The following is a 72,089-nucleotide window of genomic DNA, read 5'->3' on the forward strand; positions in this document are numbered from 1 at the left end:
CATTAAAATAGGCAGTCACCAGCATTAGGTATTTCAAGAAGATCCAATGGGATTTTCCAGTCCAGACAAATGACAAGATCAGCATAAGGATGTTGGGGCCTTCCTGAATCATCTGAAAGGCACAGAAAAGACTTAAAATGTGAGTGCAAAGCAGTGTCTGGTAAGTAAGACTGAGGTATAAACAGAATAAGCCAGCTCTGTCTTCATATCATAGGGATTACCATGATAGAACCACGGGCATCATGCAGAAATGAAATCAGGATGAGAGAAGCGTTGCCTTTGGAAAGACTAAGCTGTCCAGCAGCAGAGCAGCAGAGCAGCAGAGCATGTGGCCTGCGGGAGAAGTGGTCATATTAAAAATTATAAGGTGGTATGCAAATTCCCAAATACTTATTTTGCTTAGAACTCAGAGACTCATAAGCTTTAGCAGATTTCCATGGTATCTAAGTGAAGTATAAACTATATTAACTAAAAATGTTTGTTGCTTTTTATGTTTGCTATACAAAGGACAAAAGGACAGAAATCCACCCCCAAAATCTCTAGGAGAAAAATACTTATAAAAAAATAAAATCCAATGACATTATTGGGCGCAAACCAAGGCTCTTAGTAAGAATCTTTCATCATTAGTGAAAAATCAGTTACCTATTGTCATTTTTAAAATATAAAGTATGCTCCAATAAGCTATATAGGAAGATATCCTTAATTTGCTTCCCTGGTTGGTGGTCGCCTGAAGAAGGGACGTGGAACTGCTGGTCCCAGGAAATTAAGAGAAGCAGTGTCAGGGAGCTCAGCAGGAAGCTGATTTGAGACTAGAGTAATTGCCAAGATGATTAATTATTCCTTTGAGTTGTACACAAGTGTTCTTTCTCCCCTCTTCACCAGCATGCTGACTTCAGAAGAGGAGCTAGCCCACACTGGCGGGTCCAGCTGCCCAGACACAGCCAGTTCTCTGGCCTCATTCTCCCCCGCAGAACAGCCACCAGGGGATGGGGAGGGGGGCTTCTTTTTTTTCACTGGAGAACTGCTTGAGGTGTCACCTTGTCACTGCTCACACCCTTGGTCTTCAAGAGAGTACTGTACATTCTTCCATGTTTCTCAGGTCATTGAGAGAGTATTTTTATTCAGGGCTTTTCTTTTGCCATTTGGAAGGAGACAGTCAGGTTATGAACTTCAACTAGAGTGCCTGCTCTTAGCTAAGGGTTTTACCATTGTGATTGTGTGTGATCCTCCCCAAAGCCCCATCAGGTTGGTATCATTTTCTGTATTGTACAAATAAAAGGGACTGAAATCAGCATAGTAAAGAGCTGAGGCTACAAAACCAAGCATTATAGGACCAGAACTCAAGTGTCTCCCACCCCAGAGCACATTATTGTTGTATTCTACAAGACCCCCTCTCCAACTGAGCACCTAGTTCAACACAGGAGTGTCTTGTCTTACACTGGAACCCACATGCATCATCTTTCCCCGAAAAAGCCTATAGAATAGGAAGAGATAGAATAACAAAGGTATGTTAGAAAAATATTTATCAGTGTCTTGACTGAACAAACTGAAGGTACTTGGCAGCCATTTTGATTCCGTTAACTACAAAGAACTATTCAAGAGGAGAGATGGATCAGGAAGTGATATAGTGTGTAGTGCTTAATTAAGCATCCTGTCTTTGGAACCGTCTTGCCTGGGATTGTATCCCACATCTACCAGTTGCTATTTTATAGACTTAAATGCAGTTTGGTTCAGTTTTCTCAGCTGAGAAATGGGTATGTTAAATAGTATTTACCTCACAAAATTGTTCTGAGGATTAAATTATGCATGGACACTGCTTAGAGCTCTTCCTTGTTCCTAGTGACTACTCAGTAGACATCAGCTATTATTATCATTGTAGTAGTGGTATATACCCAACTAATGCCACTGATGAACTGAAATAAACACAAACTTTTGGCTAAAAATCAGTAGCAAGAGAAAAATAAAACTGGCAAAACAGGGCAGGAAATAAAAAGAATTGGTTTGCATTAGTTCAGGTAAAGACAAGCTGGAAATTTGGGCTGGCCATGAGCTAAATATGAGCTGAAAGTCTGATGGCATTATTTTAAGAAGGTAGGTGAGGGCTTTATATAAATATGAAGCAGAGTGTCCTGAGAGTCTTCCACCTCCTGCTCTAGTGGATCATATCTGAGCTAAATCAAGTCCATTTCTGAGTGAGGTCCTTTAAGGGGAAAATTAATAACCCCAAACTAGAATGTGTCTAGAAAAGAAAGAACAAAAGCAGGAGGGGTCTGGTAACTTCTCCAGTTAAGGAGGTTGAACTGTGAGACACAACTGTGAGAGTATTGACTCACTATTTAAGAGAATATAATTATGACAACTGTCCAAGTATGAAATGGGGTGATTTGTAGCTCATGAGCCCCCTACCTCCAAAAAACAAAAACAAAAACAAAACAAACAAAAAACAAAAAAAACAAAACAAAACAAAACAAAAACAAAAACAAAAAAAAAACTTGCCATGGATTTTGCTAAGAAAATTGTCGATGGAAATCTGAATTACATACACTGTTGGAATGATTTTTACTCTCTTTGACAGTTCCTGATTCTGTGACAGAAAAAGATAAATCTGCCCATAGCGACCTGCCTCTAGTAACCAGCCTCCACATTTATGACTTGCCATACTTACTGGTGACCATCCCCTCTGGTTTCCATGGTGGGTGGAGTGCTCCCCACCAGGGGTGGGTAGGTTGCTCAGTAGGACACCCACAGACTTGTGCTTGTTGCCTTTGAGCTGGATGCTTCCCAAAAACCAGGTGTATTTGTCCCCATTTCTATTTAAACTAGTTGCATCTGTTACTGTAATTGCTTAGTTTCATTAAACATTATGTAAACTGGTGAAATATTACTGTTAGAAGACAGCAAGATGTTGTGTCTATGAGAACGAAGTTGAATGCCTTGGAAAGATTTGATGAAGGCTATTTGCTAAAAAGTAATTGCTGTTAAATTAGGTGTGAGTTAGACAAATGTATAAGATTGGGAAAGATCATTAAAATTTAGATGGATTCTCTTCTGAGATTGCTCTGCAAGTTTTTAAGTTCTGGCTCCTCTTTGTAGACACTGAAAAATCATGGATGCTGCTTAATAAGTGTGATTTATGCAAAATGACGATGCAGAACTCTGATGGGCAGGCCCGTGTGCAGAAAGAAGGCCTTGACCCTCTATCCAGAGGTTGACAAATTATAGATACATTTTAAGTTTAAAAAGTTTAATATATGATGTTTCTTTCTTATGATTCTCTGATGACTGGTATTTTAAATTTTTCACCGAGTTTCCAGCAGCCATAACTGCTGGAATGACTGTCATGTTCCTTGTATGACTTGTTATTGTTCAGAGAGGTGGCCTCTTCTATAACCATTAGCATGAGTGGCATGAAAGAATGTTACCCTCGAATTCAACAATGGGCAAAGGCTGGCATGAGGCATTCTGGACAGGGAGATATGCAGTGTGATGAGCATTGCCAAGCAAGAGGGAAGGAGGCAACCGGGAAGGCCGGTGCGTCTGTGTCAGAGAAATAGCTTTAGGATTCAAGCCCTGATCCAAGGGGTACTAGGTTAGGTCACTGCCAAATACTGGGTATCCCCGTCACAAGATGAGAGGTGCAAATGTCTAGAGATGTAGCCAAAAAACAAAAACCAACCATAAGAACCTGAGCCAGGTGGCAGAGAGAGAACAGAGGGGTGCAGGAGGCAGATACACAATGTTTTGCTTTAGTCAGAAGGCAAAATCTGGCCCCTATGACTCCAAATGGCCTCATATCAATGTTGGTGTCTCAAAACTTCCACCAAGCACCTGTCAGTAGGATCGTTTTTTTTGTTTTTGTTGTTGTTTTGTTTTGTTTTGTTTTGATCTACAAAGAGTGTTTGATAAGAGGCAATAGAACTGGACTCTGTGGTCTGGCATTGCCACAAGCTTAGGCAGATCCTGAGGTCTTACCCTTGGCTGTACTTCCTCTCCATGGTCTTATCTATCAAGAGACATTTTCATCATCCTTAAGGTAAAGTCTGAGGAATTGATGTTAGTATATGTAAAAAACTTTGACAGCAGTAAATAAATGTAAGCTTTTGTACATTTTGCAAAGATTTGGGCAATGGGATCATCGTTTTTGCAATTTTTTTCAAATAGGATTGGCTTCTTGGTATGGAAAATATGAACTTAGGTAGAGGTAGAAATTGGTAGAACTGCCAATAATGAGGGGAGTCCAAATAACTTATTTGTTTAATTATTGATATCATGGAGGCACCTGGGTGGCTCAGTTGGTTAAGCATCCTACTCTTAATTTTGGCCCAGATTTGAGATGAACCTACCATGGATCCTACTTTAAGAAATATACTGATGTTATGGCCACTGTTATTTTAGAACTAGCATATATATATATATAATATTTATATTTATGTTTATAAATATATATAATTATATATATATTTATATATACTTTTATTTATTAGGTATTATTGATTTACTGGGGGAAGAGCAGAGGGAGAGGGACAAGCAGACTCTGCACTGAGCATGGAACCTGATGCAGGATTCAGTCTCAGGAACTAAGATCATGACCTGAGTCAAAACCAAGAGTCAAATGCTTACCTGACTGAGTCACCCAGGTGCCCCACTAAACATATATGTAATGCTTCTAAAGTACAGGGTTGGATTTTAGATTTTATTTTCTCAAATGTTCTTTTGTCAGTTCTTTGGATTTAATTAAAATATTTCTATTTTGTCACAGGGACAAATATATTGGAAGATGTACTGCAAAATGATGAAATGGAATTATAAGATAAATCTGGGATCCCAATCTCAACTTCAATATTATTAGCTGTGAGCTGGTACAGCCTCAAGTAAATTCCCACCTACACGGTCCTGGGTTCTTTCCCTCTAAAAGAGGTGATAACAAAGCTAACCTCATTGGATTCTATGAGGATTAAGTAGGTTCATGATAATGCATGCAATTTGCCTAGTTTGATAGTGGGTACTAAAGAAGTAGGCATCAAAATTAGTTTACATTGATATTCAATTGACAAATGAAATTTGTATACACTCAGCATTAGCTAGCTGGATTATCTTTCAAAAGTTAAATGTTTAGTTCATTTGTCACTTTACAAAAAGTATTATCATATTCTGTAGGGATTCACAATCAGGCTTGTTTCAATGCATAACTCTTCTATAAAACTTCAAATATCATTTAATGTATAATTATCAGACAAATACAATACCAATTATATGCAATGGTGTTTAGTGGGACCGTTGGAAGAAGGGTGATACAAACACCAACATGGTCTGTTTATTTCAGCCTTCTGCTGTGTCCCGTAAGACTAGAGAACTTAGAAGGCAAGCATCGCTATTCAAAAAGGCGGAAGGAACTAAGATGAACATTGAAAATCAAACAGCTTTCCCTGTAAGATAGTCTTGAAGTAATGGCCATACAGTGCGATGCAGATAATAAAGGATTTATTCAATCATCCACACATCCACATATTGTTACATAGCACCTGCTACATGTCAGGCACTATTCTAGGCAATGGGATGTGAACAAAGAATGAAACAATTATGGAATCTGCCTTTAGAGTGTTTACTTCCAGTTGTGGGAAGACATACAGCAATGGTGTAAGTACATATGTAAGATGAGTGCAGGTGGTGGTAAGTGCCACGAAGAAAATAAAATAGGGCATTAAGAGAGTGACTTGGAGGGCAGCACCTAAGTGGCTCACTCAGTTACGGTATTTGCCTTCAGCCCAAGTCATGATCTCAGGGTCCTGGGATTGAGCCACATATTGGGCTCCCTGCTCAGCAGAAAGCCTGCTTCTCCCTCTCCTCCCCACTTGTGCTATCCTGGCCACTCTCTATTTCTCTCTCTAAATAAATAAATAAAATATTAAAAGAGAGAGAGAGAGAGACTTAGGGCGTATGGAGTGGGAGGCCAGAAATACCAGCCTCTCCTAGGAGGTGACATATGAGTTGAGGTCTGAATGATGAGAAGGAGCCAGATACATAAGAATTTGCAGAAAGGGGGATCCCTGGGTGGCACAGCAGTTTGGCGCCTGCCTTTGGCCCAGGACGCGATCCTGGAGACCCGGGATCGAATCCCACGTCGGGCTCCCGGTGCATGGAGCCTGCTTCTCTCTCTGCCTGTGTCTCTGCCTCTCTCTCTCTCTCTCTCTCTCTCTCTGTGACTATCATAAATAAATAAAAAAAAAATAAAAAAAAAAAGAATTTGCAGAAAGGCTATTCCAAGTAGGGGGGGAGGGAGTAACTGCAAGAGCTCACAACAGCAAAAAGTTAGGTGTCTAGGAAGGCCAGTGTGGCTTGAGCAGAACAGTGAGGGGAAGTGGTAGGAATTAAGGTTGGAGAGATAGGCTGGAGCTGAGTTCATTACTAGGAATTCTTGATGGTGGCACCTAATGAGACATGAATGGAAGAAGTGAACTCTGAGCTGGTTTGGGAAGGAAATTAAGGATAAGGAAGAGCAACATAATCAAAGGCACAAATGTGGTGAGCCTGTGGCCATTTTATGGGAAAGTGGGCAGCCTGATTTGACTGGCCTGAAGGGCAGAGTAAGGTCAGGCTTAGAGTAGATGTCACAGGAACCCTGAATGGACAGGAATCTGGCTTTCACAAAGCAAGATTGAAGACTGACTCCAGGTTTCTGAGAAGGAAGGGATGTAATGGAAATGATATTCATAAAAGGAGATCCTGGCAAAGCTCAGACAGGTAGAGGGTAGGAGAAAGAATGAGTCATGAAAGTCAGCTGAGATGAGCCAAAGTCCAGTGTTCTCAAACTTGAGTGGGCATATGAACCACCTAAGGGGCTTGTTAAAACTCAACACCCTTTGCCCATCCACAGAGCTGCTGAGTCACTAGATCTAGGGTGAGGTGTGAGGGTCCACATTTCTATAAGGTTCCAGGTGGTGCTGATTCAACTGGTCTGAGCACCACCTACAGAGGGCCACTGTCCAAAGCAACCCTGAGGGGCATTGGATCCAAGGTTAGGGGGCCAGGCTTCTGAGGCTGACATAGTGACAAGAGGCTGCGAGGACTTGGGCCAGGCATTTCACTGCCTTGAACTTCTGTGTTCTTATCAGGAAAGGAAGAAAATAGTAATTGTAATCAAGTTCCCATGATGCTTGTATTTACGACCCTAGCAGAATATCCGACATAGTTGTTGCTTCTTAGTTGAGTTGAATCTTAAATGATGAGGATTTAGACCCTGTAAGAAATGGAAAGGAAAGGATATATTTAAGAGAAAAAGAAGGTGTTTTTTTTTTAATTTTGTTTTGTTTGTTTATTAAAGCAAATGGCCTCATTCCGTGTGGTCTATACCAGCTGGAGTGCATCAGTGTGTTCTCAAGTTAATGCTGCCCTTACATCCTGAGTGGAAATTGGGTCATGAAAACAGTTAGTAATTTTATAAATAATGGCAAAATTCTCTAGTTAGTCATAAAGAATAGTTCTGAAATATTCTGAATTTATTGGTGAGAAGACATGCATTACATGTTTAAAAGACATTTAAAAGCATTCTGGGCATTTCATGGTGATGAAATATTTTAATCAGAGGGTAGATCTCAGAATTCTGTGGAAGGTTATAATTCTGCAGTGAGAAGTTCAACTTTGCATTTTGTATCTGCTTCTCTTGACCATACCCCCCCCAAAAAAGAAATATTTCACTATATTTTGGAAGTCTTCATATAACACTCCCCTACTGGATTCTTTTCTAAACACATTCAAACATTAACCCTCTGCATGACTTAGAGACTATTACCATCCTCATGAAACAGATGGGGAAACTGAGGCACAAGCATTAACAGTGTGCCAGGATTACAGAATATCTAAGAATTGGAGCCAAGGTTTGAACCTGTGCTGTCCAGCTCCAAAATCTGTGTCCTCTATGTCAGCCTGCCTTCTACTCTATTGCTGTGACCTTCAATGTAGAAACTCATAGTGCCTAGGTCTCTTTATTTTTTATTTTTTAAAATTTTTCTTCTGCAAGGAGACAGCTAGCCTACGTCTCTTTAGATGGAAGTTTAAAACTGTAGAGGCCAGAAGATAGGAATGTACAAAGGTAGCATACATTTGTGAGGGAAATGCCAAGAAAACAGAAGTAAAGAGGCTAAGAGTAATGGGAGAAAAAGTGACCCATCTACATAGGAAACTGTTTTTTGTTTGTTTGTTTGTTTTGTTTTTGTTTTTGTTTTTTCAGGTAAATACCCACTACAACAGAAGTGCAATGAAGACAGAAACTTTTGGTTTGCAATTGTTTCCCTCAGTGAGTTATGCCTAACACCTAAGTAGTATACCTGCAAAACGACATGTGCTGAAGAAAAATGTGTTGAATAAGTAAATATAGAATGCAAGAATGTCATCCAAGTATAACTAGGTTTTCTTTTTTTTTTTTGAAAAAAGAAAAGGCAGATATCCAAAATATATATGCATTTTCTACATTTATATGGCACTTTATGAAAAAAAAAAAAAAAGCTGTGTGGGCAAGTGGCAATATCTTTTCAGGATAGGTTTGGCCAGTGAGGAGGGTTTGGCCCCTGGGTAGCTAATTTGAGACAATAATCCTGTAGTAAAAAGCCATTGACTGTGTGTGAATGGTAGATATTTAGAATAGTAGTGATCTTGGTTTGAGCTTTGTTCCAGAACTAGATTTAGCATTTGAGAAAAATTAGATACAAGAAGAAAGAAAGAAAGAAAGAAAGAAAGAAAGAAAGAAAGAAAGAAAGAAAGAAGAAAGAAAGAAGAAAGAAAGAAAAGAAAAGAAAAAAAAGAGAAAATCCATACAAAGTAATGATTGGGTAGAACAGAATTTCTAAGTTGTAATTCCAGTTATTGTATGGCTCTGCTTAACTTTAATTTGTTTAAAAAAAAAACCTTTATAAGTTTTTGGCAGAGAAAAGTATTTCCATGCCTTTGATTATATAAAGTAGTTCAGGAGATACATGTAAGAAGTACTAATATGCCTTGAGCTGTATCATCCTCTTTTTAATTTCAAATGCCAGTGGCGAGGGAAGGAAGCCAGTTTCTAAAACACTAAGTCCTAGAAGCAAAACAAGACTGTTTGGTGCAATTTATCACCCCAATCCAAGCAGCAGGATAGTGTGTTGCCTTGACTATTTTTCTAGGTCAAGCATTTCAACAATGTCCACAGCCTTGAACTCTAGAGTTGTACAGGAACAAAAGAAAAATCTACCTAGAAGCGGTGGTTCCACTCCTTATAAATGTTACATGAATTGACTAATCAACTAAATTTAGCATGAAGGGGACAAAAGAACACCTGACTTCAGATGAATGCCTAAGAGAGCAGGGAGGAGATTTTTCTTAGTCATATTCATAACTTGAGTTGAAATATATGCAAAATAAACAAGAGAGGCAGGGCATGGCAAAGACTGGGAGTTCTGTCAAGGAGAAGTCAGTGAGAAACTTTTGCAGGTATCTGGAGGTGAATCTTTTTCAGCTGAGCAAAGTCCTTGTTTGACCTGACGATTTCACACATTGAGAGCTTGGTTCATAGATACAAAACTTTTTCCTCTGCTTTATTGGTTTTGGCTCTTGATGACCTCTTCTAGCAGAACAGCCTCTAACGTCCTGGAAGCCTCATCATCATCACTCACTTTGGGATGAGATTTTTTTTTTTTTTCCTACAGAGTGCAACACAGAGAAAGGAGGCTGTTCCTAGCAACTCCTCCAAAGCAGCCTGGGGGAATAACTCAAGCAATCCGAGAAAATGCATAAAGAAAAAATGAATGTCAGGGAGAATTATAGGAACCATATTAACTTTCATGCCCGATTACTTGAAATCTGTATGTTGGGGCCTGGAATTCAAATACAAGAGAAGTACCTGGTGCATAATGTTCACTCATTAAAATTGATGTATCATTGTTATTATATTATCAAATGAGGAAATGGAGCAAAAAAGCCATGCAGATTTAAAAAGAAGACACCTTTGAGAATTCCTATCTGTTACCCAGGGCCACCATATTGAATGCTGTCCAGGTTGAATATGATGTCACTTCTTGCATCATCCATATAAACTTAGATTTAAATGGCGACCCCCTGGAGCTGTGCATCATGGGGGGCTTACCATCTATTCTGATTAAGAACACAGAAAAGGATATGGAAGCCTTCAATACTCAGAGAGCATTAATAACTAGTCTATGTCTATAGGTACAATTAAAAGATTTGTGGAAAGAATAGTAATATGAATCTTTCTTTGCTAGAATCGAAGGTTGCTTTGAATTGTTAATATGGCTTTGCCCTGAAGACAAATCATTGTTTTGATTCCACTAATAGAGAACATTTAGTTATTTGGGGGAAATGAAACTCGAGAAGGAAAGAGAAGCCAAATGAACTCTTCTTCATAGGGCTGTTGTGAAGACTGAATCCTTGGTACAGATCTCCACTCATGATGTGTGCTCATAGTTCATAGCTAAGTTTGTATTAGCATGATCTTGTCCTGTGTCAGATATTAAAGAGAGGGAACTGGATATGATTCTAGTATGAAAATCAAATAGGCATACAGATGTGGGTTTTTTTTTTAGTTTAATAAAATGTGCCTCCTTTGTCATCTAAATAAATACTGTACCTCATCCTCTTCCTCCTTCTTGTGCCTTCTTGCTAACTCCGTCTTTCTACCTTTGCAATGTTTACATTACATATACAGATGAATAGATATCAGCATTTTTTTAAAAAGAAAAGGTAAAGCTCATTGCATCTCAATAACAAGGGGTGTGTATGCACAATGTTGAGTTTTATTTTTCATGGGTAGGTCATGTGAGTCAGTTGACATATGCATTCACTCAATTACTCATCCATTTGATAAATATCTTTATTTTTTTATTTTTTTTTTTAAGATTTTATTTATTTATTCATGATAGTCACACAGAGAGAGACAGAGAGGCAGAGACACAGGCAGAGGGAGAAGCAGGCTCCATGCACCGGGAGCCCGACGTGGGATTCGATCCCGGGTCTCCAGGATCGCGCCCTGGGCCAAAGGCAGGCGCCAAACCGCTGCGCCACCCAGGGATCCCCGATAAATATCTTTAAGTGGCTTCTACATGTCATGACAGACTCTGAGGATGTGATGACAAATAAGATTTAGTCCTTAAGGAGCCCCTATTAAATGAATAGGTTTACATTAAACCTTTGTATTTTTTTTTTAAATTTTATTTTTATTTTATGATAGTCACAGAGAGAGAGAGAGAGGCAGAGACACAGGCAGAGGGAGAAGCAGGCTCCATGCACCGGGAGCCCGACATGGGATTCGATCCTGGGTCTCCAGGATCGCGCCCTGGGCCAAAGGCAGGCGCCAAACCGCTGCGCCACCCAGGGATCCCCCAAACCTTTGTATTTTCTGTATGAGATGCATCAGTATCATTTTTAAAAAGATGCAGTGTTGGGGATCCCTGGGTGGCGCAGCGATTTAGTGCCTGCCTTTGGCCCAGGGCTCGATCCTGGAGACCCGGGATCGAATCCCACATAGGGCTCCCGGTGCATGGAGCCTGCTTCTCCCTCTGCCTGTGTCTCTGCCTCTCTCTCTCTCTGTGTGACTATCTTAAAAAAAAAAAATGCAGTGTGTCTTCACAATGGGATGCCCTCTCCTGATAAAACTTCTTGATATATGTATCAAAATCAAAATCTATTAATCAGTATTTTAGTTGTTTGGTACGTAGGCACACACATCACTTCTCTCTCATGTTCTCTGCATAGAATCACAAGGCATAAAGCTCACAGACTTCAGGTGACTCTTCTCCTCCCCTCATTTTTGCTTGACTCTGCTTTATTTGTTGTGTAGAGTTTATCTTTCCTAGGAGGTCATTTAGCCCAAACTCCTGTTTAGAAGAACCCCCACCCCCCGCAAAAGAAAAAGCTAGCACCTCAGTAACTTAAATGTAGTGATTCTTTAAGCTAGAGAGTTACATAAGAGTAAAGATTTGGTTTGAGGGTGAAAGGTGAACAATTGCAGAACACAGCCATCTCAATGTAGCATGCATTGATGGTACCCTATTCTGTGCAAGGTGCACATACATATGTTGATGTATGGGTAGGGAAGTGGCTAGATCCTGCCATTCCAGCATGGGGGCTCATTAACTCACTGACATAAGGGCAAATGCACTCATAATTTTTTAAGAAAGTCAGGTAGGTGTTAGTAAAGAGGGATGACCATCATTCAGTCATTTGGAGAACTGATTAAGGAGAGGTTAAGCTTAACATAGATTAATGTATATATTCTGATTTAGGTAAATATAAGGAGTATCCCCTATCCCTAATTTCCTCGTATGCTTTCTTTGAAATGAGATTTACTTCTTAAAATTTTAATTAATAACATAAGAAAGAAGTGGTAAGACTTGTAAATATACAGTTGTATAATTACCATCACAAACATTTTATGGGATAGCTTTCTTACCCCCAAATGTTCCCATGTGCCTATTGGAAGTTAATACCTCTCTCATCCTCTGGCTCTTGATTTTCACTTTCTATCACTACAGTTTTACCTTTTCTAGGATTTGAAATAAATGTAATCACAGGTGGACTTTCATTTTTTTTTTCAGTTAGCAAAATGCTTTTAACATTCATTCATATTGTGAGTATCAGTAGTTGGGATCTTTTTATTGGTGACTTCTGTAGGGGCACACAATTTGTTGATACAATTAACAGATGATGGATATTTGGGTGCCTTCTACTTTTAGGCTACTATGCATAAGTTGATGTACATTTTTATTTTATTTTTTAAAAGATTTATTTATTTTTATTTTGAGAGAGAATGGGAGGGGGGCAGAGGGAGATGGAAAGAATCCTCAAGCAGACTCCTCAAAGCATGGAACCTCATGGGGCTCAATCCCAGGACCCTGAGATCATGACCTGAGTTGAAATTAAGGGCTGGACACTTACCTGACTGAGCCACCAAGGCACCTCAGCTGCTGTCCACATTTAGTTCATCTTTATATGGTCATATGTTTTCATTACTACAGTAAATGTCTAGGACTGATATTGCTAGGTCATGTGGTAAGTGCTCATTTAACCCTTTGAGAAACACACAAACTGTTTCACAGGTGGCTATATCATTTTGCATTCCCACCAGCAATGTGTGGGAGTTCCAGCTGTTGCACATCCTCCACAACACTTTATATTGGCAGTCTTTTATTTTAGCCATTTTGTTGCATGTATAATAGTAACTTACTGTGTTTTTAACTTTCATTTTCCTAATATGATGATGTTGGTGTGTTTTCATGGGCTTATTTGCAGCCTGTATATAGTCTCTGTTAAAGTAACTGTTGGATTTTTTCTTCATTTATTTAAACTGGATTGTTTCTCTATAGTTCAGTTTTATATGTTCTAGAAACAAGATCTTTATTTTCAGATATTTATTTTCCAAATATCTTCTTATGGGGCAATTTTAATGAAGGTATGGGGTGTGGAGAATAATAGGTCTTTGGTACGCATGGAAGCAATTCCTTTGTTTTTGTTTGTTTTTTTTTGTTTTTGTTTTTGAAGCAATTCCTTTGAGCTCACTTAATGTCTCTCTCTCCTGGTCAATTGTGCTCCATGTGGGGAGAAACATCTGCATTATTCACTGCTGGATGTTCAAAGTGTAGCACACTCTTTAGCACATTAGTAACACTTAATAAATACTTATTCAGTAAATGAGTAAGTGAAAAAGCAAACAAATAGTAGGACACCTGGTTTAAATTATATTAATGGGAAGAAAAAGAGCTTTATAAAGACGAGATGGAATTTGGAAAGGGAACCTGGGACCTGACAGTGCGAGGCAATGAGTGCCAGTCAAATGGATTTGGGGCATATATGTTAAGCAAGTGAATGATTTTCAGACATGGACTGAGAGAGACTGACCTGGGCCATGGTTGTCTGATGGATGGATTTGAGAAGATGAAGACTGGCAGCTCAGATTTATTAGCATATTTCATAATATTTAAAGGAGGAGTTGATGAAGGTCTGATCTAAGGATATATAATAACGTGACAAACGATATGAAAAGATTATCTGTAGAATTTTAAAACTCACTGCTTTGGGAAAAGGAAGGAGAGTATCTGAAGTAGAGCAGAGGATAGTCTCAAAACAAATATATAACAGAGGCACCTGGGTAACTCAGTAGTTTAAGTGTCTGATTCTTGGTTTCAGCTCAGGCCATGATCTTCACAGTCCTAGGATTGAGCCCCAAGTTGGGCTCTGTGTTCAGTGAGGAGTCCGCCAAAGGATTCTCTCTCTCTCCTTCTTCCTCTGTCCCTCCTCCAGCTCACATGTATACTCTCTCTCTCTCTCCCTCAAATAAATCTTTAAAAAACAAAAAACCAAATATCTTACATACAAATTTATGCAAGATACTTGCCAAAGACTGATTGTGTTCTCCCAAATTCTTATGATAAAGTCCCAACTTCCAATGTAACTGGAGATAGGGCTTATAATGAAGTAATAAGTAATTAAGGTTAAATGAAGTGAGAAGGGTGGAGCTTGGTGATATGATACGATAGGGCTGGTGTCCTTAGGAGGAGAAACACCAGAGAGGTCTCTCTCTCTCTCTCTCTCTCTGAGTCATGTGAAGACACAGTGAGTAGGCAACCATCTGTAATCCAGGAAAAGAACTCTCACCAGAAATTGAATCAGTTGGTACCTTGATCTTAGATTTCCCAGATTCTAGAAAAGTGAACGAATACATTTCTGTTTTTGAAGTCACCCAGTCTATGGTATTTTGTTATGGTAGCCAGAACTCACGAATACAGCCCTAGGGAAACTTTGCAGTGTGACTCCTATAGAAACCCTTAAGATACTTGGATAAAATTTAGAGTTAAAATGAAAAAGATCCATATATAAATCCTCATTCTTAAACTTATAAGATGTATAAATTTGAGCAAGGTACATAATTTGTCAGAGTCTCGATTTCCTTATCTGTACAAATGCAAATATTACATCTGTTCCATCGAGTTGTTGGAGAGAATCAAACAAAATTGTGATACGAGCTGGTATTCAGGTATTCAGTGGGAAATATGAAGTTCCCTCCTTGTCCTAATACAACAAGGCACTTAAAGGAATTCTGTCTCACTGCTTCTTAAATGTCCTTAGAATGATGAGGCAGAGAAAGGTTGTGGGCACCTTCATGAGTATTTTAGATAATATTCCCAAGAGGTAATACTGTCTGGGTAGGAGTATTAGTTAAACCTTTGGACTCCTTTCACATTCAACAGCCAAATTAGCATGGCTCACTCAGTATTTTGAACTTAAAACTTTCAGAAGAATGATAGCCTTCGTTCCTGTCCCACACGGGAGCAAAGTAAAATAACTTCACTGATTTCATCTTCCAAAAAATGCGTGAGATAGTTTATGTCTCCTACAATGTACAAAAGGGGAAGCTGAGGCTGAGAGAGGTTAAGGGAAGTTCTCAAAGTCACAGAATTAGCAAATGGCCTTGTAGGGAATAAAGTCAGAGTCTGCTTGATAGTGGAGCCCTCATTCCTTCCCCAACATGAGTCTATTGGAAAGCATGAAGGTTGCTTTTGGACATAGCTGGGGAAGGAGGGAATGTTTCCATGAGACAGACCCATAATTGTGTCCAGCATGCTTCCTAGGGTAGATTTTTCTGCTCTGTCCCTGTCTTTCCTTCAGCAGGATGCTGTAAAACAGCCACAATTTAGCCCCAGGTGCTCTTGGCTGAGAATGAGTTCTTAGAAAGCTGGCATGGATGTTTTTCCTTTGTCCCACACTTAAAGTAATTATAAATAAGGGTTACTCTGTGTGGTTGCTCCTACCCTATAATTTTGTTTTCAGTTGCCAAGATTAGCGAATTTGAGGTACGATCACTGGTTTGGATTGCAAGACTAGAGTTATTTTTGCTGTAACGTCTCTGAGGTTAAAAGTAAATTTTAAAATATTTTTTGTTGCCATAAATCAGTTTCAGAATTTGCTAGCCTAAATTCAACTTTTTTCCTCCATTTCTCTTAGAGTACTTTTGGAGACCATTGTAGTGAAGTTCTTTGAGTCTGTTTTTCTTTGTGTCTGGAAGGTAGTCCAGATTTATTTAATTTTATAGTACAGCAAAACATAAGTTATTTTGTGAGGACTCTGAAGGAAACTTGGAAAATATTAAAAAAAAAGAAGCAAACAAAAATTTAACTATAACCGAGAAGTAATCACTATAATTATTTGGCATGAGTGCTTCTAATTAAAAATGTATGCTTACATATGCAAATAAAATAACATATGTAATGTATGTATACATATGTATAAACATATGTTTATATAATATAATTAGGATCATGGCATAATTTATATCTGTTTATATTACATAATTAGGATCAAGGTTTATATACATTTTTGGTGTTACCTTTTCACTTCATATTATATATATAGGCATTTTCCTGATTCACTAGTAATTCTTCTAAAATCATTTCTAATTGTTGAATTACATAATCTTTAGAATATAAGAAGGAGACAGAATAAGAGATGCAAAGAAAAATTAGGGCATTTCCATGGGATATTAAATAGTTTTGCAGAGGAAGATATAATTTGGTGTGAGATTAAATTCTCAAGTCAGGCAAAACGATAAAGTGGGTTTTTGAAAATCAAGTAGAGAAGTTCAAATCTGATACTGTAGGAAAAGAAAAATCTTCAAAGCTTTTTTCTTCAGAAGTTATAATGATTTGAGTTAAACCAGTAGAAGGTTTATCAGCCAGAATTATTCAGGATAGATTTGAGATCAGAAAGAAGTTTTTCCACTGTGTGCCAGGCACCACACTAGATGTCTTATGTAAGGAAAACAAAGTGTGAGATCCGGAGAATTGAGTGTGTTCAAATCCCCCTTCTCCCACATGTTGTGTGACCTAGGGTGTAGGACTTAACCTTTGTGAGCCTAAATCCCCTCCATTGAAAAAGAAAGATAGGAGTCCCTGGGTAGCTCAGCCAGTTAAGCATCTGACTCTTGATTTTGGCTCAGGTCATGATCTCAGGGTCCTGGGTCAGTCTCCATATGAAGTGGGGAGTCTGCTTGGATCCTCTCTCTCCCTCTGCCTCTCTCTCACCTCTCTCAAATAAATAAATAAATAAATAAATAAATAAATAAATAAATAAATCTTTAAAAGAGAGGAATGACAAAGTTTACAACACAGAAGTGTGGTGCATTCTGAACAACATATGTAAAATTCTTCGTACAGTATATCCAAAAAGTAATGCCCATTTTCCTTTCTTTTTCTTCCACAAATGATGATGGGATATGACAGGGATGATGGTTCTCAACCTTGGCTTCATCATGGGTTTTGGCTTGGCTGCTTTAAAACCCACTCGTGTCCAGAGAACTCTCGGGAGCATGGGAAATTTCAAAATCTTCCCAGGGGATTCTCATGTGCATCCAATATTGAGAACCTCTGAACTTGAAGCTCAAGGACAGAGAAAGTTCTGTGTGGTTTAAACAGGAATTTGGTGAGATGTCAGGGGAAAAATTTACAGAATGGAGTGTTACTACAGAATGGCTAAGGCATTCAGAGGTAAATTTCCTGTAAGAGATGCGCAGACAACTCTCAGAACTTCTCTTGGCAGTACACCCTGACCAAGGAGAAAGATGACAGATCTAAATGATGGAAGTACTCTCTATCTGGGAATGCCATGGAAAGTCTGACCATTTTTTATCCTGGGGTATCATTATTTACCTACATGGGCAGCAATTTGAAGACAGGTGTGTTCTTCACCCAGTGAAGAATACTTAAATTAACCAAGAACAGAATTGCATTAGACTCAGATGAATAATATGACCAACATGTCCAATGAAAGACTTGAACTTCTGGAGGAACTTTCCCTGGGGTTCAGCATGTCCCATAGCCTTCACTCACCAAGGAGTCTTCCTCAGAGACACCATGATCATCACCAAGGAGTTGTGTGAATAGTGAGGTAGAAAGGCCAATGATTCCCCAAACTTCTAGGGAAGTGGAGTCAGTCTTCACAACCAAAGAGGTGGTAAAAGCCATGCTAAAATGCCTCAGAACCAGGATACCTGGGTGGCTCAGTGGTTGAGCATCTGTCTTCTGCTCAGGTCGTGATCCAGGGGTCCTGGGAAGGTGTCCCACATCCGGCTCCCCGCAGGGAGCCTGCTTCTCCCTCTGCCTGTGTCTCTGCATCTCTTTATGTCTCTCATGATTAAATAAATAAAATCTATAAAAAATAAAAATAAAATGCCTCAGAACCAAGAGCATCAAAGCATCTAGAAGGCTTAGATATTAATCCCAATTTATTTATATCACCCTGAAAAAGTCACTTCATTTCTTGGGCCCTCAATCTCCTCAACCACAATACAAGGGAGTGGAATACCTGACCCAAGTGGGCTTCCATTGGCTTTTAAAAATGAAAAATGGAGCACCTAGGTGGCTTGGTTGGTTAAGCATCTGCCTTTGGCTCAGGTCATGACCCCAGGGTCCTGGGATCAAGTCCTGCGTTGGACCTCTGCTCATTCTCTTTCTCTCTCTCTTTCCCTCTCTCCCAAATAAATAAAATCTTTTAAAAAATGAAAAAACAGCTGAATATAGGTATTCAGTCCAGGCCCCTCACAGAGAAGTATCCCTGAATATTACAGATCCTTAATAAATAATTGTTTGTGGACGAGTCTTCAGTGCCTTTATTTTCAGGCCAGTCTCCCTGTCTCTGCTCTTGGACAGGGGCATCTATTTGTGAGCCAGCCAGGAACTGTGACATCACAGCTTGGGTGGAAATTCTGGCTTTCCCTTGGTGAGCTGTGGGACTTTCAGCAAAGTGGTCACTTTTCCTGAGCTTCTGTTTCCCCCTTGGTGACATGGACACTGTAACATCCCCACTGCCTCTCAGAGGCATTGTGAAGCCACGTGAGTCAAAGTACAGAGAATAGCTCACCCAGTGAGGAGCATAAAAGTCTTAGCCCCTCGATCACTCAAATCCTTTCCCTCTGTGCATGTGTCTCCAACATAACAAAATTGCATCACAGCATGCTAGTTACCCGTATCACAACACATTTTGTTCTTCCTGGAAAATATTTCTTTCCTAGTGCCGAGGAGAAAAGTAGACAGGTAGTGAAAGTACATTAATGCGGATCAATAGCAATGATATGGCTGGAAAGGCCAAGATTTCTGCCTCGCAGAGAACAGGATCTAGACACAGTCCTGCAGGAGTTCTGCTCCAGACTTACCGCAAGACTTTGAAGAGTCATTGCACTACCTCAGTATTTTAGAACACCAATGTTCAAATAGGACAAGACTTTTGAGGCGTAATGTTAATGAAAAGCACTGTTTCTCACATAGGTACAAATGCAGAAGTACAAATGATTAATGCATTTTATAAAGATTTCTTAAAAGATTAGACTCCAAGTCCTTTTTCCCACTGAGTCTTTAAAACCTTTTTTTCAGGGGATCCCTGGGTGCCTTAGCAGTTTAGCGCCTGCCTTTGGTGCAGAGCATGATCCTGGAGTCCGGAGCGGGGATCGAGTCCCACGTTGGGCTCCCTGCATGGAGCCTGCTTCTCCATCTGCCTGTGTCTCTGCCTCTCTCTCTCTCTCTCTCATGAATAAATAAATAAAATCTAAAAACAAAAACAAAAATAAAAACAAAACACAAACACCTTTTTTTTCTGCTCTCAGGGATTTTCTGCTCATGCCGGCAAGTCCTCAAGGTGATTTGAGACAGGCATCTTGCAGACTGGGAGGCGGAGAAGTCTGCCTTGGCCCCATCAGCCCTGTGAGCTGCGACTTCACACACACACACACACACACACACACTCCTTCGAGAAAATAAATGGCTGAGCATGAAGCTCACATGTGTCTTTGCAGGTACCATGCTAGTGACCCCCATAGCCTTCTCAAGCCAAAGCCATATGCAGAAAGGAGGATGAAAGAAGGTTGTCGGAGGGCTTCCAGCAGGTGTGGAGGAGGGTCTCTCACACTCTGCGTCCCAAGCCTTGTCTCTCTTCCATTTATTTCCGTGGCACTGACTGTGTGTGCAGCCAGCCGTGCTGCAGCGGAGATACCCCAGAGAAAGAGGAAACCCGTTGAGCTATTTTTCACCATTACATACTTCACTTCCTAATAAATGAGATCCAGAGCATGCAAACAGCCAGTCTTGTAGATCATCATCTTAGGGAAAGTCACAGACCTAATGCAGCACAAAGTAAAAAAATAATAATAAATGAACCCAGAGGAGAGTTATTCTGGTGAAATTTGATACCATAACTATCCTAGCATTCTATCCCTCTCTGGAAGTTTTTGTGCCTCTGAGATGTATCCCAACTCTAATGGTGATTGAAAAAAATATATATATGTGCCAGATCTTTCTCTGTCTTCATGCTAGCTGATTTTTACCAGCAGAGAGAGATTTATCTGTATGTAAGAGTACAGAAGAACTCAGTTGAGACCAAGTCATATTTCACCTGATTCAATTCCTATGAGCACTGATTGGTAAGTGGCATGAATTATGAGGGTTTTTATCAGCTACCTATGCCAAGCAGCCCATCAGACTGTGTGTTTCAGACTGTAACAGCACTCAAGCAAGTAGACACATGATGTGCCCATCCCTGCCCCTCAGAGCTCACAGACTCTCTAGTATCTTGGCTTTCCATGGCCTCTTCCAGTCTCTGAGCTTTTCCTTGTTTCTCCATCAGAAAAGCTCCACATTTGGATGCAGCTCTGAGTGTTGAGGTCACAGAGCACGGCTCGCCGTGTCAACTCGGAAAATCAGTGGACGGTAATACAATCTCCCCAAGTCCACCAGGGAATATAATATTTTACACAGATGATAACAAAATACTCCCATAGCCCTGGGGCAATATCCTGAAGTTGTTTGAGGTGAAATAAAATAACTGTCTTTTGGGCAAAAGAATTTAGACTCTTCAGCGGTAAACTTCTATTACCTTTTGTCTTGCACCCTCTGAATGTTGATTCAGACTAGTTCCAGGTGAAAAAAGGGAACGGGTCTGGTTCACAATCTGGTGAGAATTCTCCACCCATTTTTTTTGTTGGTCCTAAAGCCATGTGAGATGAGAAATTGGGCATTTCTGGCCAAAGGCTTGCAGTTTCCTAGTACATTTTAAAATGACACCTGGTGGATCTTCAAGCTTCTCGAAAACTCACAATGCTCTGTCCATTTTATCCGGACAGTTCTGGGGGGAAGGGAACAGAACAAGCTGGGCCTGAACTTCTAAGTATCATTACTTTGTGGACCCTAATATTCAGAAAAATGAAAAGCAGCTGCTTTCCTGGACAAGAGCGTTAATAAAGGAGGGCTCACTACCTCAGCAATGTTCCCAGTTCTTTGTTGTGAGTAGAACTTTGTCCTCTACTGGCGATGAAGCTTCCTCTACGATCTAGTTGAATACAAGTGCTAGAGGGATTCGTTAGACAGAAGCTCCTTAAAAATGTCACGTCCTTACGTCCTTTTCCTCCCTGGCTGAAGCGACCCAGATAGCTTGAGGGTGGGAGGGAAGAGTGCAAAGGAAACACTTCTTCTTTTTTTTTTTTTATAAATTAATTTTTATTGGTGTTCAATTTACCAACATACAGAATAACACCCAGTGCTCATTCCGTCAAGTGTCCCCCTTAGTGCCCGTCACCCATTCACCCCCACCCCCCGCCCTCCTCCCCTTCCACCACCCCTAGTCCATTTCCCAGAGTTAGAAGTCTTTATGTTCTATCAGAAAGGGAGAGAGAACACAAAGGAAACACTTCTAAAGACATAGACTGTCGTTTATCTTTCAAGCCGTCTTGGTACTGGCTGTGACCCTGAGGGATCTAGAAGCAAAATCAATGTGCTGCGATGCGGATGGGGTCCAAGTCTTTTAGGAGTTTTCAGAAGCCATTCTCACTTCTACTCTTACATATAAAATAGGGAAATCAAGTTTACTCTGGGTAGATCTTGAACTTATCAAGGGGGAGGATTTAGACAGAGACTGTTTCCCTGCTCATGGGCGTGGACTCCCAGGACAGTTTCCAATCTTCTCTTTGGTTCACTGGGGCCACATGGCTTCTCACTGATGGATGGAATCTAAATAGAAGGATGTGGTTGGAAAAAAAGCTTTCATGACTGTCCATACTCATCCCCCAAATGCCAACAGTACATAGAGGCTTTTAAGGCCCAAGAGGAAGGTAGAATCACGTGAGAGGTGTCTGATTCTCTGCGTTACCGGGAAGGAGATTGTGTCCCAACCAAGAAGACCTGTGCTGGACTTTCACAGGGTAATAATAACATTTTTTATATGTTACATCACTAAAGTTTCAGGTAGAGCAGCTAGTATTGGGGTAATCAACACAAAGATCAAACAGATGAATAAGGATGTGGAAAATCATGAAAATTCTAAAATACATGTATTTAAGGGTTCCTAATGGCTTGGTTGCATAAAGCATTGGGAGTGATGGTTAAAGTTATATTAAAATAACATACCATCAGCTGACATCTATTAAATTCTTACTATGGGATGCAAATCTTCTATACCTTATCTAATTTATTCCATCCAGCCACTTTGAAGGAGGTGTTTTCCCTTTTTTCTTATTTTTACAGTTGAAGAAACTGAGCTTTAGAGAGATCAATTCACTTGCCTAAAATTATAAAACTTACCAAGGGCTGAGGGCTTTCATTAGAGTTCTATTTTTTTCCCTCCAAATCTGCGTTTACACTCTATTATACTGTTCAAAATCTTAACCTTCTTCTAGAAGAAAGTCAAACTGTTTACTTCCTCTGTCTCAGAGGAATAGAAGATAGATGTTCACATAGAACATTCTGTTCATTCCAACAGGTCTTAAAATCTTGATGTTGAAAGTGACATTCTGTGAAGTTATTCTCCAAGTGTGGGCAGCTACTTCTTACTTAAAACTAGAGCGTTCAAGCAATTTCGTTCTCCATCTTTTTTCTTTTCTTTTCTTTTCTTTTCTTTTCTTTTCTTTTCTTTTCATTTAAAGAAACCCAGGACAGCCAAAGACTTGAGTGAATGATGAAGGGTTTTGTTGTGTTTTGTTCTTCCCATTCTGTTTTCCTCAAGCCCCAAAAGTGCACTTGCCAAAATAGTGTGATTTGAGCCATTCTTTAAATATTTTTGCCAGACGAAGAATTGCTGGTACTTTCCATTTTGTCAGTAATGATTTTACATTTGTCACTCCTAGCAGGTAGACTGTCCATGGACTGCATACCATTTTCACATTCATTTTGGATACTATTCAGGGGTATTATTTTCATTCAAGGGCAGGCATTGGAACCAAGCAGATTCACACACATTGAAGCTCTTTGGGGCTGCAGTGGATGGTAACCTTGGCATAGGCCATTTCAGATGCAAGTCTCCTCTAACAAAAATCTACTCGTTAGATAAGTAAAGAGTAAGAGGACTTAAGCATTTTTGTCTCAATCAGAGACCCAAGTCTCATCCCTTTGTCCACAGGTAGCTGTAGATGCCTTCTGCAGATTTGAGAATTCTGGTTTGGTTAAACTTCCTGCCGTTCAGATAAAAAACAGCAGCAATTTTCTGCTTGAATTTCTCTGTGACTAAATCCATTGATCATCCTTTCTCTCTGTGAGTGAGAAGTGTGTTTTCTCCTTAATAACTCCTATCCTTCTCCCTGGATTTTTTTTTCCCCTTCGCTTGTTTGTGTTGTGTTGGTCAGTCCTACGTGCTATTCCTCTGAGAGACAGAGAGAGCGCAAAATTGAAGTTATTTTATGCTTGGGCTCCCTCGGTCCCAATTTTCAAATCTTCATGTCAATTTTCACACATCAGTGTCATGTGGTGAATGTTATGGAAATTTCAGTGGGGTCCTTGGGAGGCAATTTATACATGAGTCCCTCCCCACCCCAGCCCCCGCCCGGACCACCACCCTGCTGCAATTCCTGTCTTTTCTAAGAATAAGTGGATCTATAATTAATGTGGATTTTAAAATATAACGGCATTCAGAATTCTCATAGCAGGGTTTTCGATGCCATGTCTTCTTTCCAGTATAAACACAAAAGCACAAATGCGTGCTAGCTCTCTCTCCTAATAAATGGGCTTGTATAAAAGGAATAAAAATTACAGTTTGTTGGCGGTAAAGAGCAACTAATTACTCAGGAAGAAGCATGTTTTTATTTTTCAAAACTGCACTGAAAATGGTTTATCATGCAATAAATTTGCTAATCACCAGTTAGGAAACACAGTGCCATCACCACCTACCCACTGCAGCTTCCTTTGAAAGTTGGTATGTTACAGTTTGGATAGGAAATTATATCCTTTTGAAAATGAACATGACAGAAGACGTTCACTGAATAGCTTAAAACTTCTCAGCAGTCAGAATTCAAACCGCATAAACTAGAGTGTGGTTAATGGTGCCAAAAGACAGCCACCACTGACCTTGGCTTTGCTTGGTGAACAGACCACATCTGACCCCTTCTCATGAAGATAATTTTTCATTTTCTTTTAACAATCAAAGTGGAAGACTTCTAATTGATACAAGGTCAGCCTTAATTTTTTCACTCTCTTCCAAAACTCCATTTTCCTCAGCCCCTTGGCATCTAATAAATGTTGATTTCAAACAAATTTGCATGGAGTTTTTCCAGAAGAAACTGAAGAATCATGTATGACCCAGAATTGTAGGAATCCAAATCGATGGGCTTGAGCCCACACAAACTAATAAAAGGTCCAGCTTATCTTTGCTACTGGCCTACTCTTTTGTTTTGAAGGTCCTAGGCTGTATCTTTTGCATGGTCCTCCCCAGAGAGGACTTCCATAATCATCCTCATCAATGATGCTTGTTGTTCCTTTGACCTTCAACAGAATCTCTTCCCCATTATTGTCAAATTTGCTTCTTAGACTTCTTAATATCAAAAATAATCTAATTTGTGATTATTGATGTATTATCTGGCTCCCCAGTGGTGGAAGAGGAAACTTTCTGTTTTGATTCTCTCTGTATCACCAGTTCTTGGAAGGACATCTGGCACAGGGTAGTTTTCAATTTGTAGTGAAGAAATCAATGAATGGATGAATGGGTGGGTAGATGGTTGGATGAACATTTTGGTTTTTATCTCTACCTCACAGAACAAGGCATTCATTAACCATGACTCAGCTACCTGCTACCCCTCAACCATATGGTTATCTAGAGGTAATGTAATTTTAGGTGTGAAAGTCTAGAGGTTTGAGATTTACTTTTGACTTGAAGGTAGAAACAGTCAATCATGTGGTCAACTTTCTGTTCTTTAGAGAGAATGCATTCTTGGGAAAATTGTAAGTAGGGCGTGATATGCAGGCCAGGTCAATAGGTCACCAGTCTTGGTTCCCAGTGGCCTGATGTCAAAGAAGAAGACACTTGCAGGTCAAGAGCCCCCAAGGGTGGTTCTTCTGCCCCTGGCTTCACTCCATGATGTCACAGATCACCATCTTTCTTGCCAGCTGGGCAACTTTGAGTAACTCAGTTTCTTGGAAGCACAGCTGTCTCATCAGAATCACCATCATACTCCCTACCTCCCCTAGTTATTAGAATTAAATGAAAACTGGTGTGTTAACAACATTTTGTAAACTATTGAGAGCCATACAAATATTTTGAACAACCTGATACAGAAGAAAAGTACAAGAACAAATTAAAAATTGAAAGACTATGCTTTTGTGTAGCAATTTGTTGTCCCTTCTGTGCTGTAAGAAAGTCACCATCTTATAGACCAATAAAGTAAGGACTAGAGAAAATGTCATGCTGAGTGTTATAGATAATGCCATCTATCTATGCATCCAGAGTAGGCTCCAGATCTGTAGATGATCAGTGCCAGGATTTTGTTTCCAGATTGGGGCAGTTATTTCTGATTCTCCTTCAAGAAGAGCAATCTTTGGGGGAAACGGGTTGCAAAAGCCATGCTGTGATTGAGTTTTGGATCTGAATTGTTTTTTTTTGTTTTGTTTTGTTCTGTTTTGTTTTCAGGAGATTTTATTTATTTATTTATTTGAGAGAGAGAAAGAGAGAGAAGTTGTCAGAAGAGAATGGCAGAGAGAATCTCAGGCAACTTCTGAGCTATGCACAGAGCCTAATGGGGGCTCAATATCACGACCCTGAGACCATGACCTGAGCTGAAACCAAGAGTTGGATGTTTAACTGACTGAGCCATCCAGGCAATTACCTGGTGTGACCTGACATGGCCAGTTCTGATGGTAAGCACAAATTCTAGGTCCAAAACAAAAGCATCATGAATAAAGCTAAGTTCAAGGGGGAACGTGTATTAAGGATGGCAAATCAAGCCAAAAGACCAGGATCTGGGAAAAGACATTTCTGGAAAGAGAGGCAGAGAGTATTGTAGGATCAAAGGAAGAGTGTCCAGAATTTGATAAAGCCCTGAGATCCTCAAATATTGAGGTTGGGATATGGTGGTCTGTATATTGAATAAGTGGCCCAGGCTGATCTGATGATAAATGAGCAGCAATACAAACCATGCTTTTCCATGGGTACTTCTATAAAGACAGGAGTCTTTTATGAGCTTGATAGGTTTCTCACAGTAAACAGCTATGGAAGGGGAAATAGCAAAGACATACTCTTTTACCTCAGTGTTGCCCAAACCCAAGTGAAGACTTTCCCAGAGTGGATGTGATGTCTATGGACATAAAATACAAAAGACAAATAATTTGGGGAAACACTACTTTCAGGAAAGTTAGGAAGTTTCTTTACAGCAGGACTCCTCAGAGCCTTTAATAGTTATTTAATGCTATTTTAATAATCATTAAGTGGTTGTTAAACAAGCTGTCTGAACTTGGAAAAGTAATTCACAATGGATTCCAAGAAGAGTGTGTGGTATTTCCTAAATGTGCTTCAATATAGAACACATCTATTCTGGAACATTTCAATGGAAGAGGATATAGTTCACTCACATTGGTTTTGGTAACCAGTGACATTGATGTAGGTAACTTGTTTTGTATACAGTAAATGAAATAGTGCTGTTTTATTTTACTTTTTCCTTCTTAACTAATTTTGCATTACTGTCACCAGGCTGTAGGCCATTTAACTTTTCGATTCATTGTCTCTCTGTGACATGCAGGCAGGTTTACAGTATCAGGAAAAAGCAAGGCAGTGAGAGAACCATGTCTCAGAGTGAAAGCAGATGTATTGATCTACTTAGAGTCATTCTGGAATATTTCTCTTTCCTGTTCACTTGTAGAGCCAGAGACGTTTTTATGGCCCGATGATTGAAACTTTCCTAATATGTGATTGATCCCTAATCCAGAATGCCCTTTTATTTTCTTTAATATTTTAAAAATTTATTTATCCATGAGAGACACAGAGAGAGAAGCAGAGATATAGGCAGAGGGAGAAGCAGCTCCCTGGGGAACCTGATGTGGGACTCGAACCTAGGACCCTGGGATTATGATCTGAGCCAAAGGCAGACACTCAACCACTGAGTCACCCAGGTGCCCCCAGAATGCCCCTGTCTTCACTGCATAATAGTCTGTCTGGTTTGTCATGAAAGGTTCTTTACTTGTAAAATGGTGCCCATGCCTCTTACCTACAGCCTGGATAAAATGAACCATAAAAATGAACAAAATATGTGCTTCCATTTAGACTTGTCTTTTAATAGTCTGCAAAACCAATGGAGGCTTCAAATGAGAATTTACCTAGATCAGTTATCAGTAAACATGATGGGGCACAGAATAGTGTGAGATTTAAGCGGAATAGGCACTGGAGCCTAATTTCCTGGGTTGATTTTTAGCCCCCATGAGATTGTGCATATGCCCATGAACCTCTCTGTGCCTCAGTTTTCTTTTTATATGATGAAGTTAAAGTCATAATTCCTAGCTCCTAAAGTGATTGTAAGGTTTAAAGATAATCCATGTAAAGCAGTTAGGGACACTTAAATCACTCAATGATATTAGTTAATATTAGGACTACTTTTGCTTGTAAGTTTCACCTACTATTTTTTTCTAACAGAAATTTATGAAATCCAAATATGTAGAAATATGTTCATAGCCTGCTCAAACATTAAACCATTCATGCTGCTGTTGTTATTGTTAGAGAACAGATGTACAGATAATTTTTTTCTCTAACCTAAATGTCAATTAACTCAATAAATGGATTCATTAATTCAACTTCTAATTTTTTAAGTCCTTTGCAAACACGTAGAATATCTTGTGACTGTGACCTATTCATTCTTCTTTCTTTCTTTCTTTTTTTCCTCTTCTTTTGTTTTTCTTGATGGGTTACAAATCAGGACAAATGTAGTAGGTGTCAGAAATAATTTACCTCCATGGGTGTAATTGAGTTGGACAAACGTATGAGAAACCTATCTCTTTTTTCCACATGGAAGGACCACCACCAGGTCTTACTTCTTTCCAGCTGGAAGGGCTCATGAACTGCTAGCTTTGTAAGCTCAGCTTGACATCTCTACTTCCAGGCCAGCTAGTAGTCACTGAAGATAAACCTAATGAGAGGAAGAGGTGGAATGTGGAGGAAAGAGGCCAGTATGGGCAATGTCGAAGAAGAGATTGGACCAGAGGAAGCAAAGAAAATAATGAGCCTTAATACCCTTGACATTGAAGTGCCTGCTAAAGGCACAGTGCAGGGGAGTGATGACCCCCTTTCCAGAGGCAGGACATGTCATTCTCCTTGCCCTGAATCTAAGCAGCTTCCAGCTACCCAATAAACCACGGACTCTGATGTGTACCCTCAGGGCTCTGCAGAATTCTTCATATGTGGCACAGAAGGCCACAAGGCAGGATTTCATTCTGAAAGAATCAACTGGGGAGCTTAAATATCCCTGATTATGTAAAAGTGGGGTCTATGTGCTCACTGCCTGAGTCAGTGTACCTCAAGCATGGCTACATCTGCAAGAAGAGAGAAAGTTACAGGTACAGATATAATTATACAAGTGTAATTGTAGACCAAATATTTATCTATCTTTTTTCAATCTGTTCATGTATCCATGCATCCATCTACCCACCCCTCTATTTATACATCCATCTATCCATACGTCCATCCTTCCTTCCCTCCCTCCATCCATACCTCACTCCACCCATCCACCCACTCTCCATTTATCCATCCATCCATCCATCCATTCATCCATCATCTATCTTCCCTTTTCTTTGCACCACTTTTAAGTAGAGCTTTTTTTTTTTTTTTTTTAGTTTCTGCAATAAAGGACTCAGGTGTGGCTGAACACAACCAGCTAGTTTGGCCCACCCACCCAAGTTGGATGCTTGCTTTAATGTTGTTTCAGTGCTCTCTTTTCTGTGCAGCATTAGGTCTCTATAAACGAGTATTTTCCTGTCTTTTTGCCTGTTCAGTGAGTACGGGAGAAAGGGCTGGCATGACAACCCCTTGAGGCTGAGTCCTGTTGATTAGAGGATGGATTTTGAGCAAGCAGCTGTACTTGCACGCCCTCCTCCGTGACCCTTGCCAGTATCCCTCACCCACGACCTGGAGGGATTGTCTCCTGGGGAAGCAAGGTCAGGCTCTGTGTCCATCAGGCAGTGCTTCTACTAGCTGTGTGATGGAGCATTTTCTGATGTTGACACCCATGCAGTGGGAGTAGGATAGAAGCTAGTTTCTTGTTTCACATTAAGCTGTCATCCAAAAGGGCCTGCTGCTTATCCTGGGCTTCACAGTCTTTCCAGGCCATGTTGACATTCTCAGCCTGCTGCTCTGGCCTCCACATCTGCTGCCATAACTTGTGAACTTGAGGCACTTTCATCTGAGCTAAAGTCTGGAGAATATTATTTTCTGAACTAAGAATATAGGTCCATGAGCATTTCCTTTCTTTTTTTTTTGTAATAATAAATTTATTTTTTTTATTGGTGTTCAGTTTGCCAACATATAGAATAACACCCAGTGCTCATCCCATCAAGTGCTCCCCTCAGTGCCCGTCACCCAGTCACCCCCACCCCCCGCCCTCCTCCCCTTCCACCACCCCTAGTTCATTTCCCAGAGTTAGGAGTCTTCCATGTTCTGTCTCCCTTTCTGATATTTCCTACCTGTTTCTTCTCCCTTCCCCTCTATTCCCTTTCACTATTATTTATATTCCCCAAATAGCATTTTCTTTCCTAATGCATATTTTCCCCAAAGAGTCACATGTGTTCCTTTCCCTGCTCCTTGTACTCTCTTTGACATTAAAATAAAACATAATAATTAAATGGACTGGAACACTTCTAATGGTTTGATTGGCAGGCACAATGACTTTACAGAAGCAACTTGGAAAACTTAACTTTCTCTTTAAATTGTACTCAACTGTCTTTGCCTTGTAGCCTGTCATGTGAATTTCTATATTGGCAGATGGTCCAAATAATTCCACTCCTAAGTGAATAGCACCGGAGGACATGGCATATCCATTAACACTTAAATTTCAAGTGCAAATGTTGGTGGTCTTTTGAGTAACTAGATATGTTTTCAAACATTAATTCCTTCATGAGAATCTTTTGTAACATACGTATACTTTTTACTGTAATGCCTTCTGGAATGACTAATCTAATCAGAATGTACATGAGTTTGGGAATTCCCCAGTTACCTTGATGGTTCATGGGGCCAAAATAATACTGCATGTGAAATTGGCATTATTCTAAAAAAACAAACAAACAAACAAAAAAAACATGTAAGTTACTCTTAATGGCAAAGTATTAGTGAAAACATGCTCAGGGGGATCCCTGGGTGGCTCAGTGGTTTAGTGCCTGCCATTGGCTCAGGGCATGATCCTGGAGTCCCGGGATCAAGTCCCACATCAGGCTTCCTGCATGGAGCCTGCATCTCCCTCTGCCTCTCTCTCTCTCTCTCTCTCTCTCTCTATCTCTCATGAATAAATAAATAAATAAAATCTTTAAAAAAAAAAAAGAAAAGAAAACATGCTCAGCTCAGTGTTTTTGAGCCCAGAGTGACAAACATGAAACATGTGGACATTTAGCAGATAACTAATTGCATTAGGCAGAAAAATTATATGCCTATAGACTAAGTAGTCTAGTCTACTAGACTACTAGTTTGGTCTAGTTTGGTCAGCTAAGAAATTAGAGCTAACAAAGGATTTTACTTAGTTCCATAACACTCTGCTCAGTGATCTGAGACCAACCAGACTCTTGGCTTCAGCGACCCCTTTGTAGCTGTGAAGAATGTGAGCCCCTGTCCTGCTTAGTTGGACCAATGTCACCTTTGTTCAAGTTCTCTACACTAGCCTGATTACCTTGAAGCAGGAGGGTCCTGGACTCCCAGTCCCCAGTGTTCTTTGTAAATATTCGATCTATAAATCCTACACAGTAATTGTGATTTTGTTCCTTTTTTTCCTATCTTTTCACTGCTTCTGATTATCTACAGAACCAATCATTACCTCTTTCAACCTTTGTTCATATTCTCACAAGACATCTCTGTCGTCTCTCTCTCATAATTACTTGCCAATTACCCATTAAAGTATGAATTTATATTAGTTTCTAAAGAAGACTTCACAAGAGTAACCTGTTTGCTGCAAGAGGGTTTATTGAAGGGATGGAGATGAGGGAGTATGTATGGCTTGGCCTTCCCTACACTGTCTACCCAGCCTGTTACTCATCATAAGAATGAGCATTTCATATGATGTAAATTAATTACTTTGGCTTATTTATTAAAAAGTCTTTAACTTTAAGTTGCTATGTGTGAATACACTTCTCACATGCACTTGAGATTTACAACTCTAGGAGATGATGCAATTATTATTACTGTTTTGCTGATTAAAAAAAATAACTGAAGCAGACAAAATGACCCACTTTTCAAAAAATGTGTTGAAAGTTAGTGCTTAAGTTTGAGGTGGAGCCCAAGAACAAAAATTTATGTGTTTTTTTTTAAATAATCTAAATTACCAGGGCAGCTTGGCATTATTATCTAAACATTATCCATGGTAAATAGAAAGCATACAATAAGTAAATAACTAAAAGTCCTTTTGGGGGGCAGCTGGCTCAGTTGGTGGAGCATCAGACTCTTGATCTCAGGGTTGTAAGTTCAAGCCCCACATTGGGAGTAGAGATAAAAAATAAATTAATTGAAAATAAATGAACAGAGGGCAGAGAAAAAGAGAGGCAAAGCAAAAATCAGACTCTTAATTATACAGAACAGACTGAAGTTTGCCAGAGGGGAGGTGGGTGGGGATGGTTAAAGGAGGGCACTTGTGATGAGCACTGGGTCTTGTGTGTTAGTGATGAATCACTAAATTCTACCTGAGACTAATATTACACAATGTTAACTACTGGAATTTAAATAAAAATTTGGAGAAAAAAAAAGAACTTTAAAAAATAAAATTAGGGTTGCCTGGGTGGCACAGTTAAGTATCTGACTTTTAGTTTCAGCTCAGGTCATGGTTCAGAGTTGTGAGATCGAGCCTCCTGTCAAGGGCCACACTCAGCTGGGGGTCTGCTTGAGATTCTCTGTCTCCTTCTTCCTCTGCCCCTGCCCCCCGCTTTAAAATGAATAAATTAAACTAAATTAAAGACCTTTTCTTCCTGAGTGTAGCAGCAAAATCAAACAATTGTATGTCTACTGCTGTACTGTAACCACCATCTCATCTAATGCTCTCATCATAAGCAAAGGGAATATTTTCCTTTAGTTTATCAATGCAGTAAGTCTCAGAGGTTAAGTAAGTAACTGAAGATCACATAGCTAGTGAGCTGGTGGATGGAGCTGGACTTTGCAGTTAGAACAAAATATTCAATCTCCTTTGTTTCCTCTGCTGCTATACTGAACAGACAAACACAGCTTTAAACTCAGTTCAACAGCACAAGTGATGAACTAACCTGCCCATTTCGTTCTGGTCCAGTGTTGCTTATGGCACCTCTTTATCGATGATAGGCTATCCCAAAGCATGAAAAGGGACATCTGTCACCAAGGACACAGGGAGAGGGTATGGATGTTCACGTTCGTTCTTCCTTTCTGAATAATACATCCAAGATTAGGCTGTGTGCATCACAGACAATCATGTGTTAGTTCTTTATATTTCATCTCTTATATTTTTACATTTTCTGCTCCTTTAAATATTTATGTATTTAAGTACAGAATTCAAAACATGAAGTGTCCCACCACTCTCAAACCCTCTCCAGAGGGAAGCAGTGCCGTCAGTTTATGGTGTGGTATTCCAGAGATATCCCATGCATATCTGGGCATACAGAAATAAATACAGCATTTCATACTGATGATTGTCTACTTGGAGATCGTCCTGCGACAATTCATGAATGAGCTGCCTCATTCATTTTAGCAGCTGCTTTATATTGCACTGCTTCCCTCTACCGCGACTTATTGAACTAGATCCATTTTGATAGGCATTTAAGTTGTTTCCAATAATTTGCTCTATCACAATCTGCTGCAGTGAACATTCTCATACATACTTCTTTGCACACAAGTGTCACAACATCTGTATGATGGATTGCCAAAAGTGGAATTGTTGGGTCATGGAGGCTGCAAGTTTAAATTTTTAACAAATATTGCTAAAACTATCCCTCCGCCTGCCTCATCTCCAACATAGAGTGGTTTTAACTTTGACTCTTTTGACTTTGATAATCTAAAAGGTAGAACAAAAAATAAATAAATAAAAGGTAGAACATAGTAACTCATTGCAGTTTTAATTTGTACTTATTTTAATGTGAGTGAGATCAAGAATATTTCCTTCTGAAATACTGGGTATTTAAGAACCTTTTGTGTTTCCTTTTCTGTGAACTCTGACTACACCCTTTTCCATTCTTCTACAGGTTTCATGTTTTTTTTTTCCTTATGGTTCTGTAGGAATATTTTCTATATTAATGAAGTTATTGCTTTGCCAAATGTGTTTCAAATGCTTTTTCCCAGTGTGTAATTTGGCTTTGCTTTTGCTCTTGTGTTATGTGTCAGAGTTTTAAACACATTATTACTAATCCCCAAGAACCCTGCGGGTAGGTTTTATCATTCTTTTGGATGGCTGGGGTAACTGCAGATCAGAAAAGGTTAAAGACTTTCTCGATCCTACCTCATTAGCTAGTAAGTAGGGGCTGGAGAGAACTGAGTAGAGATTTCCGTGACTTGAAAGCCAACATTCTTCCAGCCATATCATACCATTTCTCTGTAGGACATCCTCCTCCTCACTGTACCACAAAGCTAAGCAAATCCTCTAGGCTGATGTTACTTAGCTGGTATGAATGGTTTAGGCTTCAGTGATTAAATGAGTTGTAGATAGCAATTTCTTTGACTTGGCTGGTGGAAGCTAAGTGCCTAGTCTTAAAGTGTATTTGTCTGACCCCTTCTCCAAATGTGATCTCACTTCTGGGCCTTTGCACATGCTTTTTCCATCCCTTGGTTCACATTCCTCTGTCCCCATCTTGTCACCACTCAGTCCAAGTTCTTGTCCTCTGGAAGCCTTCTCTAACTGCACCAGAAGAAGCAAACCAATGTTCTTCTTCCATTATGGCACTAGCTGGACCATGTTCTATTACCCAGGATGGTATCCTGCTAGCCTTTAGGCTTCAGAGACAGGGACTGTGTCATGAACATCACTGGGTTCCCATCTTCTAAAGGCCTGGGAGATCATGGACCTTCAGTGCCCCCTCATAAAATAAATGAAGAGATGAATGTACCACATGATGATTAAGACCATAGGTTCTAGAGCTGAAGACCTTGACTTTGAATGCTGCTCCCCCAATGACCAGGAAGGTGACCACAGGTCAAGTTACCAAGTCCTTCAACTTCAAATTCTCTGTTGCCAAAATGACTAAAAAATACACTGCCTGCTTCATAGACTGAGCTTGAGGAATATGTTAGATAATCCTTGCTAAAGATCTGTAATGACAATAGGTAGAGTGATTATTTCACTAGCCTGAAACTCGCGTCAGGAAGGAAAGCGAGAGAAAATAAAAAATTAAAAAAAAAAAAAAAAGGAAGGAAAGTCAGAAGAGCAAAGGTTTAATCACAGCTTCTTCCTAAACTGACTTTACTTCTCTGAGTCCCCTTTGAAACTCAGAGATGTTTGACTCTCTGGCAAAAATTCTCAAGTCTGTGAACTATCTGCCAAGTGACCTGATACATGCTGAGCCCAAGTCTGCTCTGCTTCATGAGTCAATTTTTCCTGAACCACTGGACCACATCAAAGCCTGATTCATAGTACAAGTTCACTTTGTGGTAAAAGTAGTCAATGACTAAAATATACGTATAGCTATATGATTATTAACCTAATGATATTATTGAATAATGGATCAAATAACAAATAAATGTTGATGTCAGTAATACCCTATCAATACCCATAATCATAGCTGTAATGGTGTGAGAATTTGTTTATCAGATGTGCAGAGAGCCAAGCCCTATTTCAGGCCAGATGACTTGGCTTATGTGTAGTGTAGGCTCAGGAATCTGCTTTTTGAACTAGCCCCCTACCTGTTCCTCTGCATTCATGAAGTTTGAGGACCATTGTTTTAGTTAGAATGCTTCTCCATGCTTTTGATGCATGGGTAACTTTCTCTTACATTTAGCAATTCCATAGAAAACTAATGCTTTTGAGTTATCATGGGTTTCTGCATTCTGAGGGAACAGCCAGCAGGAAATTGCAACATTCTGCATGATCTTTTACCCCTGCAGACCCGGCAAGACTCACTTTATGGGATGGGGCGGGCGAACGGGGAAGACAGCTCCTCTTCATCCAATCCGAACAGCTAGGTCATGTCAAACTAAGCTAATATAAATGTCAGTGTGCAGCTTTCACTTGGGACTCTGAGTTCGTTGTAATGCAGTTCATTTTCCTTCTTCCAGCTCTGTGGATGCTATCAGCTGATGTGTCTGACAAGCATTTCCTATGCCAAAATAAAAGCCATCTCAGCAGTTTTGAGCAAGTCTCCCTGCGTGTGTGTGCACGTGTGCTGCTAGAACTCACGTCACATTCTCCTTACAGCCACGATGAGCAAGTCTCCATGGGCCTCCCCAAACACCAAGCCAGAAGCCCTGGAGCTGTCTCCAGGAGCCATCACACCAGTTCGTAATGACCACTAGAGTATGGCGTTATATAGACATCCAGTGGAGGAATTAATTATGGGGAACATGAAGTCCCTTTAGGAAAAGACTGAAGATTTAACACCTCCCAGGTGAATTCTCTGCCATTAGAGTGAAGAAGCAGTTCTGTTGGCTCAATACAGCAGGAGCCTGTTCTACATAACAATGGTCCACAAGGTAAACCTGGTTAAGTCAGCTGGGCTCAGGGAATGCCCTTGTCAGCCATGGGTTATCTTTCACTGGAGAGGAGCCAGATTGCTGGGCAGGCCAAACTTTGGCTGATTTTTCTTTTCATTTTTCACTTGTTTTATTATTTCTTCTTCTTTTATTTTTTTATTTTATGCCTTTAACCTTATCTTGGTGGTTTCCCAGAAAAAATAAGTGCCTGAGTCTGTCCGTCTCAGTGGTGAATTACAATGATTCCCCAGACACTCTTCACTGGAGTCAGGGAATACACACAACTTGGCCTGTCAGATCCCCATCTAAATATTTTCAATCAATGGCAACTAGGAGTGATTTAGGAGAGCATCCTTCCAACCTACCATATTGCTTGTATTTAGAATACAGCTGCTTTCATCCAGCCCAAAGGTTGAGCCATTCTGTGGGAAGGTAGGGCAGTTCTCCAGGCCTTCCAGGTCAACCCATTAATGTGCTTTAAGTTCCTATGTCATGAATGGTGTCATTTAAACGTGTCTTACTCTGCATCTTCCTACTGACAGACACATACAGGAGTGAGAAAAGCAGATGGAATATCATTCAAGGGGAAAAAGAAGGAAGGACAAATACAAGGAAGACAAGAAAGCCAAATAACAACAATAGAAATCCTACAATATGCAAATTGTGGCAGTATTCCTGCTGAGATTTGAAATTAGGTCGGTTGTTACCTTTTAATAAAAACATCAGAAATGTCTTCTGGAGAAAAAAAAAATCTCTGTGATATTAACATGGTTAAAGTCAGAGGTGCTTGGGATCAAAATCTGGGTAAGTTTGACAACGAACTTATCACTTACCTGTATGACTTTCCTGAAGGCAAAGTCTGCACCTGGGGATAAACATGCACACATGCATGCTCGCATGTGCACACTTGCACCCAAGTGCACACCCACACCCACACAAATAGATTTTTCTCCCCTTGCCTGCAATGCATCACCAGTCTCCCTCCTGCCAACATGAACCTTCAACACCTCCCCGAAATCAAATCCTGGTGATTGAACATGATGACAGTCAGGTGGTGGGGTGGGAGCCATGCATGTTATTGATGGTTTATGTTGAGCTGCCAAGCAGCAGGAAGAACTGAAAGGTCTAAGCGCCCTGTTCACAGACCTTGCACACCCCAAAGGTACTGGGAAAGCACATTTCTCTCATTGTTTGATTCGGTCCTTCTAAAATCTGAATGCATTCCAACTAGCTAGTGTAGGCACGTGGAAAGTTCTCGTGGCTTGGTGGGTTGACCAAGGGAGGGAGGAACACGAGACCTCTTCGGCTGCTGTCCAGAAGAAGGGATTGGAGACAACAGGAGGCATCCTCAAGCAGGTGGATGAGGTCCCTGCTTGCATGCACGGCAGCTCAGCAAAGATTCCTGGTTCTGATTCATGCAATCACACTCAAGTTCTACCCGAAGTTTTGACCGCCCCTCCTGTTCTACCCACTGGCATCTCTCTCTGCTCTAAATCTACCAATTATTTCCTTTGAGTGTCAGCAGTACGGCAGACACACCGAGATATAACCTTTCCTCGAGTTGATGCTGTTAAACCATTACTTGAAACTGAAGTCACAGTTGACAACTGTGACTTCAGTCACTAATAACTACTTCAGAAGTGCGAGTGGTGTCTGGGCTCTTAATGCTGTGGCCCAGGGCTCCGGGAATGTCTTTACAGGTCATTTAGAACCATCCATCTGATCTGTAGCAAGATCAGTCAATCTTTCAGCCGAGCGCTTTCCTCTCTCTCCCCTTAGTGCCAGGTCCTTTATTAGTTCTCTCAGGGCCATATTGGGGGATGATCTTAGGCAGCTACATCGACCACTTAGCTTGTAAAGACTTTGGGTTTAGGGCATTACTGCATGCTTGGGTTCTGAATTCTGTCACTTGCCTGGGAGGAATTTTTTTTTCCCCTTTCTGTCTTTTTCTCTTCTGTGGTTTCACTGGGCTCTTGTTTAAAAAGCCTTTTAACCAGCCCTGCATGCATGACATAGCAAATCTAAAAAAATGGACCCGGCTGTCAGTTGATATGGACAATGTAACTCGTCTTGGTTTGGGAAGTTTTATGGTCTTATTGGGGACGTGGTTTTAGAGAGCTCTCATCCCATGCCTGTTGGCTTTAGGGGCATTTGGGAAGTTGAAATAGGCTTTGTCGTTTACATTGAATTTGATTTTTATTTTGGAGTGCAATGAATAATGATAATATGAGCTAACAGTTATCACATGCTGCTTTACAATTGTTGCATTGCTGAATGCACGCACCAAGTTTAGTTCTATCATTGCCCATTTTACAGATGAAGTAATAGAGTGTTTAAGTGACCTGCCCAGCACCACCAGTTAGGAACTGGACCCAGGTGCTTGACCCACCCTCATTCACAACCCAGTACAGATCTCTCCCAATCAAAAGCAATCATCAATACTATATGAGCTGAAATATTATCACAATTGTATACCAAATCGTTGCTGAAAAGTGATTGCCACTCTAAGAAATACGTAAGCCTGTCCTTTGAGTGTCCATCAGCACCACCTTGCCATCTAGCGCAAATGCAGAGATAATATATTAGAATCACAGGATGCATTTTTAATGTGATACGGGTGCCTGCCAAAAAGTAAGTGGATTAGAGAAGCAGACAGTGAGGCCAAGAGTATTGATATAGAAAGGTGCCCTTATGTCTGTCTGTCTAATTTCCTCTTTCTATCTTCTCACCTTTTCAAAAGGCTCCCTGCCTCCACTGCCCTCCATAGGATTGCTGGTATCTAAGGGCAAAGCTCTGATTGTTTTTAGGGTAAAATCCTCTCCTCTTAATGTAAGAGTAATGATGTTAGCGTCAGTGCTTAGGCTCTATTCCAATGCAGGTAATTATGCTCTGCCTTTCTCAATTCCCTCTGCAATTCCTGTTGAATCTATTTTTTTTCTCGACTTCCTGTCCTAAACTGTTGTACCAGGTTGCTGGGCTGCTGTTCAACATCTGCTTTCCCAAAGAACTACATTTTAGGCGTGAGTAAAATTATTTCTCTTTCATGCTACTCTGCTGAAAGGAACCTGATGAATGGCAGGTGTTGGAGGGCTCCTTTGATTTGGGTCAGGGGACGGCTTGCAGTTAGTCTGGGGTCACTTGAGTTCCTTGCCTGGAACAAAGCACACAAACGTTCTTTTAAAGAAAATGAGGCTTTATATTGGACAGGATGATTGACTGGCTACCCGCTGGTGTGGGTCAAGGCAGGCGCTGACCTCCTCAGCTGATGGGCTTGTCCCAAATGCCTTCAGAGGACATCCAGGGCCCCTCTTGCAGACAGCCTTCCTGAAACCACTGGAGTCCCAGGCCCACTGCTGGTCTTACTGACTTCACGTGGGTCAGCCTTGGCCTTCTGGCTTGGTTTCCTAAGCTTTATTCTCATGTGCTCTTCCCTCTCTTGGCAGAATCATGCAAAGAAGAGAGGATCATTTCCGATTTCCATTACATACTCAGTTCTTACTATTCCCTTGAGAGACAGGCTTCTAGAACAGCAACATGCTCAGCCTGCTTCCTGAATATCCTTGTCGAACCCTCTCATTTCTAGGGGTCCTAAATCACACCAGTCTTCCCCACCTCCAGCATTTCCAGCATGTTCTTCTTCTTATGAACCCTTCCCAGCTTTCTAGCATTTCCAGATTTCGATCTTGATACACTTACTTTTAATTAACCAAGATAAAAATTGGCAAATGAGCTGGTCCTCACCTTAACTATGATAGGCCAAAAAATCTATGATAAGGTATCTTGGAATAAAAAAACAGGCAACTTATACAGGGGAACTCATTACCTAGTTCTGAAAAACAAAACAAAACAAAACACAGAGTGAAGAAAAAAGAAAAAGAAAGAAACAATTTAAAAACAAAACAGTAGGAGATAAAAAAAATCCAGCAAAATGAAATTATTTTATTTGATATATAAAGAAAAAAAGAGCCTAATTACAATATTTAAACATTTTATAATACACCCACCAACATTTTTTCACCATCAGACTAGACATCTCTGGGGAACAGGTGATTCTCTAATTATTGGAATTTGGGGAGGATCCTTGACAAGTGTACCTTCCAGGTATGTCTTAGATCTAAAACAAAGCAAAACAAAAACATCACAAAAACCAAAACAAGTCACAGGAAGACCTCTAAGACAATTTTCTATGTGGAATAACAATCTTTAGTACTAGTCATTTGTCTGATAGATTTTCTGAAATTACCAGTTGCTGACTCAAAAGAGGAAAAATGACCTTAGCATATTAATAATAGGAGATATCTCAGGTTAAAGCTGTATAACTCATGAGGAAATAAAACTGAGCATCTTGCCTGGCACCAGTTTCGACAGAGTAGAGAACAGCTGTCAAACAAAGGAATGGCCCAGCCTCCTTTGTGGCTATGGGGTCAAGGTAAAAGTGTATCATCCCTAGGATTTAAGTCAGGGATGCTGGCTCCTAAAAAGGAGGAATGGGATAAATCAATGCTTTCTTTTTAAGAACACATGGAGAGACAATACTTGTCCACTCAAAAACAAAACAAAACAAAACAAAACCAAAAACAAAAAACCACCAAAAAACAAACAACAGCAACAACAACAAAAAAAAAACCCAAGACTTCAGAACTTTCATGTTTTGAAGTTGTGCTTCCATGAAGTAGAGGGTTTGGTAATGGCAATGCCAATTGCAAAACCATACTCTTGTGTCCACTTCATTTTGTCTTTGCAGCTCTTTTAAACTGCTAGATATGGTTTTAATGTATGATGATTTTGTTTTATGATGGTGTTAAACAGCTGCTGCTGTTCTGAGTAGAAGCCCATTTTCCATTTTATATCTGCAAGATGTTGGGTACATCAAGCTCTGCCACGTAGGCAGCTGAGAAGCATCTAGCTACCGCAAGAAGGGAAGAATGGACAAGGGGCCTTTCTCAAAGGCAGCTGCTTCTTAAATTGGGGTCTAGAGAAGGGGCCAGGGCAGTGCAAGCCCGGCTCCCGCTGTCAAGGCCATCAATTTGCCTTTACCATTGAGAGTGGAGGGGTCCTCCCCAGGGAGGCCAGATTACCCATGAACTTCGAAGTCCACATGGATTGTTGGTCCTTGCATAGAGAGAAAGAATAATCCACCTGGAGAAAATCCAATCTCGGCTCATCCTGGGAGGACGTCAGACTTTGTACTCCCATGCAGGTTTTTGGCAAGCATGAAGTTGCAAATGCATCCTTCCAGCATTGGCCTGCATAGGGTTCAAAACTAGTAACTCTTCAGTTTCTGACTTGAAGGCAACCTGAACCTGCATGTCTGTGAGCCTGGGCCTGAGGTGAAGCTAGGGTCTCTGGGAGGAATGTGCTTTTCAGCTCTCCACAGTTCCTATCTGAGCTGCCTCATCCCTGGACAGCCATGGTCTGATGGTGTCACCTCAGAAATAATGGGAATCAACCTCAGACAGGACTTGCTCATGTGCATGGCCTCACCCTCGGCTCTCTGAGGATTTTTCTCCTAGAGCTTTGAACTCTGCCCTGTCAGGATGTCTTTTTAGTAACCATGAAAGAATGGACAGGTAGGACAAAGGAAGAAGGAGAAAAGTATGAAGGGCACACAAATAACTCAGTGGGTAGGCATGAGAATTGCTTCTGGTGGTTCCAAAACTTCCCTCCTTCCAGCACTACCCCTGCCCCCCACAACTGGCAAATAGTTGCTGCTTTGAACCCTGGGAATCCCTACCCACTTCCACCCACCCTGGCAGCCCTGGCGCCACCCCTGGGGACACAGCAGAACTCTGCTCTAAATCTTAGCCAGCATCAGTTCAGATTATTTGGAGGCTGTACCTTACTAGTTCCTAAATCTTTCGAGTGTCACCCCTGGGAGAAGCTGACAAAGTCACCTGTTATCTGAAACATTGAGGAGGTCTAAATGCTTCTGCCTGCATCTTTTCTACTATCTCTGAGAGTCTCTTGCCACACACTCCCTCCCATCGTGTGCTTTCCTAGGACATCTTCCTTTCCAGAAGTTACAGGCAGTTGAACAGCAGTGGGCTAGACTATTATGAAGATCTTAAGCGGCTGGATCATTACAAGCTCAAATTGATTACATCTGAGCTGGAGAATTTCAGGATGGGAGAAGATGGTGCTTGAACATGGCTAGAGACTGTTGTTGTGTTGTCAACACGTGCAGGGCTTCTGTTTGCTCTGTTGCCTTGTGAGTCCTGCTTTGTTGCCTTTTCTCCAGCACCATTCGTTGCATTCGAAGTAATGCAGGCCCCAGTTATTACTTATTTCCCTTCCTCTTTTAGGCCATTAAAGACTTTTTTTTTTCTTGGCCATTTTATAAAGCTCTCTAAGAAGCATTTGTTTTCCTTTTCACTAACTAATTGCAATTGTATTTTCCTGGTGATAAAACAATGCATTTGAAATGATGTGACAGAAATGAACTAATTTGACTCAGAATATATGAATCTTTTCTCAATATATGCTAGCCTCCTCTTCTTGTTCTTTTAATCATCATGTGTGTGCCTCAGGTTGCACGTTGCTCCCAGTGGTTGCCATTTTAATCATTGTCAGCTCAAGGATGTGGGTGTGCACTAGCACAACGAAAGGTGCTGGGTTTGGAGTCAGTAGATGCTAGATTAATTTTTGCCACGAATTAAACTGAGTAACCTAAGAAGAGTCACTTTATTTTTGCCTAAAGTTGCTCATCTAAGAATGAATGGGGTTGGACTCAATTATAATCTCAGCTGCCTGCCAGCTCTGTGGTTCTAGGATTCATTCCTAGAACTTTCCTGTTCTCAGAGTGGCAATAATCGGTGTATGCAGAGTGTTTCATATACATTGTCCCACTTGAACCTTACAGCTACTCTAACAGGTAAAGCAAAAATTAATACAGGATCCCCACCAGGTTTGAGCTTGAAAGGGAAGAAGAAACAACTAGGGAATTCATGAATTACCCTTCTGAATTACCCACTCCAATTTCAAAAGTTAAACGTTGGTTTATGGAACTCATTCTTTCTGCCTCTGTCACAGGTGTTAGCATCTGAATGTGTTGGCTGAGCTCGGCATCCTGGTGTGAAATGATAGTCAGGCAGCTAGTTGTTAAACATATGTTTGTGTGTAAACATAAATATGTATATAAACACAGTGGGAGGTGGTGGGGTGTAGTCAAGCAGGAGGATGAATAGGAGATGGAATAGAATTACCCATCAGCTTTGGGAAAGAGGAAAACATCTCACATTTATTCATTGCCCAACATGTGCTGTTCATGCCACCTTAATAAATCTTCACATCGATCTTATGTGACGTACACATCAACTTACCCATTCTACAGAATGTAGAAACCTAATTTAGGGAGGTTAATTAGAAGGATAAAGTTTTTATGAGTTAGAGTCAATATTCACACCCCAATATTTCTCTGCCCTGTGTCTTTCAAGCGATTCATTCATCAATTCACCCATTCATTCAACACATTTTAAAAATGATGCTTTTGACTCTTTTTAAAGAAAATTGTATTTATTCATTTATTTTGAGAAAGAAGAGCATGAGCAGGGGAGGGACACAGAGAGAGAGAGAGATAGAAAGAGAATCTTAAGCAGGCTCCACACTCTGGAGCCCAACATGGGTTCAATTCAAGCTCATGACTCTGAGATCATTACTTGAGCAGAAATCAAGAGTCAGATGCTTCACCTACTGAGTCACCCAGGAGCCCCTCATTCAATACATTTTTATTGAACAGTTAGTATGTGTCAGGCTCTGTGCTAGACAGTGAACAAAACTTCACACCAAAAAGGTCTCTCCCTTCTAGGGTTTACAAATCCAACATCCTGGGAATTTGTGGCTTCCATGGATATAGAAGGTGGGAGGGATTAGAAATTAGGGAAGGGATCAGAAGCATGCTGGTAAATGTTTCTCAACAAGCCCTTGGTGGGATGCAGAGAAGTCTTGATTTGTAGCACTTGACAATTTCTGTGTATGAATACTCCCAATAAAGCCTTATATGAGTGACCCACTTTGAATTACCAAATGCAGGGAAGAAATGCAGATGGTGTCCTGACCCAGCTGAGCCAGCCTCCAGTATGCTAGCTGGTAGATAGAGTAGGAAGTCAAATGATAGAAAGATTCTTCTGATAACTAAAAAGCTGACTCTCACAGGGACAATAAAATCTAACATTTGCAGACTGCATTATGATTAACAAGATACTTTTCTCTGCCCATTTATCTTTTGTAAGCCTCAGAACCCATGAAAAAGACATTTTGAAGATGAGGTAACTAAGCCACATGGAGAATGAATATCTCATCCAATAGTATACAGTGGAACCACAGTCCAAAAACCATGCCCTTTGTGACAACATGGGTGGACTCAGAAGGTATTGGGTTAAGTGAAATAAGTCGGACAGGAAAAGGTAAATACTGCATGATTTCACCTACATGTGGCATCTAAAAAAAACAAAACAAAACAAAACAAATGAACAGTCAAATAAAAATAGAAGCAGACTTGTAAATACAGAGGACATATGGTGGTTGCCAGAGGGGAGGTAGGTGAGGGGATGGGCAAAATCGGTGATGGGAATTAGGAGTTACAAACTTTCAGTTATGATTTACTGATGTCACAGAGATGAAAAGCACAACATAGGGAATACAGTCAATAATATTGTAATAACTGTATGGTGATCGATGCTAACCACGCTTAGTGTAGCATACCCTTAACATAATGGTAAACATTGGATAACACATAGATTTGTGAAAACACTATGTTGTACAACTGAAATTATTATAACATTGCATGTCAATTAATACTTCAGTTAACAAAGTCCTTGACTATACTACAGTGGCTCAAAAAGAGAGATAGTTTACTATTTCATGAGAGCCTATTTTGTGTCTATTTAAATTCACTTGATTGGAGCATAATAATGAGACCAGTGCTACAGTCTTCTTACAATTTCTGTTATTCACCATCCACAGTCAATACATGCACCTCAAAGACTAGCATATGCCTTCGGTTATAAGGATGAGGGCAAAAGATCATGAACATTACAGGATGAACCCAGCAGTGGTACCTGTCAGAGACATCAATGGATGAGTAACTACCATCATTTCCATATTCCAAAGCCTATACTCATCATACACAAGTGGTGCTCATCCTTAGGGGAAAAAAGGAATACCCCACAGTCATTAAAAAATGATGCCATTAAAACAACTTAGCACAAGGCTGGAAGCCAGTGAACAATCAACTTCTCATGCACCTATTGGTGAAGTGATGACAGTTAGAGTTCAAATGGACATTGTGAGAAACTAGCACTTTCATACAGGCTTTTAATTTGGTGGTGTGGGCTGTCTCAACTGAGCAGGCTGAAGTTTGAGTGAACATAGAGTGTAAGCAGAGATACTTCATATCACAAATGAGATTGTTCTCAAATTACATGACACAAAGTAGGTGTGGCTAGAAGTAGTCAATCACTTAAGGGCAGCCAACATGTTTTAAATATTTGTTCACTACATGGTAAGCATTCAGCTAGCTAGGAACTATGTGGGAGGTGAAAAATGTAGAAGTCTTGATTTTTTTTTCTCCCTCAAAGAAAAAGGTCTAGAAAATTCAGCAGTGTACTAGGTTCTTTAGGCTCTGGGCAGAAACTAACAGAAGAGTTCACTGTTCGGGTAGACTGAATTCTAGCCCTGCAAATCACCACCTTGCGATCCTGGAGAAACCATTCGACATTCCTTGAACTCTAACCACTCAACTGTGTTGTCTACTTTGAAGATGCATAGTGTGTGTCTGCCACATGGCAGCAATTCAACTAACGGTAATCTTTTTGTTATCATCATCATTCAGGAATGGTCATGATGGGGAAGCACTGATGGAGCTCCATCAAACTAGAAGCAAAGATAAAAAACAAACAAAACAAAACAAAACAAACCATCAGTTTGTCCAGGCACTCTCTTCACTGAAATTCCATTCTTTTGCTGGGCCAGATCTGTAGTCCTGGAGTCAGCCTTCCTGTGTCAGCCAAGGGGCCATGCACTAAGAGCTGGGTTTGAAGAAGCTATGGCCTTGGGTCTCCTAACCTCTCACATCTAAAAAATATGCAGGAAAGATAGCATGTTGAGTTTTTCAGAATCAAAGACAAATGAGATTGGACGATTTCTCTTTTGAAAAAAAATAAAATATAGGCTATCTTCTTCATGATCTCTTGCTTTCCTATGAAGCAAATTTTTAATTTTCCGAATAATTTTTTCTCTACGTTTACTCAGTTGACCCTCATAGCATCTTTGTGAAGTAAGCATGGCAGATAGATATTCATGTTCCCATTTCACAGATTATAAAACTGAGATTAGGCCAAGTATGGGTTCAACCATATATTTTGAGGTTGATTCTGTAGCATCATTTATGTTTCATGATTAGATTTACATATTTCCTCTAGAAAACCGGGTCTACATATTATTGTTACTTTATGCAATTCTTTTTAAAAAAGATTTATTTACTTATTTTAGAGAGAGAGAAAGAGAGATCGTGAGGGTGGGGAGGGGCAGTGGGAGACGGAGAGAAAGAATATTCAGCAGACTCCCCACTGAGCACAGAGCCAAACACAGGGCTCCATCTTAGGACTCTGAGATCATGAAATGAGTCAAAATCAAGAATCAGACACTTAACTGACTAAGCCACCCAGGTGCCTGGACATTATGCAATTCTTAACATATCTTGACAAATACTGGTATTAAAAATATGTTTTTTCATTAAAATAATTACAAAATGTATTAAATATTTATCTGGTTTTAAAAAAAGTATCTAATACATCCAATACTCCTTAAAATTCTTATGATTTCTAAAATTGAAACACTTCCACAGCAGTAAGGGAACATAGTTGTATTTTCTGATATTCACTTGGCATTAAATAAACATATTCTTGCTGAGTGAAAGAATAAAGATGTGGTAAAATCTAAATAGAGTCATTAAATAGATTTCAGAACACTTAATCTTTTGCCTCTTGGTATATAGTTGAGTTAATATGAGCATTTGTCAATTGCACCACATTTTTAAATGAATTGGTATCTTGTTTCCCACGTGGGAGCAGAATTTCTAGGTCAATAGGCCCTTAAATGTCATGAATTGCAATATATATGGCAGATGACACTTGTCAAAGGCTCAGTGATCAATTCAGATACTGACTTGAGGACTGAAAAGATTCCGAATCAAATCAATGTATGAGATAAAGTCCAGTTTTAGTATGGTGACATGGTTAGCAGCACCTTTCATGGGATAATGCCTCACGACATCCTCTGGGGTTGACATTCCCAGGCCTCATCACTTCTTAGGAAGCCTGCAGTTGGATCATGTCTGTCTTCCTAGCACTATGTTCATTAGGCTTTCAATTAGGCAGTGGGGCAGAGCAAAAGGAAGAGGAAATAGCTAACATAATCTGCTTCCTTTACATTTCTGTGACTTTTGCCTGAAGATGCAATTTTTTTTATGATGCAATTTTTCACACAAAGGGATATCAGATGCCAGTGGAGACCTCGCAGTGAGTAACCTACAGAAACAAATCTCTAGTGCATTTATGAGCAAAACAAGTCCAAAGGCAGATGAAGAGAAGCAATTCTGGTGAGCCCCCAATACACTGAAATCACCTTTGTATGTGATATTTTAGGTCATGAAAGAGGAGCTTGCTAAAATGGTGGGAGCCTCTGCAACACAGGGCCATATTTTCAAAGTGATAACTATCTTCAGGGAGTGTTTGCTGTCACACGCTTAACCATATCTGTATTCATTATCTCAAAGAATGCTCACATAAGGCTCTCTCCTTTTAGGTGTTATTATTTCCTCCTTAAAAATTAAGAAAGCGAAGCCTGAGGCCACATGACTTGGAAAGCTGTGGTGTGAAAGCAGGGCCATCTGAGTCCACACTTCTAACTATGGCACCCTCTCTTTTAATCAACTGGTATACATTCTACAGTACTTTACACAGTGAAATACAGAGGATGTGATGGGGTACCAATTAATGATATTCAAAAGTTTCATCTGTCACCAGAATTTAACAAGACCACAAGGTCATTCTCAGCAGGGAGAAATTCCAGGGAAATATATTTGATCTACATGTCTTAGGCTTGAAGAGTAGTTCTCATCTTTAATTTACTGATGAATTTAGAATGAAGTATTTGGTGCCTTCTCTGTACCAAATCTGCTCAAGTGTCTGAGCATAACAGTAACAAACGAGACAGGCAAGGTCTCTGTTTTTATGTTGTTAAATGTGAGTGGGGAAGATAGCATTTGGTGTGCTATAAAGTGCTATAAAGGAAATAATCAGAGCTTTGAAATAGAGATTTACTTGGGGAGGTGTTTCTAGATAGAATATTCGAGGAAGACTTCTTTGAGGTGACTCCAGAGTTAAGGCCAAAGTAACAAAGGACCAGGCATGAGAAGAACTGAGAAAAGCTTTCCAAATATAGGGAAAACAGTGAAAAGGCCCTGAGGCAGAAACGACTTGGGTATGATCCAAGACTATAAAAATCCAAGTGTCTGACATGACCCAAGAGAGGAAGCATGAAATACACAGAGAACTGGAGGGGGAGTAGGCCCTCCTGGGTCAGGAGTCCAGAGTATTTTCTGAGTGTAATGAAAACCTTTGAAAGATTTTAAGCAAGAAAATGATAGGATCAGATCTGTAGGTTATGGACAGAGTTGTGATCACCTATGGAGAAGACAATCCCAGGACACAGCTCTAGGGGCCCACCAAAATATAGACATTTGCAGAGATAGTAATGTAAACAATAAAAGGGGGAAACGTTGGCCAATGAAGAAAGAGGACCCTGAATAGAGCCTAGTGACTTTCTTGGAGAGGACATTGGAGAAGATAAGCCATGATCAGAAATGAAGAGGCTTACTCTGTGAAGGAATTTTCTAGAAGTCTGAGCAACGTAAGACTGCACTTTACGGGGAAGAAGGTAATCAGTAAATTCAATGTCTGTGAAAATTCTGTAACAGAGGACACAAGATTGTCCTGAAAAGCAATTTTATCATTTTTCAGGGCCTCTTACAGTCCATCAAAATGCGAATTTTATTTGGACTCATGGCTTATTCAGTTCCTGTATAAACAGATTATTAAGCTTTTGCATTGCTCTGGTTGTTATGCATCATCTCTTGGTTCAATGGGGGAAGATATGACATATCATTATTAATTAGATCCCTAGTGTTCCTAAACAAGTCTTCCTTTCATCTGTATACTTGGTCTGCAGACTCTCTGCATCTCCCTAGAATGGTCTCTGAGTATGGGCTGCTGGTTCACAGTGGCCCAAACTCTGGACCAATCAACATGCATTTGCCCTGGAAAGATGTAGCAGCACATTGCCATAGGGCTTTACCAGGAAGGGCCCCTGCCGGTGGGGGGGGGGGGGGGGGGGGGATGTGGGTTTAGGTTGCCTCATGGAAGGCTCCACAACAATGCCAAGGGAAAGTGGATGCAGTGATAATGGGATGAGGGTGGGAGTGGAGGAGGGGGTTCTTGGATGACAGGTTGCTGAATCCGGAACCCTGACACTTGTGAAGTACTCTGTCAGGAACATTAACTATCCAAAAGTGATAAAGCTTCAATTTGCTAGTCCATTAGACTAATTACTGCAATAATTAAGTAACTACTTGATTAGAACTAATGGGTACCTAATTATCCAGGAGAAAAGTATCAGGTGGCAATTATCAGGTGGCAATTAATAGACTGGAGTTAATGTCTTAGCACTGTCTTTGTATGAATTCATAAGCAAGGTAAAGAAAACAAACAATAACTTATTAATATTTATTGGTGCCACAGTGTTTTTCAGCTTGTTTCATTTACACAGAACCAATTAGTGGAAAGACCATTAGTGTAGCAGGATATAAAGGAACTAAAGCAGAGTTAGCTTTTTAAAGGTACAGGATCTCATTAGCAATAACGACTAACATTTAACCAGAATCAACCTATGATTTTTTTAGCTTGGTTGATGTAAATCTATTGAAAGGGGATCACAGGTGAAAAATCAAAAGTCATGATAAAATCTGTGGGAAATTGGCTAATATATTGAACTCACGGGCCTTATTAAAGATTTTTCCTGGTTCACTGGAAACCTCTCATCTATTTTTCCCCCCTGGTACTCTTAAATGGCTGCGGAGAGAGATGGATGAGAAGAGATGTAACTTATTACAAAATAAACTTCTCTTATGAACACATATCACACAGACGCTTTGGATTTCTCACGGTATGAAAGGTTATCTCTCCAACCCAGTGGTTGTTGAGCATTGATGAAGACCCACTGCTAATATCAGGAAAAGATCTGTTAGAAACATAAGATGTTAGAGCAAGACTTCCAGCCACAGCCGTGTTGTTCTAGGGGGCTGACTCGGCCTTGTGCAAAACCACTTTGCTGGAAAGCATCAAGCACAGTTTGAAATGCATCACTCAAGTTTAGAGGAGAAACACAGGTCAGCTATTTATTTATTTATTCTTTAATTCAGGAAAACACATGCTACAAGGTTGTAAGGCTTCTGGGCAAACACAGAAACTGAACCGCATTATCACGAGAGTGGAAAAACGCTCTCCTCCCAAACATTCTGAATCAAACATTTCAACTGTGTAATGAAAATAAGAGCTGCATGCTCATTACTTCTCTTTTCTTAGTTCAATGGAGTCCTTTTTCAAGACAACTATTTTTAAAAATTCAGGAGAGGTTTGGACCTGTGTTAAATTTATTAACATTTTAAAAGTCATATAATTAACCCTGCCGTAGAGGAAAATCCCATCTACTTTTATTTTATTTCCCTGCCTGGTATAAATAATTGAAATGGGTTTTAATCATATTTTAGGGGAAAAATAACAATCACCTTATATTAGAATACATACAATGACAAATGGAGATAAATCAAAAATTTATAGAAAGGGAGTATTTGCATAAACTGCAGAATCCAAACATATAGGGCAGTGAGAGTAACAATTGTTGCAAAGGGCATGAAAAATTCAACTTTGGTTTCATGATAGGAGCCTGGATTCCTAACATGATTAAGATAATACATCACAAGGCCCTCTCTTATTAAAGGCATAATTGTTGTTAGAACCAGAAGTGGCGTTAATGCTAGTCTAGTTTTATATACGTACAAATATGAAGAGAAGGGAACTTAGAGACGCTCGCTTGTGGTGATCCATAGGCATTTTATTAATGTTTGAATAATAACCGCCTAGAGGGCCTGTTATAAATTAAAGGGAAGGATTGAGATATAAATTTTTATGAGGACTAGTTATACATTTCCATTATGTGTTTAAAAATGAAGGAATTACTGTGAGCACCGCAGTACTCACATTTATTTGAGGTGATTTGCACGGGAGGGCCGGCGGATGGGAGCTGCTGCGTGGCGGCAGTAAGAAAGATGTATCTGTCCCTTTGAACAGATACATCATATGTCATGCATGAACTCTGTTCTACCAGAGACGCTCCTCTGCTGCCGAATCTGCATGATTATTTCTGTGACAATAGCAAGTGATGATATAGCGCGAAGTTCAGGCCACTTAAGGGGGTGTCTTATGGTTCAATCCCAGCAGACTTGGCTATGATCTACCTGCTAATGCAATACAAGGAGTCAGTGATTACTGGGAAGCAATTCTGATTCCTCTCTTTGCTCCTAAGGTCCCTGTCTAGGATTTTACAAGTGGCCCAAAAGCCTTTGGAGAAGCAGATCCAATGGAATAACAATCATCCTCACTGCACTTCTTCCAATAAGTCTTCCCACATTGTCCTCAGTGTTGTAGATCTAATGGATCTGTTGATCTCCACGGATTATGAATTATAACCCCAAAGGATTCAGGAAGACCACTGGCAAACTTGTTCCTGTGCCAATGTTCTTACACACTCATTTATATATACACATACAGATAATACACATTTATAGTCTTATGGGCATAACCCAAGCCCTGTTTTTCTTGTCACCTATAGCTGCACACAAACTCTGAAGTCAGGCAGGTCCAAGGTGGCACCCCAGCCAGAATGCTCACCAGATGGTGATTTGAACAAGCTATTTAATGGGCAATTCTCAGTTCCTCATGTGGAGAATAAAAAGCTTATAGAGTTATTTGGTAAGATTAAATATCATTTAATGTAAGGTCCTTGGTACACAAGTGGAATGCTAATAATTGGCTATCAGTTTATTAGGACTGCCATAATATAGTACTACAGACTAGGTGAGCTAATAGAAATGTATTATCTCAAGTCCTGGAAGCTAGGAGTCCAACATGGAAGTGTCCGTAGGGTTGATTTCTTCAGAGGCTATTGGGGGAGAATCTGTTCTAGGTCTTTCTCCTGGCTTGGAGATGATTGGCTTCTCCCATCATCTTGGGAGACGCCATCGATGATTGGTATCTCTTCCCATCATTTTCCTTGTAGGTATATCTCTAATGTCCAAATTTCCTTTTTTGTAAGGATGCCAGTCATTTTGGATTAGGACCTATCTGAATGATGTCGTTTTAACTTGATTATCTCTGTGAAGATCCAATCTCCAAATAAGGTCAGATTCTGAGGTACTGGGGGTTAGGATTTCTTTTTTTTTTTTTAAGATTTTATTTATTTATTCATGAGAGAGAGAGAGAGAGAGAGAGAGAGAGAGAGAAAGGCAGAGACAGAGGCAGAGGGAGAAGCAGGTTCCATGCAGGGAGCCCGATGTGGGACTCGATCCTGGGTCTCCAGGATCATGCCCCAGGCTGAAGACAGGCGCTAAACCGCTGAGCCACCGGGGATGCCCTAGGATTTCAATATACACATTTGGGTGGGGACACAAGTTTTGATGAGCAGCAATAAGAATCAATGAATATAGAAGAATGTAATTACAATGATGTTATGATGATAGTGTGCTTTCAAATATACGTTCTCAAGTCACCATGTTCCACGTCCCCAGCCTCATTTTGCAATCCAGATAAGATGCTCAAACTTTCTGCATTGCTTAAGGTCACCCACTTCCTCTGGCAATATGACAAGAATGTTGTGATTTTTTTTCTCGTGGCAAATTGACAGGAACTAAACCCAGGTGTATGAGGTGATTACAGGCTGATGCCTCCAGGTGCTGGGCAATCCAATACCTTCCACCAGTGTTTGCTTCCAGTTCATCTGTGGGAGTCCCCAGTGAAAACGATCATCACCTGGATGATTATAATGATGACCAAATAAAAGAAGCATGTAGAAGAAAATCAGAGCTCTTGTTGTGCTGATTTTAAAATAGACTTCAAATGCATCTTTTCAAAACCCAAAAAACTCCCTAATGATAGGGCTATTTGAATTTAAATTCCAGAGCACTGGCTCTTCCTCAGCATGCTGCTATTTACCAATTTTAGCAATAACGTTAAAATGGCTGCATGAAGCTCTTCTTTTCCCATCATTGTGCAATGGTGTCAGATGAAGCTTGGGGAGCAGTGATGTGTCTAAGTGTGCATTTCCCAGCTGTCCCTTTTCAGGGATAATCAACAGCTCAAGCACTCTTTCCTCTGACATCAGTGTCTTCATCTCTAGGTGGTTCTTATGAAGATACAATATGGGAAGTCCTTCACATACCGCAGTTCTTGGAGTTATGATGGTGGGGGGATTATTTTCATATTCACAGCTGAAGAGATGAGGGGTTTATAGGAACTGATGTCCCTTCAGCCCTCCTTCTCGTCTCATCTCAAACTTTAGGTTTTAATCAGAGGAGAGCTGAGTGGCAGCAGCCACAAACAGACTGTAACATGGCATGACTACCAGGCTCCTTGGAATTGTGTCTTTGACAGCATCTGTAGTGGTGTTTGCTTGTGGGGCAAGTGCAGAAAGACGAGTTTGAGGGTCAAACATGCCTCCCTACAGCTCTGCCTGTTCCACACCTGAAGTTCTTGGGTTGTGGCTGCCAGTCTCAAGGGGGAAGTTGGAGCTTCTGAAGTTTCATAGTTTGGGCTAGCTAGTAGGACTAGGGACAGGAACTGCCTGGGCAGGGGCCACCACTTCTGAAATGTCAGTGCCTAATCACCACACACAAACACACACACACATACACACACACACACACACACACACACTCAGTTGTACCACCCCAGCCATGCCATGACAAAGAGGGGAAAGCCCATTGTTAGCTGACATGTGGTAGCTGGGCTCTTCAATGGCTATAGATCAAGAGCAGTGCCTATTCGCCAGCCCTCTGACACATATTACTTTAGGATAGTCTCATAAACCAAGGGCTCTGGCATCACAGATAGGAGAGTGAGGTGCTGGAGTGTATTATCTGACAAAATTTGTGTGTGGAGATGATTGAGAGCTCAGAAGATGGGAAGATGAGAGTTTGAGCATGGGTGTGATTGAGTGCATTTAACCTCCTGGCTGCTGGAATTTGCATAAATATAGCTATATCTACAGTCTCTCTACCCATCCATATATCCCATATATACATACCCATATCTCTATTGCCTATGCATATATATTTGGGCTTTGGTGATATTTCTTGCAGCACTGGGTTTCTTTTTTCTTGTCTGGAAATAACACCAGAAGAGGTCTTGTCATTCCTACATCCTCTCATCTTCTCATATTGCTAGGATTTTCTAGATGTCAAAGGGGGCAAAAATAAAACATAATGTGATGAGAAAAGAAATGATATAATGTTCAGATTTTTTTTTTCTTAAAAGAGTTTGATTTTGCTTCAGCTGGGGTGAGAGTTCAGTTTGGTTCTTATTTTATCCACACCATTTGCCCATCCCTCCTGAGAATCTCTGCTCTCCAAGTCCCTCTATCATTCTGTTTGCGTTCAGTTCTATCTTTCTCACTCCTGTATAATGCATCTGTATTATGAAGTGGCCTGGCTCTGGCCCAGCATTTAAAACATGGCCTGTCTCATATTCTGTGCCCTGGAAGAACAAATCCATTTGGTTCCTTCTTGTTCAATACTTCCAGATCCAGTGCCCAAATTCTGAGCTTTGCTCTTTTATTCTTGCTGCAGCAGAGAGTAAAGCTGATTTTTTTAAAGCCAAGTTTTCTAATCCCATCAACATTTTTCTCCTCTTTTCAGCTTAGTTATCCATTATTTTAATCACCAACCTAAGGAGAGGAAGGAACTCTGTAGCAAGGTTAGAGAGAGGTTAGAGTTAAAATGGATATGAAATAAAAGGTTAATTCCCCTACGGTTCTCCACAGTTTGAATGAATAGTTGAAAATTTTATAGAAAATAAAAAGAACACTATTATCAGCCTAAAAAATGAGACCTAAAATACCTCAAATTCAGGAATCAGGCTTTCTTTCATCTATGAAAATAATACAAAAAAAAAAAAGAAATTTATTTGACATGTTTTTTTCCAACTGTGATGCTATGGATGTATCCCAGAGCCCTGCTTCCCATTGTGAATGAGGTCATGTGTTGATATGTGTCTGAGATAAGGAAGTACCTGTAACCATTTGACCTCATTGGTGCTCTCCCATTAACTGGAAGACCCAGACAGGAACCAAGTGGGGGAAAAGAGGCGAAGAATCATGGAATTATTGCGGTTATTTGCTTTGACAAGTCTAGCTGTTGACTTAAAAAGTTTAATCCTCCACCACCATGTCTATACAGCATTCTAGCACTTAACTTACTTTCAGGGAGTGAACTGGGCCCTGGGGAAAGAACCAAGCTCAGTATTTCCTCTATGCCCTCCATGGAAGCTCAAAAGCATTTTCCCCTAAATAGATCACTTAATCTCCTTGTACCACAGCATCCTCTCTTGTGAGATGGAGGTCATACTACTAGCATATTTCAAAGAGTTATTGAGAAAAACTATCTGGTTAGCCATTATAAAGCATTTTACAAATATGAAGTGCTTTATACAGTCTAAGTAATTCGTGAAAGCATAAAGTTTTATACCGTTACCAAGTTTAATCATTTGGCCTTTTTATTTCTCTGGGCATTTATCTTTTTCTTTTTCCTTTTCTACTTTTTCCTTTTACGTTATTATGTAGAGAAATACAATTGCGCTCCTTCATAACTAAAGGGTTTGAGAGTCTTCAGAGCAAGAGAGGAAATTCTTAGATTACTTGTTAATTCAAGTGCAAAAGTTTTCAACTAAAGAATTGTCAGCAACATGTGAATCCAAATGGCTTCTAGAGATATAGGATATTGAAGTAAGAAGTTAGATTTTTAAAAGACCCAAAAATGTATACTTTTCAGAAACAAAAGCATCTGATAAGGAGAGTCTATTATTGTTGCCATATAAGGCCAAGGTATAAATATTTACTTATCCATACCAACTGGTTCTCGAGGACCTATGATATGCCACATGCAATATGCATGCTTTTTTTAAATAATTCTTGGCAACAACACTGAGGACTCTCATTTCATAGATGATGAACCTCCCCAAAATCCCACAGTGAAGGGAAGAAAATGCTAATCTTTCTGAATGAAAAGCCTGTGTTCTATTTTCCACACACACTTTTTTTCTGTTATCTCCTCACTACTGAGTAATACAGACAAACTAGTATGACCCTAACCATCTATATGGTTTTCGAGTTTCTATTTTGCACTACGGGAGCATGTGTCCGCTCACTGACTTGTCGACCCCTGCTCAGACAACCAGTCTTTGTATAAGGACACATAGCACTGAAGGTAGATATTCTCACTACGTTTGATAATCATTCAAAGTATGACCTCAAAGCCCCCTCAGCAGTAGTAATTGTTGGCTCTGTGACAGATGACCAAAAAGAGGGGCACGTGGGTGGCTCAGTGGCTAAGCATCTGCCTTTGGCTCAGGTTGTGATCCCAGGGCCCTGGGGATAGAGTACCGCATTGGGCTCCCCAAAGGGAGCCTGCTTCTCTTCTGCCTATGTCTCTGTGTGTCTCTCATGAATAAATAAATAAAATCTCAAAAAAACAAAACAAAACAAAACAAAACAAAACAAAACAGGAGATGACCAAAAAGAGAGGACTATAGATGGAAGCATGTTCATCAAGGAATTGACATAACTCCTCTTGTTTTGATACAGAAAGAAAAGAACCAATTTTACTAGATAGAATCATAATATTTTTATAATTGGGATGAGTTTGGCTGAGGGCCCTGGTGGGACTGATAAGCTAAAAGAGATATTTATTGAAGGATATGGTGATCTTTAAAAGCATTATAAACCTTTGTAAACCTTTCTGCTTGTTACAGCTAATGTGAATTCATTGTATGGGGAAAAAGAATGTTTAGATACTAGAAGAAAGAAAGCTATTTAGAAGTTTCAGCTTTAGGGGATCCCTGGGTGGTGCAGGGGTTTGGTGCCTGCCTTTGGCCCAGGGCGCGATCCTGGAGACCCGGGATCGAATCCCACATCGGGCTCCTGGTGCATGGAGCCTGCTTCTCCCTCTGCCTGTGTCTCTGCCTCTCTCTCTTTCTCTCTCTGTGACTATCATAAATAAATAAAAATTAAAAAAAAGAAGTTTCAGCTTTAAAGCCATATCATTAGAATATATACATATTCATAAACATGTAATGGAGAATCTAGAGAAGAATGTCCACGAGTAGGATATTTTACTTATTCCAACATATTGAAATTTGCACTAAATTTCCAATTATTTGAAGAAGATCTTAAATTTATTTATTTATTTATTTATTTATTTATTTATTTATTTATTTATATTTCACCCTATTGAAGCCTCAGCTGCTCTGTATTAAACAACTATAAGATACAGTATCTGGAATTATTTTCATATCATTAAGAACTTATCTATTGGTAAGGATATTTCTTAAAATATCAAATAACCTTTGGAAATTGATCCTATTTCTTTTATTAGTAAATATAACCAATGGTCTATGAAATGATGGCTGAACCTGGATGTCTGCTATGGAAATCCAAGGTTTTCAATTTCTAATGGTCCCTAATAGCATTAATCAAGGCAACACAACTTACTTAAAAGGGACATATGATTAATCTTGACAATAGTAATCTAAACTGAACACTAACTCATGAATTGGCGATTACCACCCCCTCCCCAACAACACTAGGGTATTAGCCTTTGTTTGAGATTTACCCTGTGCCATGCACATATTATAAGAACAAAAGAGAGTTCTTTATCTTTAAAAATATCCATTCAGTTCAGCTTACAGAACAGGGGAAAAATTGCTATATTTATCAAGGTTGATTTTGTTTTCCAAGTCTCTAATTCGAAACTGAAGAATGCAAGACTACATACATCAGGTGTTTCTAGCAAAATAGCAGCAGCAGCAGCAAATCATAGACATTTGTCATTCCTTAGAGCTGTCTGACAGTTCTGACAATTCATTAGGCTGAGCTGCAAAGAGGTTTAGAAAGCAAAGAAGGGATCGCAGGTAGGAGAGTTGCTTTTGCATGATCCAGTAATGGCTGATTTGTATCATTTTGGGTGATGGATACACTGTTCAGATTAAACTCAGCAGGGTTTTCTCTTCTCTCTCTCTTTCCATGATTTCTCACTACCCCCAGCTTCCTTCCTCTGGAACCCTTCCTCCCCCCAACCCCACCCTGGGACACTGAACATAGGCTGTATGTACCCTCTGTATTAAACAACTATAAGATGCAGTATCTGGAATTATTTTCATATCATTAAGGACTAATCTATTGGTAAGGATAAGTAGCATTTCATCCTTAATGGTATGTTCATACATATATCAAGGAAATGTTCCTTTCCAAGAGAAGCTGCTTTGGAGGTAGAGGGAGCTAGCAAGATATAGGATGATAAAACCATGCCTTGCTTCCCAGTATCTACCTGCCCTATGAGTCTTCCTCCTCCTCAACCTGTGTCGATCAAACAGTCTATGCATCCAGAGTCCTTGTCCCTAACACATGACTCTCTAACTTGTGAGCAGCTGATTCTGCCCCAACCTGCCATAATGGAAACACATTTCTTTATAAATGGCCACAAAATATCCTAATTGTGTGCTCATCCCTTGGAGTAGCATTGGCAACTCATTCCAGGCATTATCTTTCTTGGGACCCTTTGCATACCCAAGCTAGAAAACTTCTCCTTTTTAATTTTGACACACAGAAGCTGTCATGAATAAGGTTTATATGACTCACTCCTTCTACTTGAGGTCTGCATCATAGTATATCAAAACACTTCTGGACTTTTGTTACTAGTAGCTGAAATGTGGACTACCCAACTAAGGAAAGTGAATGCTATTAATAAAAATTGGTACCTATTATGGTCAATTGTGTGTGCAATGCCTTGAAGGATATAAAAAGATTAGAGATACATGCTTGTACCATTAATATTGACACATCAAAATTTAAGCTTATCAAAATAAAAAGGGAAAAAAACCAAACACATCCAAACTACGCATCAGACTACATTCTTTAACTTAGATGCTTATTTTCAAACATTTCTCAATCACCTAGAAATGCTTTTCTAAGCACCTAGAAATTTCCCAGTAGCTACAGATTATTCTAGGGAAAAAGAGAGCCAAGGTGCTTGTTCTTTCAGAGCTAACATGGAGCAGCATGGAGACAGTCATTAATAAGTAAAACTATAATTAAATAAAAATTATACACTGAGATTCTTGTGACAACGGTAATCAACTAATACAAAGTATCTAAAACAAACAAACAAAACAAATAAAAAAAACAAAGTGGTGTTATGAACTAAATATTTGTGTCCCTCCAAAATTCATTTGAAGCCTTAATCACCAGAGTGATGGTACTTGAAGTGAGGTCTTTGAGAGGTACTTGGGTTTAGATGAAGTCACGAGAGTGGTACCTTCATGATGAGATTAGTGTCCTTAGAACAGGAAAAAAAAAAAAAAAAAAAAAAAAAAAGAAGCCAAGCAAGGCCATGTGAGCACCCAGGAAGAAGATGATGGTCTGCAAATCAGGAAGAATGTTCTTGTTAGAATTGAATTCGAGAATCTAAACCTCAATCTTAGAACTTCCCAGCCTCCAGAACTTTGAGAAATAAATGTCTGTTTTTTAAGCCACCCAGCCTGTGGTATCTTGCAATAGCATCCAGAGTGGAGTAAGGCAGGTGGCGTTGCTGGATTAGAACAGGTCAGCGGGAGGTCTTCTTTGAGGAGATAATGCTTGAGGTGAGAATAGGAGTGAGTCTACTATGACAAACCAGGGAGTTGATTTTCAATTTATCATGTTTTTTGAGAAAAAAAAAATGGAGGTATGCTCAAATGAGGTGAGTGAAAAGACTGGAGAAGCAGCTTTCTGACTGTGGGAATTTTGCTTTGTTCACAGCTGCATTCCTCATGCCAGAAAAGTGCATGTACAAAGCACATCCTCAATGAAGATTTTTTGCTAAGAAAATAAATGAAGGTAAAAATGGTACTAGACGGCATTTGAGAGGTAGACGGGAGCCAAATCACATAAGGCATTGTGGGGAGAAACCTTGTAAGAAATTTGTTTTATTCTAAATAGGAAGGCTTTAGGCAGAGGACTGACATAGTTTAATTTATATATAAATTTTTAATAATAAATTTATTTTTTATTGGTGTTCAATTTGCCAACATACAGAATAACACCCAGTGCTCATCCCGTCAAGTGCCCCCCTCAGTGTAATTTATATTTTTATAGGTTCACAGGTTAGACTCTGGGTGTCCTGCCATCTGCCATGACTGTTGGCTACCAAAGGCCCATAGTTATCTGCCTCTCCACAGAATTTCCCTCAGTTAACTGGAGCGGCCTCCTTGGGAAGTTATACAACCCTCTCCAGAGTGTCCTAAAGACAGGGACTGAGTGGTAATAGACACAAAAGCCCAGCCTTCTTGCCTTAAGGGATACAACTCTATAGTGGAGTTTATATTCCAGAGAACCCAGGGAATTAAACCAAGGCAAGACATTATTCAAGACCATGTTCTTGCTTAGTTCTTTGCCTTTCTCCATCTTGCTTCATTCTCTACTTTGTAGTTTTTTCTTTTATCTAAAGAGTATTCCCTCAGCCAATTATGTGCATCTAAATCCCTACCTCAGGCTCTGAGTCTAGGGAGCCTGACCTAAGTTAACTCCTGTGGGGAAAACAAATCATAAGAGAAAGATAGCTCCAAGGACGCTGTCTGCAATATAAAGCCAAAACAGAATTCAAGAAGGTGATAATGGACTTCGAGATAAGGAAACTGTCAGTCTAGGGTAGGCTTAATCAAAGGCAAGTTTTATTATTAGAAATTAAGTAGGAAAGATTTTGAGTAACAACACACTATTCAGCTATAATTTTTTAAAAAAGAAATTCAACCATTCTTTCACCTTAACTCACTCAGGAGAGGGAAAAGAAGAGGAAGAGCGAGAAGAAGTGGAAGTACATGTGCGTGTGTGTGTGTGTGTGTGTGTGTGTGGAAAATGGAAGCTGTTAGACAAATATGATGCTTAAGGCATCCAGGCTGCAGAAAAATCTTCTTTATGAAAAGGGTTTCCCAACGCTCCATTTGGAAATATGTTTAATGAATATTTGTTTTGACTCTCAAAATAAATAAAAGAAATAAATTCTCATTAAATAACCAAGAATGTGACCCTTTAAAGTCACAGTTGCTATTAGAAAAAAATGGAAAGACTAAGTATGATACCAACTATAGAACATGTCATCCCTCTATCAACCTAATTGAAGTCATTCTGTCATAAATGACAATCCATCATATAGTCAGCCAGTCAGTATGTCATGACATTATATGTAATGAGAGGTCTTCCAAAACCCAAAGGGAAATTCTACTTATTTTTCATGACTTTACTTTTTGTTTATTGAATTATCTTGGTAATAGTATAATATGTGTGCAGTTTTATAAAATCTGTGAAAAGTGGTCAGCTCAGAACTCAAAATACCGGTATATGTTTACCTAAAATTTTTTAAAACTTTTGTATATGTGCAAAATTCCTATTATTCATTTTTTTATCCTCACTGATATGTTATGGAATATTCCATTAGATATCTTTTCTTGCATAATTTAAGAAACAAAGACATCACAGTTCAAAAGTATTTTTGGTGGGGAGAAAGTTGGTAAAATTTTAAAATGAAATATTTCATAATTTAAAAGTGAAATCTTGGACAGTTTTTGCTTCTAGCTATGGTGCTGTAGCTTGAGGCAGACCATAACTCCCATTAATAACAACTAGTACATCTATATAAAATACTAAAAATATTGTGTTTAAGGAATCAAAGAGTTCCAAACCAGCTAAGCTGAGATTTGGAGAAATGCATTATAATGAGCCCAATGTTATACAACGTAATTTTTGCTCAGGGTATTTGTTGACTTGTAAGCCACGCAAAAGCAGTTGAGAGGTCAAGTAGTAGGCCACTGCTAAAGTGAACCAGTAGAACTTGCAACAATCTCACAGAGTTGAAGACAAAAAATCAAATTTGTGCTTGCCAGGGCAGCCAGGACTTAAGGGCCTGTTATTTCAGAAGAAAGTGAGAAACAGTGAAGTGAGTTTAAATTTTGTGTCAATTTTCCCCATGAAAAATTTCAAATTCTAAAATTATGCAAGGCAAGATGCTAAGAATCTCTGCAACAAGTGTTTAAAAATCTGCCTAGAACTTTCACAGTACTAAGGAGATAAAAAATGAAGTTCAGGACCCAGCAAGTCTCTGAAAAAGTTTCAGGCTCTCAATCAAAGCATCTGAGGACTATGCAGTAGCAATTTACCAGGAGTGGGTCAAGTCTTACGAAGTCTTCAAACTTGACTTAACACAGCTTATTAGAATATGACATGCTCCTCTGATATGCCTTCTAGGAAATAGAATGAACTATCAATAGAAAAATAGAAAAAATCAATAATTTCTTAAGTTTTGTGTGTAGAGGACTAGAATGTAATAAATATTTACCAGGGCAGCCTAGGTGGCTCAGCGGTTTAGCGCCGCCTGCAGCCCAGGGCATGATCCTGGAGACCCGGAATCGAGTCCCATGTCAGGCTCCCTGCATGGAGCCTGTTTCTCCCTCTGCCTGTGTCTCTGCCTCTCTCTGTCTCTGTCTCTCTCTCTCTCTGTCTCTCATGAATAAATAAATAAATAAAATCTTTAAAAAAAATATTTACCAGGCATACCAAGAAATAGAACCAAGAATAAAAACTGACAATATGAATAGATATAAATGATACAAATATCAGAATAGCAATTATAGACTGTAAAATAACTGAAAATAATGTGCTCAGCAAGATGGATAATAAACTGAGAAACTGAAAAATTAAAAATCTATTTAAAAAATAAATGGAAATTTTGGACTTAAGAAATATGGATTTTCTGATTTTAAGAACTTAGATGGGTTTAACAGCAGATTGGATACCAATAAAAAGAGAATAAGTATTCACATTTGTAGAACATGTCCATACTGAGCCCTAGAGAGAAAAAAGAATGGAAAGGGATAGGAATTAGGGCATAAGTTTAAGAGATAAATTGAGATTGCAAAAGTTGCAAACTACTTATAATTAAAATTTCCATAAGGAAAAGAGAAAAAAAGTGGGGAAGAAGCAATATCTGAACAATAATTGCAATGGATACCCCAAAAATGATGAAGGACATCTAGCCATAAATATGAGAACAGAGATTGCCAATCTCTGGAAGATCATGACCTAGGAACAGAAATGAATCAAAAGTAGACTAAATATTAACAAAATTCCAACCTAATATCAACCCAATCCAGTCTATTTTAACTAAAGTGGTCAATGATGAAGTACTTATCCTCTCTGACTAAAAGGGAAAAATATTAAAGTCTCTAATAAAAAAAGCACCATCGGGATCCCTGGGTGGCGCAGCGGTTTGGCGCCTGCCTTTGGCCCAGGGCGCGATCCTGGAGACCCGGGATCGAATCCCACGTCAGGCTCCCTGTGCATGGAGCCTGCTTCTCCCTCTGCCTGTGTCTCTGCCTCTCTCTCTCTCTGTATGACTATCGTAAAAATAAAAAAAATAAAAATAAAAATAAAAAAATTAAAAAAAAAAAAAAAAAGCACCATCCAGGGCCTGTGTGTGTGTGTGTGTTTTCAAAAAACCTAAGGCTAAAAATCAATGATTTAAGTATGTATCTTAAAAATTCAGAAATCAAACCCAAACAAGTAAAGGCAATTATACCCAAACAAGTAAAGGAAAAAAAATAATAATTTTTTTAAATAATAAATTTGTAAAAGAAAACAGTATCTCTAAGTCAAATGCTAGTTCTTTGAAAATATTTCAAAAAACAAAGAACCATTAGAAAGACATTAAAAATGAAAGAGACAGAATACCATTTACCAATTTCAGAAAAGATGAAATGGAAAACACTACAGATCTTACAAACATAATTAAGATAATAAAACAATATTCCATCCAACTACATGTCAGTTTATTTGGGAATTTAGATAAAATATATAAATTGCTAGAAAACACAACTGCCTTAAACTAACACAAAAACAAAATAGAAAATTTCAATGGTCCTATATCCTTATCTAAATTAAAATTATAATTAAAGATATTTCAAAAAGAAAAATCCAGGGCCAGGTGCTTTTTCTAGTGAATTCTCTAGAGAGGTATAAATAGCATAATTCTTATAAAAATTCTTAAAGATAAAAGAAAAAAAGGAGAATTTCTAAATTTGTTTTATTAGGGCAGCATAGTTTTGGTAAACAAACATGACACAGGCATTACAAGAAAGAAAAATGACAGATGCATTACCTACCTAAAAATAGATGCAAAATTCTAAATGAAATATTATCGAATTAAACCCATCCATACATAAAAAAGATGATATATCACAGCATGTTGGTTTTATTGCAAAAATGCAAGTTACTTTAAGTAAGGTGTCAATCAATGGAATTCTCCACAGTAATATAAATAAAATGGTAATATGAACATCTCATATTTGATTAAATTCTGCATTTGAAAAAACTCAATACCCATTCATAATTAAAAATGTTAATTAGACATAAGGCCTAGGGTTATAAGAAAACTTGGTCTATTTGAAAAAGAGTGTCCATAGAAATCTATAGCAAATTTCATACTTTATAGTGAAACATTGAAAGCAATTCCCCTGAGGTCCTAAGGTTGCAAAAGTTATGTCTATTATGGATATTTGTATTCAACACTGGTTTTTTTTTTTTCAGTACTGGAAAGTACAACCAGTGAAATAGGCAAGGATAGAAGGTACAAAGATTTATAACAAAAGACATATGTATAATGTATATAGAAAATCCATAATATGTATACAAAATAAAAATACTAAGTCAAATCAGCAATGTCATTTAGTAAATGAGTCAATATGCAAAAATTAATTGTATTTCTGTTAGCAAAAATAATTTGAAAATGAAATTTAAAAATATTATTTACAATAACAACATAAAAAATCAAATACCCATGAATAAATGTAACAAAAGATATGTAAAATTTCTAAAATGTTTTACCAAAATCAAAAGACATTAAAAAAAGCTCTAACATTGACATCATATATATCAAGCTAATAGATGGAAATCTCTATACTATAATAATGTCAATTTTTCCCAAACTGATCTATAGAGTCAAGAAGACTCTTTTGAAAATTGAGAAGTTTTTTTTTCTCCCACAAATATATATGATAAGGTGGAGAATTGCAATGGCAATCAAAAAATGGATTAAGTTGGGATATTAACACTATTTGACATTACAGTATTATAGACTTCCAATAGTTTATAAAGAAAATGTATTTTCCTGAGGATGGACAAATAACTAATGAAACAAAATAAAGAACCAAAAGGAGATCAATACATATATGCTGACTTGAGTTATACCAAGTCTAACACTGCAATATAATGGGAGGCAAGATGGCCTTTTTAACAAATAGTGCTGGCTCAAATGGCTATTCTTAGAGAAAAATGAACCTAACCCATATCTCACAATTCTTGATAAACCAAAGATCTAAAGGTAAAAACTAAAATAATGAAGTTTCTAGAATATAACATGATGGAATATCATCAAATCTTGAAGTAGGCAAGGATTCCTGAAGCAGAACAGAAGACACACTAAACAAATAGAAGACTATTGAAAAAAAATAAACTACAACACACAATGCAACAGGAAAATGGAAAAATACTTAAGTAGACACTTGACAAGAAGCCTAGAGAAGTGTCCATAAACAAAACCAAGGAGTCACAACACATCAAATAGTAAGTATAAATAAATAAAATCTTAAAAAAAACAAATACTAAGTATAAAAAGAACCATATTGAGATACCAATGGACATCCATCAAAATGGTTGAATTAAAAAGGTTGATTATGCCAGGTGCTGGCAAGGATGTGGAATAACAGGCATGCTTATGAGCTGGGAGTGCAAATTTATGAGAGCATTTCAGTAACCTATTAAACACAACCTATTAAGTTGAATGTATTTATGCCCTGTGTCACAGAGATTCCACTCTAGGTATATTCCTAACAAGTACTTACTAATGTGCACTAAAAAAATGGGCAAGTATGATTAAAACAGTAATATTTACAAGTAAATTTTTTAAAGCATTCCATCAACTATAGATCATATAAATAAATGGTAGTCTAACCAATCAATGGAATACTATACAGCAACAAGAATGAACCTATGCTAAATACAGCTGCATGGATATATTTCACAAACATAATACTGAATGAAAGAAACCAAACACAAAGAAAGGACAGACTGTAGGATCCCATATATATAATATATATACATATATATGTATTATATATAGTTATATATTATATATGTAATACATACATATTATATATGTGTGTGTATATATATATATTTTTTATATATATACACATAGTTTGAAGTAGGAATGCTACCTGATAGCCATAGATGTGAGGCTACTGATTATGAAGAGGGGATGATAGGGACTCTGATGGGGCAATATTCTGGATCTTCATCAGTGTAGTGTTTCTACAAGGTTGACTATAAACATTAATCCAACTTTACCCTAATGATTTGTGCACTTTCTCTATTTTTATAATTTTGTAAAAAAGATTAAAAATTAAGGGCTTTAAAAAATAGAAATAGTTTTTAGACTTACATCCATGTTTTCAGAGCAATTTCTCACAGATGGGGAAACTGTTGTGCTCTAGCTATGCACAATTTTTTTTTCTTTCCCTGTGAAATGTGAAAAATTTAAGTGAAGATAAAAACAAATTAGTTTGCCTCAGGCAAATATATGAAAATTCTTGGGGCAGAATTGCTGAAAGTGAAGTATATAGTTTCACCATAAAAATCACAACGGAAAGAAGGGCTTTATTTCTTCTCTAAGATGGCTAAAATTTTATTTTTATTAACACAATGACAACAACTCTATGATATGACTACTCACGCAATGCAATATTAGAATTGTTTCAAGAAAAAAAAAAAGACCTGTCTCAACGATCCTATTCCCTCCACCTCATTCCTGAAAAATACGTAGACACACAGATACACACATACATATATTACACACAGCTTCTTTTTCTTGCTTATAATATAAAAATACATGGTCCCTCATTTGGCTTATCTCTAATTTTTAAGTGGATACACGGATATTTGGGACTGTGGAGTTTTCGTGAGTTATGCAACTCCAACTCAGCAAATATTGATTAGCTTCTTTGAAATACATAGCATTATGGAATTCTAATAAACGGAAGATAGGCTAATTTAATTTCTCCATCTCTGTCCACATATGTGTAGACAGAAGCAAATATATGCATATTACACACATGCTTCAGTAAAACTGGGCAGTTTATCTTGAATAATTCATTGTTTGTGGAACTGGTAATTGGAATTAAATTTAAGCTCCATCTTAGCAGCACTGAATAGTATTTGAAAATAGAAAACTGAACACATGAATCTGTTGTTTCCTCTCCAGGATGTCATCAGGCATGTCCATTGGCAAGCTGCATAAGCAATAGTGTCACAGCATAGGACAACTGAAACACTGACAGGTACTTGCAGGCACAGCCCTGATGAGGTCAAATACCCCTAAACCTGCCTTGTTTGCTGATCTTTTAATCGGATTCAACTCGACTGTGGCCACAGCACAAGGCTTTCTGACAGTATGTGACAGCATATGACAGCAAAATATTTTGATTTTTCATCATTTGATGATATTTCAGATCTCTTGAAGTCCTTCATAAACTAGCACACTGTTTTATAGAAGAATGATACAGGCAGTTAATTGTCTTGGAAGCTCTGTCTCTTTTGGTTTTTAGCTGAATCCTATTAGAAAATGAGTCTTACATTTTGAGAGTAACAGGCCGTGTAGACCATCAGTGACTTCAAGGACTTTGCTTAGAAGAGAGAGAGAGAGAAAAAAAAAAAAACAAAACCCTGAAAAACAAAACAAAAAACAAACATATGAACTCATAGCCCGAAACCCAGAGTTGTCAGAGGCTCCAAGGAAATGTAAACATCTTTTCATTTTTCTGAGCTTCTTCTGAACAATTACAAGTGACTTCTTGGGTATGAAAGAAAAATAAAGGGTGTGACTACTAATCTTTTACTTAAAACTTAAAATACATTTAAAAATTCATTTTATTTTATTAGTCTCTTCACAAATCCTTGGGGAGCACAACTAACAATGATTTGGTGTAGGGAGGAGAAAAATCCACTGGAAAACTATTTTTACTAAGCTCACCATAAGCCCGTCCACATCTCAACCCAGTCTTTTCCCATCAGCTATTCACAAGATTTGAAACCTAAACAAAACAAAATTAAAATTGCATTAAACTTTCATTATCATGGAAATTATTTTCTAATTTAAATTCATGTCCTTTTGATGCTGATTTTTTAATTGTTGTGAAGTAAAACAGATGTATCCTCTGTGGCTTCCCATCAAGCTCAGAATGATGTCCATAAGTCCACCTCAGATGTCTTGTGCTTCTTTTCCTGCTCACTCAGGTCCAGCCATGCTGCCTTCTTTGCCTTGAATACATCAAACTCCTTTTTGATGAAGGGCTCCGTATGTGCCTTTTCTTCTGCCTTGAATGACTCCTCTCAACCCGTATCTTGGCACACCTTGCCTCTTTGCATCTACTCTGTCCTCCCGATCACCCTGACTAAAGTTCTTTGGCTTCCCTTAGGACCCGCCACTTATATCGTATCTTTTCACTGTCTCATGTTATTCTTCTGGATGTTACCTGCTCTACCAGTAGGATGTCAACTCTCTGGCATCAAGGGCCTTACCACCGGTCTTCTTCACTCCTCTAACAGCACTGTCTAGGCATAGTAAGTGTTCAGTAGTTCCTCTTCATTGGAGTCAACACTGAAAGATTCATCACCAAAGAAAGACCCAAGAATGTATTGTACAAATGAGACAAAATGGGGGGAGAATGTGATGTGTACTGACCCAGACTGACATGATCACCAGCTACAGATGCAGCTTTTAGGTAAACAGTTTTAGGTGCAGTTTTAGGTGGACATAACCATGTAGCTTATTGCTAAATTCATACTTGGTGCTATTTTCAGCCAGATTCCGGAAGCATCAGAAGATAGATATCAGATCTCGTTTCATTCACATACTAAAATAAAGCTACTTCCAAGTACTATAGAATAGACAATAGGTGATAATTTTGGACTTTGTGTGATGAATTTACATCACTAAGAATTCAAGAGGAAAGAAAAAAAAGCAGAATATAATTATCGAGTTTAGAAATAGACTATTTAAATCTATTGCCATGACCCCTATGAAGAGGGCTTAATGGTCCTGGGTATCATGACCTTGGTTGTATTTTTCACATCCCATGTGGTCTCCTAATTGGCCTTTGTCCTACCTCCCTGGATGCAAGCAGCTTTTTCAAAAGTACTCTCTCTGAAGCTCAATAAAAATGTAAAATAGAATTATTGAAATAGTAGCAATAGAACAGAAAATGACTTTTATGGCCTGATATTTGGAACACATAGGGCATTTTGCCGAAGAAAATAGAAATTGGTAAGATTGGTATGTGCACACTGCAAAGTTCAGGTCGTGTTATACAAGGACCAATTCAAGAGCTCCTGTTTCAGGGATAGAGAAGATCATTTCTTCTCTTTTTTTGTCTCATGCTTTCCTCCATAATAGGAGAAGAGTAGTGCTGGTCTGGTGAAAGAAATGATATGAGGGTGTTTTAGCATGATATGCTTCTTACCACTTAGAGGTGTCAGCAGGTATGAGTATTAAAAAATAAGTCCAAAACAGTCAATTTGTTGTGTAAGTGCTTACCTACAAAGGCTTCCAATGGATTAATACAGTTTTGAACTGACATGGCTGTTAAATGCCTTTGAGTCATCTTGTATGAGTGAGATCATGGTTTTGCGACTTCTTGATTATAGGACATTGATCAGGAATCAAAACTCTCTGTGCTTTGATTTCTTATTCTATGAAGCAAGAATCATAGTGCCTATCTTATGAAGTAGACATGATTAGAAGATTTAACCACAGTAAAGCTCCCAGAACAGGCCTGGCATGTAGTAAGTATTCAATAAATATTGGCTATTATTATTATACTTCTTGAGGTAAGTCAAAATCAAAGCAGTACTTGATCTAGTTCTCCATCTGCACCAATCTGAGCAACATGACTATATGTTAATATGATTGGTGTTGGTTTCTAATATGATGAATAACCCATATCAAACTGGAAAGAACATTAGCCTCCAGTTAAGCTGATACACATTCAAATCTCAGCTCAGCACGAGTGTTTAAGGTGGCTTGTTGAACTCATGAAAGTTTTGTTTCCTTTTTTTTAAAAGATTTTATTTATTTATTCATGAGAGACACACAGAGAGAGGCAGAGACACAGGCAGAGGGAGAAGCAGGCTCCATGCAGGGAGCCCCATGTGGGACCTGATCCTGGAACCGCGGGATTATGCCCTGAGCTGAAGGCAGATGTTCAATCACTGAGCCACCCAGGCATTCTGAAAGTTTTTGTTTTCTAAGTCTCAGCGTTTTCTACCTGTAAAGCATTCATAATAAAGGTCACTTTGTACTGTGTACATTTGAAACAATGCGTGTGTAGTACCTAGTGTGATGTTTGATACCTGGATAAACACACTATTGATGTTATTATTCTCTAAGTGGCAATTATATGAACAGAATTATACTTCCCTCTTGAGTACCTGCTTAGACAAAATGTGGTAAATGGTATCCTGATAGTTTTAGAAATAATTCTTTATAACAGTATAGATCTTATCAGAGTCTACTGTTTTTTAAACTTTTTTTCTGAAGGTATTAATCCTCACTCATCACCTATTTCCTGAGCATCATATGATGATACTCCAGATTAATTTGTTTTGGCACAGACAAGCATAGCATGCTGTTCTGTGTTTCATCAGTATTTAATGAGCAACATGTCCATGCTATGAGAAAAATAAATACATGGAAACATAAGGACTTACAATCTTATTGGAGAAATATGGCACAAATAGGTAAAAAGTTGAATGATACATGAGGAGAAAAAAATATTCACTCAAAAACAACAGCACAAGAGCAGTCCAAGATCAGGGCAGAAGCAGAAGTCAGAAGTGCTGAGGAAGGAGCGAGAATTTGGGTGAGGAGAGGCCCCTGAGTGAGCTGGACAAGAACACACTGGGAGGATACTGAACTGAGCACTAAGCATGAAGTCTCAATTCGTGGATTGAGGGATTCGGAGTTTTAGCAAATGACACTAAAATAATCAGTAATTAGGAATTTAGTGGATAAAGGAGTAGCTGGAGAGAAAGAGCGAGCAATGGAAAAGCAGGAAAAGCTGCTTTTTTTTCCTGCAGGAAAAGCAGGAAAAGCTGGGTAAGTTGGAGAGTAAAACCAGCCCTAATATAGGAGTAGAGCATTGGAAGGCTGACTGGTTCCGAAGGAAGGACTGTTTGTTGCTTAGAGAACTTTTTCACTTTCCACATGTTTATATTTTCCTTTCCTGATTCAAATTCTTGGAGGAACAGAATTTTTCCCCTGTGTGAATCCACAAGCATTATTTCTTGTGCAGAATAGGCATTATTTTTTTTAATGGATTGGTAGAAAGGAAGGAGGAAAAACTTGAGTTTCAACAAAGAAAGGTGAGTTTTCCATGAAAGTTCCCCACAAAAAAACTAGGCTTAAGAATTGGGATTGCAGGACTAGGATGATTATGATGAAAATAATGACTTTCCGTAATCCTATGTCAATGGTGAGA

Source organism: Nyctereutes procyonoides, unplaced genomic scaffold (assembly GCF_905146905.1).
Source record: "Nyctereutes procyonoides isolate TBG_1078 unplaced genomic scaffold, NYPRO_anot_genome, whole genome shotgun sequence".
Taxonomy (NCBI): Eukaryota; Metazoa; Chordata; class Mammalia; order Carnivora; family Canidae; genus Nyctereutes; species Nyctereutes procyonoides.